The 72,089-nt window shown below is 37.9% G+C and overlaps 1 protein-coding gene and 1 long non-coding RNA gene across 2 annotated transcripts; both read right to left on the bottom strand.

The window, feature by feature from the left end:
- Positions 1-39,779: 39,779 nt before the first annotated feature.
- On the bottom strand, positions 39,780-43,240 carry LOC139148401 (uncharacterized). The gene is made up of 4 exons (XR_011555921.1): positions 43,175-43,240; positions 41,964-42,759; positions 40,992-41,325; positions 39,780-40,072 (listed from the first exon to the last, which is right to left on the bottom strand). It is a non-coding gene; the product is annotated as an uncharacterized lncRNA (long non-coding RNA).
- Positions 43,241-43,569: 329 nt separating this feature from the next.
- Positions 43,570-60,828, bottom strand: LOC139150139 (uncharacterized). The gene is made up of 5 exons (XM_070722325.1): positions 60,632-60,828; positions 58,229-58,292; positions 55,340-55,469; positions 49,100-49,292; positions 43,570-43,684 (listed from the first exon to the last, which is right to left on the bottom strand). Exons 1-5 carry the CDS (start codon positions 60,769-60,771, stop codon positions 43,570-43,572), a joined length of 642 nt encoding a protein of 213 aa, XP_070578426.1. The 5' UTR covers positions 60,772-60,828.
- Positions 60,829-72,089: the final 11,261 nt, after the last annotated feature.

The raw sequence follows: 72,089 nt of genomic DNA, 5'->3' as shown, positions 1-72,089 counted from the left end.
AGCAACCGACCAATTCACATATTTCCGCTCCGTCGAATGAACCCATGGTCACGTCGAATTGGTCAGATGACGATTTCTTCTCCCATGGTATGTTGGTTTCGAATAACAATGAGCGCCTGGCCTGCATGATGATGTCACGTTCGTCACTACTTATTTGGCGGTATTTGCTGGCAAAATTTAGGGCTTTGGTCAGTAACTCTTCATTGATCGATGGGTAAAATTCGCATATATCAAAGCTTATCAAGGAAAGCCTCTCTTTATGCTCTAGATTGTTGAACCATTTAAGGACGTCTGATGTGTTCTTCCACTGGTTGATGTTCGTGGCATTGATGATTGGCTTATTAATTTATCGAGGATTTGCTTGCTTACCATGCCAATTTCTGATTTGGTTGGGTTGATTAGGCGACACGTCGGATGATCATTGAATGTGGGTTTATGGTCTTTAAGGGTGATATATGCCTCCTTCTGTGCTATTTTTTCTATGCGATCGTCTAATTCAAGTTTATAGGCTATTTTGGCTGCTTCTGCGTCGATTGCGGTAACTACTTCTGAATTGGACTTCTTGTATGTTTTTGTGATATTTTCTTTCAGTAACTTGTCATAAGATTCAGTGTCCATTTTGTAGTAATTTGTGGTTTTATCCGCTGGTATGAGAAGTTTACCTGGTTTTATGATGGTCTTGATGTCGTTGGATAGTTTTTTCTGGAAACAGCATTTAACATCTTTGAACTTGACATTTTGGATGAGTTTTAACATGTCGTTTTCGAAAGGTTTCAGTTCTTCAACTTGTGGCGGCGAATTTCGTGATTTAAAGCCGTAGGTTTCCTTTGTCTTTGGTTCTCTTGGGTTAAGGAAGAAGTGCGCTTTCCAACGCACACGGCGAAGAAAATGTTCAGTTTTCTCAATGAGTCTCTTCATATATTCGTTTCTTGATGGCAGTGGAATGTTCCTGGTCGAATATCCTAAGTTGGTTTTCTCCATGTTGACAGGCGATGAATCGCTCAGAGGATTTTGCTTGTATTTAGCTCTATATTTTTGTTGAGCACTCTGCTATCCCACATAAAGTAAACACGTCTGGATGCCCTTGGGCAAGCATGTTACTTTTCGACAATGGATTTAGCATTACTATATTGGTAAATTGAAGTTGCGCCGGAAGATAGAGAAAGACTGCCTTTGTTTCATACAACAGACTCTATGAATTTCATGTTATGCCCTTCCGTTTGTGTAACGCGCCAAGCACCTTTCAACTGTTAATGGAATTAGTACTCGGTGGACTTCAATAGGAGATATGCCTGATTTACCTTGATGATGTCAGTGTGTTTTTGAAGGCATTTGATGAACATCTCTTTCATTTGTGTGAGGTCTTCGATCGATTTCGAAAAGTCAGACTGAAATTGAAATGTATTAATCGACATCAAATCAGGTTCAATAATCGTTATCATTCAAGGTATCTAATAAATTTACCAGGTCCAAGGAACATATAGAAAATAACAAAGGCAAAGGGTTATCTTGAACCACAAAATAGTGGTGGTACCAGGTGTCCGGAATGGGTAGCGTACCCTGTCAGCTAGCCGCACCCGTCAAGATTGCCCAAAGCGACAAATCCATTGTTATTTGGTGAATTCAGCAAATTACTTTTGTGAGTAAAAATTTTGTATGTTGTCACTCATCATGTGAGTAACAGACAGGTCATATTTTGATACAACATCTCCGTATCTACCGTAGAACGTCTTAAATGACTTCACTAATCTACTTTCTGAGAATCCTTGCCTCACAAACTTTTTAGCTAATAGGCTGTGTCTAAGTCGAAAGTCTTCATATGACTTGCATGCTGTACTGTATCTAAGGAGTTGTGAAATATACACACCATAAGCTGGACATGATGGTATATTGCTCGGCAAAAAGGGAAGGTTTATGATTTCAAAATTGAAATCGTCTCTTTTGTTATACAGCTTAGTATATAGTGTATTTTGTCTAATTTCAAACAATACGCCTAGGTATGATGCCTAATCCACCCTTTCAGTTGTTTCTTTCATTTCTAAATTATCAGGGTAGATGTGGTGTAGATAATTGGATATACCAGGATTGTTTAAACTGATGAGATCATCAATATATCTGTGGGTGTTGTTAAATCGGTTGGCAATCCTTTTACACCCAGCCTTCTGAAGTGATTGTATGAACTCTGCTTCATACAAATACAAAAATAAGTCTGCAAGAAGTGGAGCGCAGTTTGTGCCCATGGGAATGGCTATGGTTTGCCTGAATGTCATGCCAGCAAACTTGATAAATATGCTGTCAATTAGGAAATATAGCATTTGAATCTTCTCAACATCACTGTATTTGAGTTTAGCATCGCTGTTGTTGGTGAAATAGCCCAAGTTGCGCTTGATGGCAATGTATTCATACCTACGACTACCATTCTTGTAAAAGAAGGCTTTCTTAACGAGAGATGATAGCCTGTCTTTAAGTTTGTTATGTGGGATGGTTGTGTACAACGTTGAAAAATCAAATGTGTGGATTGAATTGTACATGTTTTGTTATTTTGTAAAATATGTAACAATTCTTTGAAGTTCTTTAATATCCACATTTGATTGACCCCACTAGTTTTATAAACTTTGTCACAATACCATATCAAACCAGATTTAATGGTTGATAAAATGATGGTGACAAGCGTTTTGTTGTACACTTACTGTAACCAGCTATGAAACGTTGTTTATAAGGATTTTTATGGATATTAGGAATCCAATATAGATTAGGTGGTACCTTGTCATCTTGCGCTAACTTGATGCCAAATTCACTCAAAACTGTTGAATGGTTCTGCAATATTTCCTCTTCAGATAAGGTTGAAAGAGAGTATGTTGTGCTACTCTCATCATCTGAGTTTATCTGAAGTTCATTCTTTAAACATTGAATGTAATATTGCTTGCAGACAAAGATGATGTTGCTTGATGCTTTGTCTGCAGGCAAAGCATCTAGACATTCCCGTACAGAAGGGTCATCAAAGGCATATGTAGTGTTGATGACAGTGTGGGAAGAACGAAGACGTGAAATGCGAGATTTTACCTTATCACGGGCTGTGCAAAGCCAGTCCGAAAGACACACAACGTCGTCGTCTTCGAGGGCAGCCCACTTCTTAGCATAAGCCTCAGCAGCATCCATGATTAACTTAAAGTTAAAGTTCCAGTTTACTTTGGGTGGCTCGCGATATTTTGGGCCAAACTGGAACAGCTGCCGAAGCTTGATGTGTAACTATCTTCATGTCACCTGTTATTATATGACCGTGAGGTTTGTAACAAAAGGGAGATGACATACAATCATAAATACCATCATGAACATTGTTCTTTATATCAATTTCTTTCAAGACCCTATTGTAATTAAACAATTTCCTACCTATGGTCTTAGAATAGGTATAGGACACTATAGGAGGGTCTTGAAATGTAAAATAAGGTGGTACTTTGTCCATAACGTCCTTGTTGTGTAAGATATTGCTGATGTTAATCATGTCAATCCCTTTGTTAACAAACCTCAAGGGGAAAAACAATCTCTGCTGACTGTTGATGCTTTAGTCCGAACAGGTTTGAATAGGCGATATTTGCCTATATCCATAATAATGGCGATTAACCGGTATTCGGCAGCAGAGGGTCGTATACATTCATAACTTCAACAGTCAGGAGAAGTGATCTTAACTTCTGCAAGGAGCATGCAAACAATGCAGTTCTTACCTTGTGAACACCCAAAGGTTGATTTAACATGGGTAGTAGATCACTGAACTGGGGATTACTGGTATTATTGCAGTGTCGATGGCCATGACTTCGTCGTCTTCTCTGGTGAGAATTAAACAAACCCATGACATTGACAGTCTTTCCCCTGGGGCTAGATAGGTTACCCACACCTAGTATGTTATCATTACAGCCATAAGGCATAGCTGTGCCAAGTTCAGTGATCCAGTGGTGTTCACGTTGTTTGCGATAACTCCTACTCAGTATTGAACTATTAGAAGGATGGTAAATTTTTTCTAATATTCTTACTTTCATATTCAATACTGAGTGAAGAGGACCATTGAAGTGAGTGTAAAGGCAGGTTGGCAGATTGTTGTTAATTCCTGACCTATGCCCACACATCCTCTTAGAAAGTTTTCCCCGGTCTCTCCGACATATATAAGACCACACAAAGTGCACTCTATGCCATAAATGATGTTCTTAGATTGGCATGAAAGGGACTCAAATGCATTTGTGTCGTACGACTTTTTGGAAAGATTACTCCGTGTCACAGTGGCAGTGATCAGAATATCACATGTCTTGCAATTTCTAGTTAGACACTGTGAAACAGAACAATAACATTCCATATTTTCCGTAAGAATGTCATGTAGATTTAGCCTAGGGCTCAGTCCAACTGATGAATTGTCTGCCCTATACAATCCATCAGAGGTAGTTTTGTTTTTCCGGTCTCGACCCAAACCGGCCTTCCTTATAGTACTTAATTTCATGAATAGGTTATTGATAACCAGGCTACTGATATGTTCGGGGACTAAAACCCACCAGCAGACATATCCACCTGGGCGTGGCAATAGACATCAAATCAGGTCCAATAATCGTTATCATTCAAGGTAACTAAGAAAGTTACCAGGTCCAAGGAACATATTGAAAATGACAAGGGCAATGGGGTCATCTTGAACCACAAAATAGTGGTGGTACAAGGTGTCAAGAATGGGTAAGCGTACCCTGCCAGCTAGCCGCACCCGTCAAGATTGACCCAAAGCGACAAATCCATTGTTATTTGGTGAATTCACCAAATTACTTTTGTGAGTCAAAATTTGTTATGCTGTCACTCATCATTTGAGTAACAGACAGGTCATATTTTGATACAACATCTCCGTATCTACCGTAGAACTTCTTAAATGATTTCACTAATCTACTTTCTGAGAACCCTTGCCTCACTAACGTTTGAGCTAATATGTGGCAACTAACCACGAAATTTTGGTTATTCCATCGTCACAGAGAACGCTGCCGAACATTTATTCATGATGTCACAGCAAAATCTCAGACAAGTCAATGTATTTTCACCAAAACATGTCTCCAGCTACAAAAATTTTACTTGGGTCACATCAGACAGTTGACATTTTAGAAAGGTGGGGGCTTGCAAAGAGTCAAAAGAAAAAGGTTTATTTCATAACATCGACAACGAAAAGAAGGCATGTCATATGCGTAACTTGTAGATCCGAGTGCTTTCATTGACATGAGAGTTTTCCTATTGATAGTATTGGTTTTCTGTTCGTGTTCATTCTCACACCCGATGGCTTTCCTTAACGATAAATCTCTAAAAAGCAATTTACTTGTGGCCAACTTGAGCCCGCTGCTAAAAAATTCAACGCGATCCTTTCTGTTTTGCAGATCAAACACGAGTAGGCATCACTGTCACGCCTATGGCAGTGGAACTGGTCGTCAACTACGATGTCTTTGGTAAATCATAAACAGACAGACGAGTTCATTTCGATCCCAGAAAAATTCGAGATTTTTTACAAATGTTCTCTGGATTTAATTATGATTTAATCATTACGACTTTGCACAATCGGGACAAACACTGAAATTACTTCATACGGTAATTTTAGTGTTTGTGGCTTATTAGTTTTTTAGTTGTGTCTACCAAATGAATTTAACATCCCAACTTTGATGCTAGAGTATTTTAATGCACTAAACCACAGTGGGAGACTTAATTCGAGTAACTGATAGTATATCAATCGACCTTGACACTAAGAAGCTTTTGTGGAGGTATGCAAATTTTGTTTACAACTTGTCCATTTGCCTGCTCCCGTAAACAAGATATGAGCCAGCGTAGTGTCAAAGATCGCAACTTCCATCTTCCGGCGTTACTCCCATCCTCATGCCATCGACTGGTAAAACCAGTCATTTTACTCCGTTTTCAACCATTGGAATCCTGAAAATAACAAGTCAGTGATCTTGCTTGCTTGGGTACAAAGCTGATGAAATCAAACCCTCAGAGTTTCAGCCCTTTTCCGTCTAATACCTTATGAGCTGCTAACGAGGTATTCGGTCAGAGCGATAATCCCCCGTGTCAGTGATCAGCAGAACAAATTAATGAAGGTGATTAGGGAGGGCAATTAACAGATATAGACTGTTTTCTGTTAAATACTATACAGAAATAGGTAGCGTAAAGTAAAATGCATATACTAGACACAGGTAAGGCGTGTATAATGAAAAAAAAGTTTAATACAAGACATTTATGATCATATTCATAACTTCTACACTAATAATTCTTGCCACGCCCTGTGGTTAGCCTATGACGTCGGACTATCAAGTACGGTTTCCCTCAGTTGCCGAGAGGAGCTAACTGGTCCTCGTTAATTTAGATTGGCTGGTAAAAAAAGGCTCGTTCCAGATCGATTACTCTCTTTTATTCACTTGCAAGTTCCTTTCCATGACGGGTAGACTGGGAAACTACCCTGAGATTCGCAAAAGTAGCGATTTTGTCTGGTGGTAATATGTGTTTTAACAAACGAACCGGTACTTCTTTACGGTGTAAATATTTGGCTGTTTTAGATTAGCCAAGATACGAAGCCTTCCTACTGATTCCGGCAGTACGTATGTAGTATTCACTCAAAGGGGTTTGTTAGCGTATCGAGCCCGATACCGTTTTCATTTGCCAATATCTGATCAATCAACTCGACAACATATCTGACAGCCAAAAAAATCTCCAGTTACTCAAGTTTTCACGTCCGTCGTTGTTTCTTTATTCGCACGTCACTGTCTTTTGTACTGAACAATGTTACATCGTATCGCGCAGTTACCGCCATCATAGTCCCTGTTGTAGGACCATGCCTCCATGATCATATTTTAATAGTTCGCAATGGCAACATTTTCAAAGCTTGCTCTACTTGAGCGATTATATTTACACAGTGACAATGCCATTTCCAAAATTCGAATGACAGATCGACCGATGCAAAATAGATGACTCTGAGCAAACCCAGCGCGAAAAGAACTGACAATGTACGGCGCAGCAGGCTTATGATTAGCTGACCACAATGACCACATTATTAATTTGACCGCAGTTTGGGCTGTTTCACCTTTGTGTGAATTGAAATATGTTCCGATGTAACAATGCTGCCGTCATTGACAAGCGACGATGACGATGTCACGATCCCATCCGATATCCCCCGATCGCTGAATCGTGTCTATCAGAGTATGAAAAATACCCTGTAGCTATGGGTAACCGACCATTGCCGAACAATGCCGAATATCAACCGAGTAACGTTCCTGGAATGGCAAGGGGTGGGCATAGACCCTCGACGTTTTTCTCGAGGGTATATGGGCTGGGTGATCACGGGTAAAAAAGCTTCCGTGTAGCTTTGTCGGACTAGGTCCGGTTCGTAGGCGAGCCATAGGGTTTGAGCAAAGGCATTTTGCGGTTTTTATCATCATTTGAGTCATGACGTCGCCATTGTTGCAAATTTTCAACACGATCTTGTAGTCGCTCATCCCACAATCACGTTTTCACACCTGCCCTTGAAGAAGCAGGAATCAGTAAATCGAAAAAAAAAAAACAATTGCAAGTTCTGCAGTTGAAGACTATATCTCAGGCGACTGAATGCTATGTCGCTTTCGGATATAGTTGTCTTAATGGCACCGACCTTGGGATTATGCAACTACTTTCTATAGGACTACCAAACACAGGAAAGAAAGAATCGGCAGTTCCGATTGCGAATATGTCTGCATGGTCCTTTTCCTCTGTTTTCTCTGAAACCGAGTAAATGGCCATTACAAGGCAATCACCTCCTCCAAAAGCAGAACTACCGTAAACGCATGTCTTCGTGCTTATCCGATTGATTTCCCAATCATAACGTCAACCCAAACTTTGATGAATAGTCGCAAATCTGAAACAGGGATTTGTAAAAAAACTCCATTTTACAAAAGACTGAACACAAAAGCGTTGTGAATTACGGAATAAAGTTGAAAATTTACATTTAGAGAATTAAATGGGTTGCTTCGGTCAGGTGTGTCGCTTTTATATTGTTTGCTGTGCAATCAATGTGTCTTGATATAGACAGCACAAGAAAGGAGAAAAATTTGGCGTCAGTTTTTCGAAAATTTTACATGCGAGCGAAAAATACCTTTGATACGAAACAACTGGATTGCTTCGGTTTAGAGGTGTGTTGCGCTCATCCTTGTTTGTTGTGTAATCAATGTTTTTTTGTTGACAGAATTAGTAAAGAGATAAATTTTGCGTTAGTCCCTGCAGTTTGGTTCATGAGATTGATGCGGACCAGTCAATATACCTAACTCATGCACATTTTTTTCGTAGCTGGCATTTTCCCAGCATTTAAAATTGGATCTGTAATGTGATCACCAGAAAGTTTTGTGTTTTGTGCGTGCCACCACTTGTTAGCTAAGGCAAATCAGACCATTGATCCTCGAGTTTTCTCGAGGGTCTATGATCAGACACACATTGAATCACCTTTCACCGATCAAGCTGATGAGGCTGCACATGTATACAACGAACCATGTTGCCATACTGTATATTACGCTTGTCACTAATACTTGTCTTCTTTTGTCATCAAAGTAAATAATCACTCACATGAGTAACAACTTTTTATTCGAACCTTTGCATCTAAGCTGAAGCGCGTCTCGGCATTCCTTGCATAAATGCATATGAAATAAGCTGGTTACCGGTTGAAATTGTCTTTAGTTAGACACTTCCTGGTACCGTTACTAGCTTTTTTAGCTTTTCCACATTGTTCCTGTCGCCGCTGGATCATTATTGATATCGTACTTTAAATGTTACATTTAGATGATACAGACTGTCAGTCTGAAGTAATAAACCGACTGCAATTGCGGTCATAAAGCTTTCTCCAGATTGAGCGCTCTATACAGGACTGGGCTCGATTCCCGATAGTTTCGAAACCGACGTTTGGTATGCAATGTAAGATTTCTTTTACAGACTGCCTGGCTGACAAAAATTAAATGTTGTCATTAGGGGAAGGCTCCATTAACTTTGATGGTACCTGAAACCCGAGTTGCTGCCTGCCAACTCGGGTGACAAACAGAAGACTTTTAATCCCCAAGGTGTTAATTTTCCATTGTTGCGATTATCTTATCGAGCTGGTGCTATAATAGGAACGTCAGGGCTGTAACGACTCACTCAGTACCACGGGCACACACATATGCTTGCACATGAAACTATGTTGACAGGAAAAAGTGAACTGTCCTTTTTCATTGCAAGTAATCTAGTTTATTCTTTAATTTAGGCTCTAAACTAAGTTTTAGAAATATGGTGAAACAAAATATCGTTCTTCGTTCACTTTCATTCAAGTTTCCTATTTTCGGACGCTTCACTTCAGTAACGCGCATTGATCATATATGCAAATGTGATCAGAACAGCATGGAACGTTCTTTCCACGAGATTTTTCTTGCACTTGTAAACAACATAGCGAGTGAGTAAAGACTCCAAGAGCTTCGCGTATCATGTGACGTTACATCTCCTATAGAGCGAATTTAAGTCAATGAATTGCTAGCCGGATCCGTCTGTAAACAGTATGGCCACTCGTGCATATTATAAGAAAGGAGATATAATAGAGGTAGTTAACGAGGCGGTCGGCGGACGGCACAATTTTCAGTGATTTAATTCACGGTATTAATTTCACAATAAAACGAATTCGCGAGCTTACCATTGATTTTGGTGATGTTGAATATAATTGAAAAAGAGAGCTGAATTCCAGTTTTCATGTTTGATAAAATTCAAATTGACGACACCCAACATCAACCTGTACGACACCGTATGTGTACAACACAACCTGCAGTCGACTAGTCGATTGTGACACAGTAAGCTTACACATAATGCAATATCGGTCGACCCCCAGTCCCTCTATCCATGCATTTCTGCAGTTGTCTTTCCTATTCTGCTCAGTTAACAGACATGATTTCACAGAATATTACACAGAAAACATAATTAGATCATATTTGGAGGCACTGAATATTAGCATTGCAAGAGAAAGCGACGACAAATTTTCCGGTGTGATTCCAGCCGTTGCTTGTGCTACGTCAACCATGGATGTAAAAAAATAGACATCCATGTGTCAACACACTCGCAGCGATCAACCCCAGAAATTATCGCACACTATCATCATTTACGATGGGAGAAGGCATGAAAAACCAACACCGGTTTCAGGATATGATAATTTCTGTCTTCGTGTCGTAGATAGACGCAGAGAACACTTAATAGAGCCAAAAACAGCAAAAATTCGAGAAAAGCGTACACACAATCGGGGACTGTGGCATGCAGGACAAACCCAAGCTACGCATTATCACGTGACTGCCCCTCGTATCGCGGTTTGCCTGTGCGATCCAGATGATTGACACCTTTTACAATAGGCGTTTCCAGACGGTGGATAGAGGGACTGTGGTCGACCTGAAATTTGACACTGTGATCAACGTAGCGTTTCAAAAGTACGAAAAATGAGACCAAGTAATTGTTTGTTTATTTAGATTTGATCTAAAACCTCCGGCAACCAACAGACAAAGTCCTACTCTTACGCAGAAAATCAAAGTTTTCAAGCGTAGACTCCCGCGTAGACTTTCCCTTCCGCTTAACCACGGCCCCATCACAAAACGCGACGTAGATCTATGATCGACTATGGATGGATTGACGTGGCGTTTCAAAAATATGACAAATGAGACTCAGTAACTTTTGGTCGCTTTACATTTGATCAAAACCTACCCATCAAACAAGGCCCTACTCTTACGCAGAAAACAAAAGCTCTGAAGCGTCGACTTTCTCTTCCGCATTTGAGACTTTCTTCTCTTTTGCGTTTGAGAGAAACAAACGTCGGCTATATTCGGAAAGGCCGGCTATTGGTGGGCGTAACGTCAGTCCAATGGTAAGCTGCACCCGATGTGAGTTCACGTCGGAATAATTCGGGCTGTAGTCGGGAAAGCAAGGATGACCTCGAGAGCGATTCCCAGTACAGTACACGTTCGCAGATCGCGGTACTACAGGCTGGTACTTGATAGCAACAAGTCCACCGCGTAAATTGCTAGATTTCATATAGCCACATAGGCACTTCTGAAATGTTATCTCCGGCTTGCAAGACAACAAATATCAAAATATTATTATCAAAACCAGAATTTCGGGGCTAGAGAGCGAAACATTGCTGAAAAGTAGCCGGCCAAAATACGGAAGTAGCCGGTCAATTTGGCCGGCATCCGGCTAAAAATGAACACGCGGATTCAAACAGAGAGGCTTGTTGCGATGGACAAGTAGCCGTAGGCTTTTGACCAGAAAATAAGTGAGTGTTCATTGATAATTCAAAGACTGGATCCGTTGACACCGAAGTTTGCTCGTGACTTTCATTACATTGCATGCACCTTTCCGCAATGTGAGTATGAACTGAAATTGAAAGAGTATGTTTTAGTAAAAGTTCTGTTTTGTTGTGCTGAAGTCCTGTTTTGTTGTGCTGATTTTCGCTACCGTACTTTCTCATACAATAAAAGCTTTTCGTATGCAAAATCAGTGTACGTTAATTAACTGCTAGCATTTTATTTGAAAGGGATTCTATAGTACCATCGTTTTTGAAAACTCTTATTTTATGAACTAAATGATGACGTCAAAGTAACAGCAAGTGCTGGACGGCACTTTTAACGCTGGTCGGAAATCATGAGTGCCGGACAAGAGCCGTCACGGCGTGGGCAATGCTAAAAGTAGTTCCGGCAGTGCTAATGTTTTGTTTACACTAAAAGATAATCTGTTCGCATATGTTGACATAGAGATTAATCCTCTGATAACCAACTCGGGTTACTCGGGTACGTCCAAGTTAATGGAGCGTTCCCCTCATGTAATTTATGAAACGTGAGTGTTTCACTGCATATAGCCGTTCCGTTGGCTGAAGGATACTCGAAACGTAGGCCCACACACTGTCCCTCCAAAAAGTGGCCTACATAAGCTCAATGCATTAGCGAATATTGGATACAGTAGAAGTCAGGTCTTGCTGTCACTCTCTACGATAATGCAATCATGAACTATGTCCTGTACATCGCAGAAAAATCACTATAGAATAGTCAGTATTATTGCTGATTTTGCACTATACAGACTATACAAGCCTGTTCGTGCTGAAGCTATAACTGATGATCATCGTCATTTCATACATCTTTCATTTACTAACATAGGAATTGATGCCATTATTATCAGCAATATACTTCACAACAAAAAGGTTACATCAAATATACCTGTTTACTTTAAGAACCAGTCTGTACCTATTCTGTCATATCGGTACACCGATGTTGTGTTTTAGTGCACTTTTGATTAGAGCAAAAGACACACGACTCACACAGTGTAGCCATTAACTAGAATTCTACTTTATTAACATAATCTCATAAGTAAACTACACGTCATTGGTTACTATTGGATACTAGAGATAGTGTCTCATCCTGGTGGCTTCCATCACTTAACACTTGTTAATGTATATAGGGTGAATATACTACATTCCTCCCCGCTAAGTTTATATGTCCGGTCAGAGTTCAGAGTTCATGACGTAGAGTTCATATGAGTTCAGTTAATTCCTAACTAAAATAAAATGCACTACTATGCCGAAATATGAGGCTTTGAGGTAGACTACTCGCTGCCTCTGTGATTGTTAGGGATTATTCTGCCCTTGTCACAGTACAATCACTTTTGTTTTGGAAACTACAAATCTAATCTATCTGGTGCTTTTCTATTCCGTACGGGATATCTTCTTTCCATTGGTTTAGGTGGTGGTGACACAATGGTTGCTGGATCCTTATTAACAGTAGCATTTCCTGATGTTATGTTGGCTGGTGCTGTATTCAATACTGGCGCCGAAGTTGTAGGTGTTTCAGATGCATCTGTCATTTCCCCGATGTTACTGGGTTGGCGGCTGCAGCAGAGGTCATAACCTCATTCTGGACATCCTTGTCCTGGTATGTTGCCATGGGAACTTGTGATCGATGGAGTTGATCGATGTGGCAACGTCTGACGTCATCTGGAGATGTTTGAACTTTGTAGGATACTGGTCCAGTTTTCTCAGTGACTATTCCAGGTATCCATTTCTCATTTCCGCGATAATTTCTGACGGAAACTCTTTCTCCAATGTCAAGTTGACGATCATGTGCAGTCTGTCTGGTGGCTGCTTGATCTAGTTGTTTTTCTTGCACATCGCGGCGTAGATCTGGTTTCAGGAGATCTAGTCGTGTGCGCATTCTTCTACCAAAGAATAACATCGCTGGTGTTTCTCCAGTGGTAGAATGTGGTGTGTTTCTGTACGACATCAGGTATTTTGATAATTTCTTCTGCACTGTTCCTTTCTCTCCCTTCATGGCGCGTAATGCTTTCTTGAAGGATTGTACAGATCGTTCTGCAAATCCATTTGTGGAAGGGTGGTATGGCGCAGAGGTGATGTGTTTGATGCCGTTATTTTTCATGAATGTTTCAAACTCATCTGAAACAAATTGTGGGCCGTTGTCGCTTACCAATACTTCTGGGATACCATATCTTGCAAAAATGGTGCGCAGTATTTCTATCGTCTTTTCAGCAGTAGTGGACGATGTAGGAATTACTTCTGGCCATTTTGAGTGTGCATCGGTGATCACTAGGTACGACTGTCCTTGGAATGGACCCGCGTAGTCTATGTGGATGCGTTGCCATGGCAATGTTGGCCATTCCCATGGGTGAAGTGGTGCGACCTTTGGCATGCTCTGGTTTTGTTGACATCCAGAACATTGTTTGGTTACTTGCTCGATAGCTTTATCGATGCCTGGCCACCATACATAGCTTCTTGCCAAGGCTTTCATTTTCACTACGCCTTGATGACCGCTGTGTAGTTCATCTAGAACTTCTTTCTGCAGTTTGCTTGGTATGATGACTCTCATTCCCCACATTAGACATCCATTGAATACAGTTAACTCACTTCTACGGTTATAGAACGGAGTTAGATTCTGATCCTTATGAGACCATCCATTCATAGTAGCTTCGTATACGCTGGCTAGAACAGGATCTCGGCGCGTCTCTTTTCGAACACGAGCGCTTGTAACAGGGAGACTGTCGAATTGCGAGATGTGTAGCACTTCGATCGCGTCTTCCTTCTCTTCAAAATTGGTGTCTAAGGGTAATCTCGATAAACCGTCTGCGTTGCAGTGTTTCTTGGTATTCTTGTATTGAATATCATAATCAAAACCGGCAAGATATATTGCGTATCGTTGTAATCTTGCTGCAGTTGTTGCTGGAATTCCTTTTTCTGGGTGGAATATCGATACCAGCGGTTGATGGTCTGTCAGTAGTGTGAATTTTCGACCATACAGGTAGGTGTGAAATTTCTTCACTCCCCATACTATTGCGAGCGCTTCTTTCTCTATCTGTGAATAATTCTTCTCTGCCTTTGTTAGCGATCTTGATGCGTAGGATATTGGTCTTTCTTGCCCATCTTCCATTGTGTGGGAGACCACTGCTCCTAATCCATATGGTGAAGCATCGCACGCAATTTTGATCGGCAGGTTAGGATCATAATGCGCTAGCACTTTCTCTGATGTGATGAGTTTCTTGCTTTCTTGAAAGCTTTATCGCAGTCATCAGTCCACTTGAACTTTCGATTTTTCTCCAACAGTCGGTTCAGTGGATGCAATACCGTTGCTAGGTTTGTAGAAATCGATGATAATAATTTATCAATCCAAGGAAGGAGCGAACTTGACTGACGTCCTTCGGTTCGGGTGCATCGGTCACGGCTTGGACTTTTTCTTTCGTCATGTGGAGCCCATGTTTGTCAATGACATGTGAGCAGAACGTGGTTCATCTTTGAAGAATTCACATTCTCCAAATTGACTTGTAGGTTATGCTCTTGAAGACGTTTCAATACTTCTTCAATATTGGCTAAATGTTCGTCGTCATTTTCGCCTGTTATGATCATGTCATCAATGATGCACTTAGTGCGAGTAGCTCCTTGCAGTACTGATCCATGGATCGTTGCCATATTGCAGGTGCTGAGGCAATACCAAACACTAATCTGTTGTATCGGTATAGCCCTTTGTGTGTATTGATGGTGAGATACTTCTTTGAGTCTTCATCCATCTCCATCTGATGATAGGCTTGACGCAAATCGATGCGTGTGAATTTCTTTCCACCTGCTAAGTCTGCAAAGATATCTTCAATACGTGGTAGTGGGTACTGATCTACCTTCAATACTGGGTTGACTGTCGTCTTAAAATCTCCACATATACGTACTGCACCTGATTTCTTGGGAACTGGTACAATCGGCGTTGCCCAATCACTGTGTCTTACTTTTGACAAAATACCTTCACTTTCAAGTCGGTCCAACTCTTTTTCCACTTTCGGACGTAGAGAGTATGGCACTTGGCGGGCTTTCTGGAATTTTGGCACTGCATTTTTCTCTATCAGTAGCTTTGCCTTGATTCCTTTCATAGCTCCGATGCCGTCTTTGAAAACTTGTGGGTATTTGTCTAGTATTGCTTTCAGCTTTTCATCAGTTGTTGTCTTTGTTGTCTTCTTTTCAACTTTAACTGCTTTCACTGCTTGGCGGTTGATTTCTTTAATTTTCTTCCAATTTATCTGTATTTTGCATAACCAGCTTCTTCCCATCAGTGGCTTGCTTTTTGTTTTGCAGATATACAGCTCTAATTTAGACTTCTGGTCTTCATATTCAACCGTGACATCCAAGATACCCATAATGCCTAGCTTGTGCCCTGTAATGGCTCTCATGTTTACCTCAGCATCTTTCAGTTTTGCTCCCTTGAAATACTTGCCATAGTCATCTTTTGACAAGAGAGACATTGGGGATCTGGTGTCTATTTCCATGTTAATGAGTTTTCCGTTTACTCTTGCAGGTTGACTGCCTTGTTTGTTTAAAATCTTATCACTTGTGAGGCTTGAAACAAAGTCGCTGTCACTACTGTCTTCTTCTAAAGCATGCACCTTCTTGCTTTTGCTTTTCTGGAATTTCATTCTGCTTTCTCCCTTCCCTTGTTTAGAACGGCAAGCACTTTGAATGTGTCCAGTTTTCTTACAGTTGTGACACTCAGCATCTTTGAATCTGCAGTCAGATGGCTTATGGCCTTTCTTACCGCACCGATAGCAAGGCTTTGTCTTCCCTTGGGGATTACTGACCTTATTGACTTTGAGGTCTTGCATGCGGCTTTTCAAGTCGGGCTGCTTCTTATCAGCTGACTCCATGGAGATGGCAATTTGCATAGCCTTCTCGAAAGATATGTCATCTTCCTGAAGTAATCTCTTCTGAATAGAGAATGTACGTAGACCGCAAACCAACTTATCACGGAGGGCTTGGTCCAAGAATGTACCAAACTTGCAGGTTTTTGATAGTCTCCGCAGTTCACATGCGTATGCCTTAATGGATTCGCTTTCTTTTTGATTTCTATACCAAAATGTGAATCTTTCATGCACCAACAATGGCTTCTGTTCGTAGTGATTTTCAAGAATCTCAACAATTTCCTCGAATTGCTTGGATGTTGGCAATTCTGGATATATCAAATTTTCTAACGTACCATACACTGTTGGTCCCAATAACGATAATAGACATGAAACTTTCCTGTCTTGTGGTACTTGATTGGCATTGAAATAGTGGGTGAGCCTCCTTGCATAAGCTGACCATGTTTCTAAACTGTCATCAAATGCATCTATGCGTCCCCAGCGTTCTGAAGATGGACTTGCCATTTGGGCTGGTGGGGGAGCAGGAGAACTTCGACCCGGTGTTGATGGCTGATTGGTGACTACAGAGTTTTGTTCTGTATCACCCATGTAGACTACCAAGTAACTTTACTGACCTTCGTTCAACAGGGTGTGGCTCAAGTTCGACTCAAGGCAACTTTTCACCGTCTTCCAGTTGAAACTTTGCAGGACTTGGTTACTCAGAGGTCAACTTCACTCAGGCTGTGCAGGGTGTCTTCTTTCACACACTTGTGGATCAAAAGAGCATCCTCGTCGCCAATTATGTTGTGTTTTAGTGCACTTTTGATTAGAGCAAAAGACACACGACTCACACAGTGTAGCCATTAACTAGAATTCTACTTTTAACATAATCTCATAAGTAAACTACACGTCATTGGTTACTATTGGATACTAGAGATAGTGTCTCATCCTGGTGGCTTCCATCACTTAACACTTGTTAATGTATATAGGGTGAATATACTACAACCGAGACAATCTCCAATAAAATATTGATGACAATAAGTTATTGTGGCACTTAAAAACAGAGTTATTGAAGATACTGAGTTAAGTTCTTTGTACTGTTAAACGGGGACTTCAAGCATACTGTGATGTTATATTATCTCGTACTGGTATAAATCAAATGTGGATATTAAAAAATTCGAAGGAACTCTTAGAAAATTTGAAATCAAGATCTGTTTCAAAAATAACATCTATTAAAACTTTTTATTTTTCCACATTGTATACCACAATACCACATGATAAATTGAAAGAACGCTTGAAAAATATCATCAACGAAGCATTTTTCTACAAAAACGGTTCAAAAACGCCGTATCAAATATGTAGCATTAGGGTATAATTCTACATATTTTAGTACTAACGATAAAGTGTTTTATACCGAGAAAGACATTATCAGTATGCTTGATTTCCTGATTGACAACATATTTGTTGAATTTGGAGGACATATTTTCCAACATGGTATAGAAATTCCGATGGGCTCTAACTGTGCTCCCTTGCTTGCCGACTTATTTCTGTTCTCATACGAGGCAGAATTTATCCAGAACCTAATCAAACAGAAAAAGGTCTCTGTAGCTAGAAATTTCAACCTAACATTAAGATACATAGACGATGTTATTTCAATGAATAACTCTGAATTCAGTGACTATCTCGCTATGATTTATCCTCCAGAATTGGAGATTAAAGAAACTACAGAAACGGCCTCTTCTGCTTCATATCTGGACATCTTACTTGAATTTGACTCTAATGGTCACCTTTCTACTAGGCTATATGACAAGAGAGATGATTTCAACTTTAGTATAATCAATTTTCCACACCTCATTAGTAATATTCCACTCTCACCAGCTTATGGGGTATACATATCCCAGCTTATTCGATATGCAAGAGCATGCAGTTTATATGGTGATTTTGTAGAGAGACATGGCCATCTCTCTTACAAACTGTTAAATCAAGGTTACACCAGAGCAAGACTTGTCTCTACATTCAAACGCTTGTTTGGCAGGTATCGCAAGCTGGTAGATAAATACAATATCTCTCTTCGACAAATGTTCGCTGATGGCATCGGTGACATGGGGCCTTAGTTAGTGACCACTACCTTTCTGACTTATAGATTGATATATGGCGGGTGCCACGTGTGGGGCAGGATGCGCTTACTACTTTCGAAATACCTGACATCACTTCTTGGTCTTTTGGTCAGAGGTCCATATATCTTTCTTTCATGAATTTGACTTGTTTGTTTATTGTCTAATTACAGTCTGTTCTGTGCTGTTTTGTGTCTATGTTTCCAACTATGTCTTACGAATTCCAACCTAGTGTTATTGGGCTCTGGATTGGTATGATTGCAGTTATTTTAATTCAAAAAAGAGTATATGTAGAAAAAAAACGGCTATGTTATTTTGGTCATCTGTCCTCGTTCAAAAATGGCAAGGGTTGAAAAACTGACATTTAAAAAAGAGATTAAAATTATGATTACTAAAATTCAAATCTTTCGTATTTGAAATGTAAGAACTGTATTGCCAAACAAAATAATCGTTTGTAAACAGCATTTAAAGAACATAATGTGAAAATTTCAGAAAATTTGACCCAGCCAGAGTGGAGTTAAATTCTTTGGAAATTTTGAAATTGGGAGGAAAAGGAAGCCAGGAATTCGGGTGATTTGCATTCATTTGCATAAATTAACACTTCTTTATCACGAAACTTACAACTGCTTGACAAGCTAAAAGGTGAACCCCACCAACATTTTAATCTGGGTTAACATATTAATTAAAAATTGAATGAATATTTGCAAAAACGGGATTTGTGAGCAAAATATGCTACGTTGGGTGCATTGCACTTTAGTGTTTAAAAATCTCCTTCTCTAGAACCAACACACCGATTAAACTGAAATTTACATGTCTCATCTATTGTATGATTCTTCAAGTTTGCGAATTGCATTTGGATCGGTCACGTGGTTTGGCCGCTATATGTATTTGTTTTGTTTTTTCCGAAAATCGTAATTTAATCTTTACAAATCTTCCTCAGAACCAACACACCGATTTAATTGAAATTTTACATATATCATCTATTATGTGATCTCTTTCAAGTTTGCGAAAGGCATTTCAAACAGTCGCGTGGTTTGGCCGCCGTATTGGATTTTGCGAAAATCGCAATTCAATTTTTAAAAATCTTCTATTCAGAACTAAAACACAGATTGAACTGAAATTTTTAGATTTATTGTCCTTAGTGTGAGCACTTTTAGGTTTGCAAGAGGCATTTGATCGGTCACGTGGTTTGGCCACCATATTCAATTTTGTGTAAAACATATGATTACAAGCAAAACCTACAGTAACTATAAGATTATGTTAAATAATCCTTCTTGACAAGAACTAAACACTTTTCCAAGCTCAAATTTTGCATATAATATCATCACTGCAACAACTTGAAACAAGCTGCTTGCAGCTTTAATTAGGGGTCTAAGTCGGTCGGCTTGGCCCCTATTGTTATTGCTCGAGTAATACTATTCCCTCTTCTTCCTCTTCTTCTGCCTTTTCTTTGTCAACCTAGATCCCTTAAACGGCTGAATGAAAACTTCTCAAACTTGCATAGATGTTAATTAGTACTCGTGCGCCTGACCCTTTGAAGTTTCATTGTTAGCGTGCCCTGGTGCCATATTGGATTTCGGAAAAACCTCAATTAACCTTCTTGTAAGTCATCTTCAGAGCTAATCTTTTAATTAAAATATACCTGAGTTTTTTGGTGTGATTAGAAAAGCAATTGATCAGTCTACAAAATGACATACATATTTTGACATGCAATATCGTCTTTACTTTTTCTGCAATAGGACAAACTTTTAACCTATACCTAAAAGGCTGTATTTGAAGTTACTGTCACAGAAATATCAAATTATACAGAAGTTTTACCTGGACATATTGCAAAAAGCAATAATTTGTATGAGTCTGTTTCATTTGCTGCGGGAACATGTCATTAATATATATATAGACTTTTAATAGAAAACAATTGCTATGCCATGCGGGTTGGGGTCACATTTTAAAAGACATTGCAAACTCAACGTATTGCCGACTGGCATGTGTTTTTGTTCAACCTGTTGTCTTCTTTTAGGTCATCAACTGTGGTTTATTTTAATATGCAATATATTCCATACCTCTCATGGAATCAGGCAAAGACTTACACTATACCCTAAAGTTTACATTGCAAATTACAAATAATCTCAAACGTCCCTTTTTTCGCCTAGACATTATACAAATTGCACTGCTTTGTATGAAATCTGTTATAATAATATGATATAGACTTTGAACACATTTGGGATGCAATAAGCATATTAGGATGCAATAGCTGTTACAGTCATGGTACTGTTAAGTCACGATTTTGCGACATACGAGCATTTTTGTTAAACCAGTCTTCTTGTCAGAAAAAAAACTAAACTTACACCTAACTTGGTCTGTCGAGTGTCATAAGTAGGGCAATTTATTCCTTTTTAAGGTGACATATTGTAATATGCATTGTCCTTGTAGTTTTCATGAAATAGGACTCCAAACGTTTAATTGCAAATAACAGCTTATCTTAAATTCTATCATTTTTTGCTATACATGATACAAAAGACAATGCTTGTATGAAATATGTTTTTTTTTGTTACAAAACACTGGGCAAAATGCCTGATATGCGCTTAGCATATTTACGTATATTGATCTATATGGAACACAATATTAATTGCATAACAGGAAGATAATATGATTTAGTAGCCATTGGGATCATTTCTAGAGGGGTAGCCAAATATGACAAATGTATGCCAATTTTTTTTCTGTTAAAAGTCGTTTTCATATTTTTGACATTTTTCTGTAGAAAATAAGACAGATTTCAAAGAAAACATAGCGCTTTTTATTATGGCTGCTAAAATGGTAGAATTGGACGTTTGCTGTGACCTTAATTGTTGATATAAACTTTGGGGTATAATATAAAGTATGGTCACATTTCATGAAAACTATTGGGGGTTATAACACGAAGTTTGGCGATACCGCGTCGTATTCAAGTGATGTGTCCGCATTTTGACGAGTTGCACAGCACGAGAATACGACGCAATATCACCCTAACTTCGTGTAATAACCCCTTTATCATACATGCATGCTTTTACAGTCGCTCCGAAATTAGCGACGAAAACATCTGAAAACCTTGCTTCCTCCCGGCTGTACTTTTAAAAAGTTGGTTGCTAAGGAGTGATGACAACCGTATCATTTCTTGATATTATTCCGCTATTATTTGGCAGTTTTAAAGCGAACAATTTAAATTTTACGATGTCGACACAGGTTTTCACAATTTGAAGAAGATTTAGTTTTAAATGACGGTGAATGTAAAACAAGGATGAGTGTGTGTAACATCATCCCTGCGTGAAAGTTATGATGACGCCGAAATCGCGTCAAAATACTCGCGCCACGCCGTGTTCGATTTGAAACTCGATCGAGTATTAACAGCTGAGAGCATGGATCAAGCAGCTTTGCGACATATATGAATATACAGTAGACATAATACCCGTACCCGCCAGTTTATCTCGAAGAATTGTACATGTCCTCAGACGTCAACTATGTCGAATTTATCATCCTAGTAAGCGGAATAGGGAAAATATTAAGTGAGAACACTATAAGCTGTAGTGTCGTAACTCGTTCGTGATTTTGTTTCTGTACGGATAAAACATTTCAAAGGTATTTCCGTCGTGTGCACATATATTTTGCTTTCTGACTTGCCTATAGAATTAAAATTCCTTTAACAACCTAAGCGAAAGTTTGACTTTCCTTAGATCTTACATTGTATCTGAAACCCGCACCGCACCGGTGCCACCAGACATGATCATGACCTGTGAATGTCACTTACGGGTACAAATCGGAATATTATGTGCACCTTCAACCTGTCTGCCGTGAGTATTTTCAGTGCAGTGGATTTTTGTGGTTCATTTACTGCTGTACGCGATGTAATTCAACGCCCAGATACTATAAGCTCATCATAAAGAAACTTGTCGTAAAGCGGTTCTATCACGGTATCTTACATGTAATCTTCAGCAGCGTAGACGACATGAAAACACTGCACCGCATGGGACCGGCAGTGAACGATAGAGCGATGATATGTGTCGGCAAATGATACAAATTTTCAATACGTTTGTTTGTGTGATTTTAGTACAACTGTACTCGTGCCTAAGTACAATGCCCATGAAACAAACAACAGAAACTTGACCTTAATCATAATGACGGTTCGGATTGTCATTTGTCTTATTCGCTCAGCTATTGTATATGTACATATACTTACGAAGGCCATGCATACCAGCGAAGGTCACGCGTACGCGTAACTTAGTTCGGTTATAGTGAAAATATAATTCGTATTTCCATTAGTTAAAATACGCTCTCATATCAGTAGCGTCTGAATAATAATATTAAATAATAATAATTAATATAAGTATTATATAGAAATAATAACGCGAATAATAATAGGTTCAATTTCCGTGAAATTTTCACCATAAGGGTATTTTGGGTCGAAAAGACCAAATATGAAATCGATTTCACTGCCCCATGTTTCATGGTAACCATTTTAGGGGTTGAAAATTTCAGTTTTTCTAATATCCCATGAAAAGTTACTTTGATTTTACATGAAAATTATCTAGTGGGGGAGTTCGAGTCAGAGAACACAAAAACCAGAATTATTTTAATGTTTCGAGTTGCCATGGTAACTATTTTGGGATTGAAAATGTTACTTTTTCCCTAATTCCTATTAAAGAACGATTGATTGATGTAAAAATTTGATCATAAGGTTTTTCTGGTTTGCACACCAAAAAATATCGCACTCATTTTAATGTGAGATGTTTCCATGGCAACCGTTCAGGAGTAAAATTTACCAGTTTTTTAAGATTTCACCTAAAATCCAGTAATCAACAGAATGTGTAATATCAAAGTGATATTTTGGGTTAGAAAGACCAAATATCCAGTGTAAAAATCCAGTAATCAACAGAAATATTATACCAAAGGGATATTTTGGGGTAAACAGACAAAATATGATATCAATTTTTACTGCCCTGTGTTTCCATAGTAACCTATTTGCATTTTAAAATTTCAAATTTTTTTCCAAATTCCATTAAAAGTAATCCCAGTTACTATGCAAATGCTCTCCTTAGTGTATTTATCACAGCATGAACTCCATGTTCATTTTTGTTTTATGTTGCCTTGGTAACCATTTTGGAACCACAGTTTTTTTTAAAACCATAGACCCTCGAGAGGATCTATGCTAAAACACAATTCACTGTTTTTTTATTTATTTAATGGATTTCTAAGTAACAACTAAGAAATTTGTTCTATAATAATAATAATTGTAATTTCTTTGCCTTCATTCTAGGATGAATAGTAAACATAATGTATATTGGGGCCATTCTGGTCAAAATTATATTTTCCGTTAATTTTAGTGTGTTAGAATTAATTTTATATAGACCAGAAATAATTTTTTATTTTGTTTAATGCAGTCATCCCAAATAGGCTAAGTGTTACATAGTACAGTACTAACTCATTATGCATCGAATTATGTTTATGCCTTCAAATTAATTTTATGTGCTTAAAATTAATTCTACTAGTATCTCAATTAATTTTATGAACCCAATTCCCCTTATCACCCAGTGTACCATTATTTATCACAGGCAGTTACAGTAGCGCACAGTTTTTTTATTTAAACATAATTCACTGGTGCTTATTTATTTAATATATTATAATGAACAACGTATTAATATTCATGTTATAATAATTATTTTGATTTCTTTGCCTCATTCCAGGAAGAATAATGAAGACAAATTATTTCTGATTGTTTAACTAAAGTAAAATTATGACCATGTAGTGGTGCATTATTTTTTGTGTGACCTGGCCTGGCCATAAACTTTATGATTAGGTAGATCTCCCCTTTCCATGGTAGCAACGGCTAAATTTGAACATGGTGCCTCTATACCTTTAAACATTTTTTTAAACCAGCAGGCCAAGACAAGGGGGAAATATTACAAGTTAATGTTTCATATTTAATACTGCCCAGGGCTCGAAATTAACTAATTCCCTGGTAGTCCACTTGGCTACCATTTTCTGAAGTTGGTAGCCCAGTGACAGTGGATTGTAGCCCATGCATATTTTAGATCAGGGGTATTTTTTTCGTTAACCAGACAAAAAAAGGCTATTTTTCAAGATTCTGCCTATGAAGTGAATTTTCTAGTCTTTTGATGTGTATACTTGCACACCTTTGATACCCAAGGAAACAGGTATAATGGACGACAGTGGGACTCCAAAGTTTTGTGACCATTAACAACCCGTTCAACCCTCAGAGTTGTATGCGAATTTTAAAAGTCGCCATGACAACCTGACAACAACATGGCCTTTTCAGCACTAAGACATAGTGTAGCAGGGCTACAAATAGGCCATGGCCCTTCTGTCAGGAGGAGGCATAATTTCTGTGTCATTGTGATTGATACATTATTATCAAAATGCTACGAGAATGCGTTTTTATTGGCCATCGTTACCTGTATCTGTCATTCAAGTATGCCAGTTCAGATATTGAAACTTTGTTGCAAAGTTCCACCGCACGGCCGGTTGTCTTCGTAATTTCCAGAACAAAGTCATATTATGGCAAATTTTTGTGCCCAGCCTGGTTTGACTGCATTTATCTAGCTCGTCCCAAAGTGACGGACGCATCTTTCAACCTTTCAGCTTGGTGAAAAACGCATTTATTGATTCGCCAAAGGCCTGTGGATTCGCATATTTTTGCACAAGTGCTACATGGACATAGGAAAAAGTTCGACTCACCCTAGCCCTCTCGATGTTGAATAAAACCACGGTCCATGAGTTCTCGAAAACTGTAGTGTAGCATTCCAAAGTCTTTCACCCTGTTTTTTTCAAAGTTTGGAGAAGGGCGGTATTTCCATCTGAATGATTGAATGACGTTGAAACGCCAAAATTCTATCGCATATCTTCCGGCAATATGTACAGTACTGTCAGTAGAAATACTGTATACGCTGCAGTGCTGAGTTACGTAAGCTTATAAGCTTATACTCCACAAAATGGCTACAGGCGGCGTGAACTTTCTGAAAGGATTTCCTAAACGTCCTTCTTGGTACCTTAGACACTCACATGTGATATCCTGAAAAGTATTCTCTGCAGTAATTCCAGTTTCTGTCAACATTCCAACGACACGATAGCGCGAGATCGGAGACGTTCTAATGTCACGCCACGCACTCCCAATAGCGCATGCTCTGGGATTCGCGTCGCGTCTCTGAAGGGCGCGCGCGTGTTCGGACAGAGAAGAACGCGAATCGCAGGGTCCTCTGCCAGATTACACTGCCAGGGCAAAACATGCGAAATGCAGAAAAATGTTTATTCTGCAATGCCAATATGACGCTTACGAAGTAAGTCTGAATAAGTTTTAAATTATACAACAGAATGAATCCATTGTACATTGGTACATTGATACGTTTATGAAAGAATTAGTACAGGATACGTTATGTTAGAGTTGGGGTGGGGGTGGGGAATATTCGTTCGGTGGTCACAGCATAGCACTGCAGAGAGAGAGAGAGAGAGAGAGAGAGGGAGAGAGAGAGAGAGAGAGAGAGAGAGAGAGAGAGAGAGAGAGAGATTGTTAATTTATATCGGAAATCTTTTTCATAGTCGTGACTTTTGATGGAAGAAAACTAAAAACAAATTAAATTGAACCGATTGAACGTGTATCCGTAAAGTTCGCACAAAAGTTAAAAGTCTAGGCCTGCTGGTATCGCGTAAACTGCTTAGTGTCACTTTTCCGACAAGCATTTAATTACCCCTTGGCTTAATGATATCCCCCTCTCTCCGCACAGTATAATGCATAATTCTGCGCTGAACGGGCCCTATTGACAAAATTAAAATATACAACACTTCTTTTTCAGAATTCCTACACAGCTTCAATGAACTGTTATTAGATTTCTATATAATACTTATAGCCCCTAAACTTGTAATAATAATAATAATAACAAGGCAGTATTGCTGAAGGCAATGAGTACTTGGGCCGTGATAGAGTAATTTTGAGGACAATATATACTACTATTCAAATATGGTCTTGAATTTCCTCCTGTCAATTAGGCATTTGATTAACTGGTTATTAAACGAAGCAATGGCATGACAACGGCAAAATATGTCTAGCAACTTTTGTGGAGTTTGAGGCAGGGGTTCTTTATTTATAGTGAAAATTGCTTAAACTCCTTAAATATTCAAATTACAGCAAATTTCTTTTGTTCTCGATGGTAGATGTCTAATATTTAGATGGGCATATTTAGATTTCTACCCTATAGTTATCCCTATATACCAAAAATCGGACATCCAGCTCTATTGGCTTGCTCAGAATTAGATATGCGCATAATTAATGAGGTACAATATGTGGTGTCATAAGGTGTCCCATCATACCAAATATGAAGGGTGTAGCACTTGTGGTTACTGAGTTGTGGACAAATATATCTATTTGAGGTCAAAGGTCATTGAGGTCACGTGACATTTTTGTCAAAATAATTGTATTGCTAAGTTATTCCTATATACCAAAATCAGACCTCTAGCTCTATTGGCTCGCTCGCTTGAAAACAATCTCATAAACCTGGCCATATGGGCAACTGTGTATGGGCAGCTGGATGCTTGACTTCCCGGAGAAGGCGAGCTGTCACGTTCAAGCTCAGGATTATTTGTCGATCAAATTTCAGTAAATTTACCTTACCTAGATGAAATTTTGTCTATAGGCTGAAATTTCGCCGAATTTTGACGAAATTGCATCGATTTTTCAGGTTCATATCCGACATTTTTGAGTTTTGAGTGAAGACAGAAATAAGTTTTGAGGCAACATGGCTGCGACCCCATGTTGACCCCGGTATCTGCTAAAGTGCGGGTTGCGGGCTACGGGCTGCGGGTTTTTAGATTTATGGCTAGATTTCTAATATATGTAATATGGCATTTAGTATATAAGAAATAAAACCTTTAGAATGTGTCTATTATCAATAATGATGATCAGGTCTATCGTACAGTATCCCTTTTCCTGCGAAGTCCATATTTCACCATCAGGTCAAGATGGTTAAAATTAATGAAACACTACTATATGGTGTATTTTAACGTAATACTGTATATTTGAAGGCTGTTGAAAACATCAATGCTGTAAACTTGATTTTTTGGACTAAAGATGCTATAACAGACCAAACCAAATGGGTGAAAATACGTCATGTTTCTGAAAAAAATCAAAATCTGCTAAACTAAAAGCGGCGATTCCGAGGACCAATTTATTTATTCCGAGCTGCCTGGCCATTACAAATAATTAGGGATCTGAATCACTTTTCTTTCTTGCCATGGATGTGAGTGAGAAATATAACGTAATACCAGACTGACAAAAAATCGCGCCTCGGAAATGTCGCCACTTATCGCGGAATGAAAATTGTTACATTTCTAGTATTAGGCCATAGGAAGTAAATTCTTTGTAATGCATCCATTCACAATTCGGTTCCAGGGCAACTCATACAGGAAATTAAACAATGCCTAGTTAAATGCAATGCATAAGGAAAGATTTGACTTAAAAAGCGTAGTAGTGATGATTTGTATTGTAAATGCCGTGTATTTTTCATGAAATCTTTAAAAAGAAAAAGACGTACAACAAAGGACTTAGTTTACTTTGCCGTTTCGGTTCAAGCAAGGTCGCGACCTCAGAGAACGACATTCTGCTAACATTTTACGCGAGAATTTCAGTGAGAAAAACACGCCAGTGCGTTGCCTTATTTTCAGGAATCGATCTAATAGGAATATTTTTGGATGAGTTTGTGTTCTGCAGCTCTCAATAATTTATCTCCTAATATCATGAACGGATGACTTGCACCTGCAGTATGATAGTCGCTCCATGCCGGTATGCCCCCTTCAAGCATTTGATCCAGCGTGACTTTGAAAAGTTTCCTAGGACTATAATCATGTTCACCACAATAAATTATTTGAAACGGCGTTGAAAACGATTTCGAAAATTGTGCTTTTATCGGCGGTTGAACTAATCTGAAGTGTGAGAAGGGCGAAAATGATATCAAAAAACACACATTTTTTCATGCCCGCAACCCGCAACCCGCAAAATAGCGCATCCGGTTGACCCCTAGCCCTGCGTACGATGCTATGTGCTACAGCTAACACACAGCATCGTACGCAGGGCTAGCGAGAGAGTTGCCGACATCGACAGTTATTTACGAGAAGTGAATAAAAGACTGTTATTTTTGGAAGCAATCGAGTAGCTGAGGTAGGATACGACTTGGGCCCAAGAACGCTGAATTTTGGCAGTAATTTGGCTTTTTACGTGAAGTCCCAAAATGGATTTGAAGTCACCGACCCTACGTACGGGTCTTTGCAGGGCTGTGGTGAGCGGGGCGATTAGCTGTAGCGGAACACACAGCATCGTACGCAGGGCTAGTTGACCCCAAGTGAAAATGTGTTCGCGATCAAATCTTCCTATATTTTTTTCAGAATTTTCGACAAAATCATTGCTTCTTAAATCTTTTGTAAAATATAAAATACTAAAATAAAAATGCGATGTGCCATGTCTCCAGATTTCTTGTACATCGTTCGTTGACCGTTCGACGGAATACTCATTTCGCAAACTTGTGACGCAGTTGAAATTCAATACTGACCGCCAAATAATCTTAATGAGACGAGATCATTCTAGACCCGGTTCTAGACATCCTCCAAATTATCCAACCATTCGCGTTAGAGTTCAGCTCGCTTAGAGTATCATAACATTCTTCGGCCTTCGTTTAGATCGACCCTAATCTCTCCCATTTAGGAAACAAATACACAAGCTACCTCGACAAAACTTCGTGCACCATCCAGGACCAAACGCACTACAAATCTGTCTTGACGTCATCATCTCCTTACATGGTAATCGGCATACCGTATTTTTTAGCAAAGGAGACACAGAATACGTCGGAGTATTCAGTTTCAAAACGTATTACATTGTGTGATGTTGTCAAAAAAAGGTAATGTTACTGCAGTGGTATAAATTACAAAACACAAAAGTTCAAATCAGTTTATTTTGGACTGGCTTTACCCAACATTTCATATTGTTTCTTATGCCAGATTTGACAACGTTCTTACTGGCGACCCCTTTACATGCAAATTTTGTGTCAAATGGTGTGTTCTCCTGGAAAAAAAACAAACGTACGATTTCTATATGAAGGAGGCGAAATTTGCCCTCAAACTCGAAACCACCCCTATTTTGAACGAGCTTCTCGAATCTGCAGCTCTATTTCGAAATGATGGTCTGGTTTTCTCAGCTCAAGGATAAGTGTTCTCCATCGCTGTGGGCATTACTATTCTCAACTGGGGGTACAGTTTTCAGTCGTAATGTTTTTCATTGTGTCCGGGATATAAAACCTTTCCTTTCCAAAATTTTACTTTGATTAACACTAGTCCACATCAGCGATTAACATGTTTCAAGTTTAAATGTTAAATTCTGGTCTCGAGCCCTCTTGTTCGACCAAACTGAAATTACCCCTCCCACTTTGGCTCGTCCAGTGGGTGTAGCAAGGGTCGTGCCATCGCCTAGGAAACGAGGGTGCATTAATTGTTGCATTTCGATGCACATTTTGATTATATTCAGAAGATTTTGTGGCAAAAACTCAGATAGAGAAGCATTAATATTCACATCTCACATATTCAAGTCTGGCTGAGAGCAGCACTTCCATTCAGTTAACATCATTACGCCATTTATTATGCCAAGAAAGATGAAGCCAAGACATTTTGCCCTCCCTGGTCTCAGCCAGAAATGGTTATACCTTACAGAGTTTTTTCCCACGGAATGAAAACAAATGTACTTGGGCTGAGGCCCAAGTACAATAACAATAATAATAATAATAATAATAGTAATATATTGTTGCTTAAAAGCGCACTACACTACGTCTCAGTGCTCTGTACATTACAATAAAATTACATATAGACATGACATGAAATCAATTTTAGCATAAAAAAAATACAGATAAGTACTATAACACTGCTTAATAAGATGAGTTTTAAGACAACGTTAAAAGACTCACAAGACCAACCAAAACAGTGAGCATCAAAAGAAAGGTCATTCCACAACAATGTGGCAGCAATTGATACCCATAATTAACTGTAGTGCCCCTAGCATCACGCCTGCTAAGAAGTATTTTGTTAGATGAACGGAGAACACGCTCAGGGATATTTATAACAACCAATGATTGCAAATACTGTAGATTGGCTACGGAGAATTTGGAAAACAAAAAGCAAAATTTGAACTTGATTCTCTCTTTCACTGGCAACCAATGAAGTTGGAATACAACATGTGAGATGTGTTCACATTTCTTAGTGCGTGTTACGAGACGTTTGGCCGCATTCTGAACTGACTGAAGTTTTCTAAGCCGATAGTCAGGAATCCCATGCATCAGCCTATTGCAATAGTCTAGTCGTGAGGTGACAAAAGTGTACTAATTTCTCTGTGGTCGGCGTGTCTATCAAAGAACGAATTTTACCAATTTTGTACAGTGCAAATAAGGCAGATTTACACGTGTTATTTATTGATATGACATAGAACCATTCGAATCGAACAGAACACCAAGACCTTTAACTGTAGTGGACGGGTAACATCGAAAGTACCGATCTTGAGACTGTCAAGTTTAGTCACATCTCTCCTAAAACGCGATTAAAAGTGAATATCCTCAGTTTTTTCATCGTTTAGGATCAGCATGTTTGACCTCATCCATTCACGCACATTATCAGTGCCAACTTCACATCGTCTGGACTATTACAAACAACATAAATCTGAGAATCGTCAGCGTAAAGCATATAATCAAGGCCTTGGGAAGAAATAATATCATCAACAGGAGTTGTGTAAACGGTGAAAAGTAAAGGTCCTAGGACAGAACCTTGTCGGACACCAAAACGTAGAACAGAATCTTTTGATGTTGGTGAATTAATACAAACACGTTGAACACGGCCCGTTAAGTAGGAACGAAACCACTGTAAGGCTGAACCTGTTATTCCAAAACGACACTGCAATTTATTGAGAAGAAGTTCATGGTCCAGAGTATCAAAAGCAGCTAATAAATTCAGCATAACCAAAATGACATCCTTTCGTGAATCTAAAGCTGTCATGATATCATTATGAACCCGAATGGCAATACAGGCATAGCATGTATTATATAATAAAAGATATCGCATGTTACAATATGTAATTTGAAAAACGATAGGAAAATACCTTTGTATTGATACACAAGAAGCCGGTTTATGTAATAAAACAAGCTCAGTAGATAACCTACAATGAGAGATTTAATTCATAACACACGCTAGCACGAGCAAGATCACGATTTGTTGCCCGCCCAAGGGGAGGTGCTGATGACGGTTACAATGATGCCCGAGCCGAAGGCGAGGATATCATCAATATTACCGTTTATGAGCACCAGCCCGAGGGCAGTCAAAAAATCGTGATCTTGCCCATGCTAGCGTGTGTTATTAATTTTATTACACCGAACAAACACTTTTGTTTTCAAAACTTTGCTTAGAATGCAGTCAAGTGTCGATCGAGACTTGCCACAGTGAAATATTCTATTTGTCTGTCGATCGCAATGCTATGTAAAGTTGAAGGTCAACTTAAATTAACGTCTAAAATCGAAGACAGTGTTGTTAAAGCTTTCTTCGTTTAATGTACTAAATATCGTCTACTTCAGGTCGAGCTAATTCGTGTATCCATTCAAAAGCTATTGCTTTACAGAAAATACCGAGCAAATTTACGCGATGATGTTTGTACGTGTAGAAAGGATAAAATCTCTCTCTCTCTCTCTCTCTCTCTCTCTCTCTCTCTCCTCTCTCTCTCTCTCTTTATATATATGTATATATATATCTATATCTTATATATATAATATATACATATATATATATATATATAATATAGAGAGAGAGAGAGGAGAGAGAGAGACAGAGAGACAGAGAGAGAGAGAGAGACAGAGAGAGAGAGAGGAGAGAGAGAGAGAGAGAGAGAGAGAGAGAGATACATTGTTCACGCATATGTCATCATACATATAGGTGTATGCATGCATATACATACGCATATAAGGTATTCATTTATACGTGTAGAATACATACATACATACATACATACATACATACATACATACATACATACATACATACATACATACATACATACATACATACATACAGACAGACAGACAGACAGACAGACAGACAGACAGACAGACAGACAGACATACAGACAGACATACATACATACATACATACATACATACATACATACATACATACATACATACATACATACATACATACATACATACATACATACATACATACATACATACATACACGCACACACACACACACACACACACACATACATACATACATACATACATACATACATACATACATACATACATACATACATACATACATACATACATACATACATACATACATACATACATACATACATGCATACATGCATGCATGCATGCATACATACATACATGCATGCATACATACATACATACATACATACATACATACGTACACACGTACGTACGTACGTACAATCACAGTACCTTGATAATACGTGAGGTGTATAATTAACAGAAACGCATATGAGTCTGCATTACTGTGATTTTCGGTACCCTCAGAATATGACTGTTACAGCAATAGAATTCCAATATTCCTTCTGTTAAAAGTCTATTTTTATATTTCTGACATGTTGCTGTACCAAAAGAAGCAAATTTCATACAAAGCATTCATTTTTTATTGTGTCTAGCTTAAAAAATGGTAGAATTCAAGATTAACCGTGATTTGCGATGTTAAACATTGGAGTATGGGCAAGTTTTTGTCATATTCATGAACATTTCAGAGGATATTGCACATTACAATATGTCATCTTAAAGACGAATTTATTGCATTTATAATAATACCAAACAAGCGACGTTATATTTTTAAAAAGCTTATCAAATGACTTACAAGAAGACAGGTTTGACGAAAATGCTGTTGGGTTGCAAAAATCGTGATTTCGCGGTATCCTTCAAAACATGACCGTAACAGCTATTGCATCCCGTGAACATTCCTGTTGTTATTCTGTTTTTCTGAAAAAAAAACAGGTTTGTTATCCAATGGGGGGAAGTCCACGTAAACCAGCTCTAGCCCACAGTTTACTCATTATCTTCGGCGGAAGGAGATATAAGGCAAACTTTGCTCTTAGAAAGTGTCTTAATAAAACTAGCTTAAGTAACACGATTGGAACTATTTTTGGATAATTTGATGGTGAAATAATGTAGATTTAATCTACAAATTGATCTCATCTGCTTTTCATTTTACATTACACACTTGTTTCTAAAAGTAATTTGTATTATTGCAAAAATAATTATCTGGCACCTAAGGGACTGGACATAAATTACAGGGGGGTGGGCCGGTGTTTTTCGAAAAACTGTTGCGTAAAAAATAGTGACCCTTCAAAAGGTCATGCACAAAAATTAGTGACCCTCCCCCTTATCCGTGCATAAAAAAAGTGACCCTCCCCTGTTACTCAATACCCCCCCCCAAAAAAAAACCCGCAATGTGTTAAAGACCCCTTCTGACTTGCTATACTTTTTAAGTCGCCCTCCCGAAAGGAAGGCAAAATGTGGCCGATATAACGTGTTGTCCAAAAAATATCAAATCATATGTGTGCGATAATTCATGTAAATGTACTTTGCTTGAAGTGGCAAGTAAAAAGTGCATGCCTGTACAAAAATGTAATTTTAGATTTTATCGATAATGTTGATTCACTATACACGTACTCGACTATAAGAAAACTACGAACGTGTATTTTCCAGTATAAAACTAGCTATGGCCGTTCATATACAGATGTTTAATAACTGATATAGATATACTTGATTAGCATGGGTTGTTTACAAGCGCACATGTGAACAAGATATTTGATTTTGGAATATTCTCAAAACGTTGATCCCACTATACATGGGAGTCTATGACAAAACTATACATGGGAGTCTATGACAAAACTGTCAAAACATTTTCAGAATTAAAAATTTGCACTATTTGTGCATATATGGACCCTGAATAATTAGAAGAGGGTGGTAAAATGTGCATCTGTGTACAATAACTTTGTTTTTGGAATTTCGCATAAAATGTTGATCCACTATGCATGTGAGTCTATGACAAAACTGTAAAAAAATTTCAGAATTAAAAAATATGCACTATTTGTGTATATATGACCCTGAATAATTGACATAATTGTGCTTGATTAGAAGAGGGTTGTTACACGTGCATCTGTGTACAATAACTTTGTTTTGGAATTTCGGATGAAATGTGGATCCATTATACATTGTAGTCTATGACGAAACTATGAATAATTTTTTTTAAATACAAAACTTGGCAAATCTGTGTATTTATGTATGCTTGATTATTGATATTTATGTTCTTGATTAGACTAGAGTGGTTACAAGTCCATGTGTGTGCAAGAAATTTGATTTTGGAATTTCACCGAAATGTTGATTCATTATACATGGCAGTCTATGATGAAACCCTATGAATAATTTTTTTCCAATACAAAAATAGGAAAATCTGTGCATTTATGTACACTCAATTATTGGTACTAATGTTCAAGATTAGACTAGAGAAGTTTCAAGTCAATGGTTGTGCAAGAAATTTGATTTTGGCATATCACTTAAATGTCGATTCACTATACATGGCAGTCTATGATGAAACTATGAATATTTTTTTTCCAATACAAAACTAGGAAAATCTGTGCATTTATGTACACTTGATTATTGGTATTAATGTTCATGATTAGACTAGAGTAGTTTCAAGTCAATGGTTGTGCAAGAAATTTGATTTTGGAATTTCACTGAAATGTCGATTCACTATGCATGGCAGTCTATGATGAAACTATGAATATTTTTTTCCAATACAAAACTTGGTAAACCTGTGCATTTATGTACACCTAATTATTAGTATTAATATTCATGATATTAATATTCATGATTGAAACCCCTAGAGTGGTTTCAAGTCAATGGTTGTGTAAGAAATTTGATTTTGGAATTTCACCAAAATGTTGATTCACTATACATTGCAGGCTCTGAGGAAACTACAAATAACTCATAGGTTATCTGATCCTAAATTGTTATTCAAAAGTTGTTCGACCTGAAGCTTCCAGTTGTTATTGATGACACTATGCACTATTCTGAACAGTTGTGTGCACTATTCTGAACAGTTTGTATTTTGTCCTCAAAAAATAAAAAAACGTACATACAGCGACATGAACGTTTGACACCGACCTATACCCAATGTATTGTCAATGGGAGAATGATGTCAAATAAGTAATCTCCCAAAGTGTTATTGAAAGAGTCATTATAGGGGACAGTTATGCACAATAGTGTTGAATAAGTAGAAATCATGACAACTTAAATCAATGTGGCTGCTTGGATCATCAATACATCGTTTATTACATGTGAAATTTGTGCCCGAAGGGCGCGCCGAAAATGGTAATGGCAGAAAATAAAAGTGCCAGGAGGTATTTTTTCTTTTTTCAGTATTCCATAACGTGCACATGCAATTTCAGCTTTGATGCATGAAAAAAGGTGACCCTCCCCCATAGGCTTGCACAAAATTTTATGACCCTTCAAAAATGCTTGCGTGAAAAATGGCGACCCACCCCCAAAAAACACCGGCCCACCCCCCTGTAATTTGTGTCTAGTCCCTAAAACATTTGAAAAAATTAAAGATTTTTTGAAAACCCAATTAGCCCAAATTAGTTCCAATCGTTTTCAGTATATCCATATCGCTTAAAAACATTGTTGATTACAAGATATTACTGTATGTACGGCTATGAAGTGTGTCGGTATCACAAGGCTTGAGAATTGAAAGAGTTCACACCTTCTTCTGTAAATATGTACTCAAGTAAGCAATGCAGCATGTAATTCTGCTGTCCTCGGCGAACTCCGTGGCATGTTTTACTTATATCGGATTATCAAATATTCGTCTATCTTACTGCCATGAATTCCCTCCTCAATTATAAAGTTTTATCGCTTTTGATGTTTCAAAACTCATGTACTTTATTTAATCTATCAAAATTTAGCTATAATGGTTTCAAACTAAGAAGGTCAGACGAGCGCTAAATAAGCTGACAATTGCTATACCGGATAGCAGGCGAGAAGACAGTTCTCCAGAGAGCCTGTCAAGGGACATTGGTACTTCAACAAGCGAACAACCCGGTAGGTGGTGTATACGTCTTTTTTTTGGTTTATTCATTTGAGCAGAAACACCGTTGTACATGAAACAACACAGGCTTCAAGCTTTTATCTCATTAATGTGCGCTACAGAGTAAGGTGCAATGCAACTTGAAGCTAAACTGATAAAGTGATGATGTGCTTTTTGTTTGTCGGTTTCCTGTAATTGCTGATATCGTCACTTAACATATATTCCGACGTTTAGACACCCGTTTTAATCACAGGGTACACGGGAAAGTTCCCTGGGGTGGGGAGGAAGGTGTTTTTTGTGCAACGGTTTACCTTATTTGATTTTATTAATTTTGACTGTGATATTTCAAATAAAGAGTTCAACTCCACACCGTCTGACTGCTTTATTATTACCGACAAGTCCTTATCTCCTCTCCAACTTGTGTATACACCACTGTAATTGCTCCGAAAACATTGCAAACTAGCTAATCCGCTGTCCGTATCAGCGGATTAAGTGATTGAGTCAACACCACAGCCGTCCCACACGCATTAAAATAAGGAAAGGGTTGAAGATCACAGACACAGTGTCACGATGTCGTCCGTAAAACTAGTGGACGCTTAAAATATTCATGAATTCGTGAATAAACAGGAAGGTAAACAACTTATTATTCATAAATAAACGGTAAAGGAACTCCTAGTGACCGGCCAATGAAAGAAATTACTGAAAAAAGTCGAAAACCTGAAAGCCACAACCTCGCGACCGGTCGTGTAGACAAATGTTGGCAAAAATTCAACACTTTACACTTACAGCCACGACCTCACGATCGGTCGTTGAGAAAAATTACCAGGAAAAAGTCAAAGCCTGAAAGCCATAACCTCTTGACCTCATGACTGATCATTGAGAAAATGTCGGGCTAAATTCAACACTTTACAGCCACGACCTCACGACCGATCGTTGAGAAAAATTACCGGGAAAAAGTCAGACTCAAAGCTTGAAATGTCGGGAAACATTTAACACTTTACGGCCACGACCTCAACCGGCCGTGGACAGAAAATGAAGTCAGACTCAAAGCTTGAAATGTCGGGAAACATTTAACACTTGAAATCCTGAAATCCACGGTCGTTGAGAAACATGTTGTGAAAATTCAACACTTTACACTGGCAGCAACGACCTGCACTGTAAAAATAGCGGACGCTAGACGCGTCTTTACGCGTTCAAAATGTACGTGTCGGTGTTCAAATTTGAACGGCTAGTGTTCATATTGTTAACACTAGTGTTCATATTATTAACAATGGTGTCTTACCTGAACACGTAGTGTTAACAACCATCTCCTTCAAGTGTTCAAAAACTCAGCATCACAGAAATTTTACAATACTGTGAAACAATTAACAATCTTTAGTTGTTTTTACTTTAGAATGGTTCTATTAAATTTACTACTGCCTCGCTGTCCGGCAAAAGTACACAGATTTTGGTGTAACGAATTTTCCACTAAATGAAAAATATTTCCGGTCTACAATTGCTGAAAGCATGATTTTTCTAAAAAAGAAAGTATACAAAATAATTTTATACATTGATTACGTGTTGAAATTTTGAAATTTGAAAAGAAAATCAGAAAACCATCATGAACGTTTTAATTTTAACATCGGCGTGCAAGAGGCGTTCTATTTCTAAACACTTGGTTTTCAAGTTTGGTGCTTTTTCCTATCCCATGATGCATCAAAACGGAAGTTGCGACATTTTTCGTGTAAGCGCACCCTGAAGTCGTGATCTTGCGGAAGCAAGACCAGAAAGGGTAAGTTTTCTCTCCAAAATAGTAAAAGGTATTAGATTTGAAGCATCTGTATTAATATCCTTCGAAATTAATCGTATTGTACTTTGAAATAGCTTAAGGAGGTACGCTACCATTCAAAAAAATTTTCGGATATTCATAAAAGTGGCATTTTTCATTTTGCTTAAGTACCCCATTGGAAAAATGTGAAAAAAAAATTGGGTCCCCATGCAAACTTTTTCACAAAATTGTGCTAAAAACAGCAAAAATTCATAAAAATTACCATTTTAAGAATTCCACATTTTCCAACTAAAATCGAATTAATTTTGCAAATTCAGAAAAACTTGTTATAGAAGTTTACTTATAACATTAACATGATACCAGGTCACGTATGTTAGCAGAAATCTTTTGTGAATAGCTCCATCAAATGAAAATTTTTAACTAAAAACACATTTTTATCACCATAACTATTTTCAAAAAAGACACATATTGCAATTTAAAAATATCACTCAAGATCGAAATTATCAATAAAACTTGTGATAAATAACAAGAAAGGGACACTCTTTCATATGCATCAATAAAAAATGGGGGTGCCCTTACTCGTTTTCCTGTAAAATCACAAAATATAGTGAAAAAACAGTAATTTCAGCAGCCACTTTAGGTGAAGCAATTCTGACCCCCTAGGTTGCTCATTATAGGTGTGATTCAGATGACAGGTAATTGCTGTCAGTTTTTCTACTTCCCTAGCCCTGTACTCTGTGTTTCAATGGTCCAGTATAACTACATGACTTTGCACATACATGAACGTATACTTTTTTTGCAATGCCAAAATTTTGTGAAAAATTGGTCATACTTTTCATTTTTCTGTGGACAAATAAACATACCAGTCACTGTGGATAATAAGCACATTTTTTCAACCCCTCCGGGCCTGTGAAAAGTATCATACAAGAACAACATTTCTCTGTATTGATAGTGTACTTTATTTGAATATATTATTTGATATGATTTTTTATATAAAAATATTAATTATTGTCAATATACATATACATTTCAATAAATAGAAACATCTATAAATGTAAGGAGATGTGAATATTATGTGTTTGAATTAAAATAAGCAGTAACATTTGCAATTATCCGGCTATTAGATGTGATTCTTGGTTTGTTCCAGAATTTCTCAGAAAATAAATTATAAATACCATTTTGACTATCTCGGAGGTATGCAAGTTTCAAATGATCTACACACAGACCTGATGCTGATATTTTTTCAGCCATGCCTTTACTTAAAACATTGCCTTGAACAAGTGGGTCAAAAGAGGATACATTTTTCTTTTTCAGCAGAGTGATCTCAATTGATTTAACAATATATGAAACTGTAAAGCTATGCTGTAACAATTGTTCAGCATGAATAGCACACTGTGTATGTAGAGTTTGCAATGCTTTCACATCATCAATTGCATTGTGAGCATTGTATGATTTTCCAACAAAGTCTGCCACTAAACTTTCTTGTGCATATGAATGCCTACCTGGATGTAAATTTCTGAAAAGAGTCAAACTATCTGTAAACCCATCTACAACATGTTGCATGCTGCTAAAGTATGCACAAGCAGACGACTATCAAACGCTCTACAGTTATGTGCAAGAAGTAAAACATGTTTAGATACATGACTCAACCACTGAATAAAATTAATTAAACAAACACGAATTGGCACTGTGTCCAATGGCTGTCCTCTATAAAACAACTGGTGACCAATAAATGAAAATCCTGTAATTGCTGCTGCTTGGGGTGATATCGGCTTCTTTGTATGTACATACTGATTGAACTCTTCATTACCACAGACGGCTGACAGCTGAACAATATGAGCCTCCAAACCTGTGAAATAAAGGGGGGAAAATTACCATCAGTGCTTATTTTCTGATTCTACTATGACAATAAATAAAGTCTTTGCTCAGATACCCAGTGTATATAAGCATGGTTGATGATTTGACATTAACAAGTCATCAGTCGATGACACAGTCCCTGTCCGTTCAATATGTTTTAATCTTTGGGAGTTTGATATAAACATTTTTGACATACCGGTAAATATTGTGGGTTTTCATCCTGGCGGTCATTTTCTACTGTATCACAACAAAAATTCATGAGAATATGTATGTCATGATCATTAGCTCTGTGACAAGTTTGAAGCAAATTGGCAGGGCATATCTGAATTAGGGCTTAAAATATGAAAATTACAGGTAACAATACAAACATGTATTATGTTGCAAAAGCAACTTAATGGCCATCTGGATATTGGATCACATCACATCGGCCATATTGGATCACATTACGCATAAACTGTCACTTCACTTGGTTTGATTGAAATCTATCCAGGGACGGTTGAATTATGGTTAAAAACTTAAAATTGCAACAAAATGGCTGGTCCGATGGCCGTATTTAATTGTATCGTGAAAAAAAAATTGACATGCATTTATATACCGTAAATTAATAATATTATTTATCCATGTACCAACACTGAATAAATCTGTTCAGGGATAGTAGGATTAAGCCCAAAACATGAAAAATCTGCAACAAAATGGCTGTATGGCTCTGGATCTTATCGTGAAACTTATCAATGTGCATCTGTATGGTGCAGGACTCTATCCTTGTGCCAGGTTCGAACAAAATCAGTTCTGGGGTATATGAGAAATGACCGATGATGGATGAATGCATGGGCGGAACCCAATCTATTAGTCCCCGCCGGACTGCATCCGCGGGGACAAATGAAAACATGACAAGGCATTCCTATACATACCAGTAGATGTGGTCTCTAAATCAAAATATACCACTGTGTAGTTATTGTCTGGTAGTCTCTCTGCAATGGGGGGCTTCGGTGGGTCAGGAATGCTACTGATATTGGGAGGTACTGTAGAACTACATGTAGTAAAGTCTATACCACTCTCATATGTCTCTCCTTCTCTCGTTTCCTGAGCATGCTGTTTACCAGACCTAGCTTCTTTGAGTTCTTGTCGCCTGTGTTTTGCTTCTTTTGTCTGATTTTTAGATTTTTTATTTGCCGCAGCTTTTTCAAATTTTTCTGCCAAGGATGTTGTCACATCACCAGGAGACAGTCCATTTTCTTTGTTTGCCTGAAAGTAAAGCACAACTGAATATTTAAATTATGGTAAATGAAAGTTATAAATTACATACCACTACAAGCAATAACTGATGACACACAGTGAAATGTATGCCTTTTCAATAAAATACACCTAATAGGTTGCAGCATTCATGCAAGAACCTTGTGAGTCTGCTTGTTCACATTCATAGTTTGTGGGTATCATAGCATCATACAGTATGCAGCTGGCATTCAACACAATGCAAATACATATGACAGTATTTGCACTTTGATAACTGCATTTGTTGCATTTTCTGTCAACTGTGAAATATGAAAGGCACACTACAGAATCTACTGTAACACACCTCATCCATAATTTTAGTCGTGTGGGGTGCTTCATTATTGCACTGATACAGGCTTGTGTTGTTTGTAACCAAGCCTACCAACAGCAGCGGAATATTGAACACATTCTGCCTGACCATGAGGTCTCTAGCACCTGTTTATTACATCTGAGGGACTGTGAGTTACCAGGTAATAGTTGATGTGGACTATTTCTCTAGGGTAATAGTCATTCTATTTTCCTGTCACGTGACTGATTTTAGCGCACCAGGACACAGCATGAGCATGAGGTACCGGTATTTTATCAATATGTGTACTCTACCGATGACTTACCTCTACAACATACTTGTACCCAATGTTTTTTGAGCTACAGCAGCGCTAACACGATGCACAAGGCTTTCAGAACCTCCGTAGAATTTGGACTTTGGTGCTTTGCTTGCTATACCATTGTTGATACTTTCATTGGCCTGGGAGCTGCCAAGGTTTGCCAACTTAACTGACTGATCGACCAGGGAGTTGAACAGTGAATCTAAAGCTGTACGCAAGTCATTACCAGTCAAGTTCTTGCCATGGGGTAAGCTTTTGTGAGTGTAGTTAACAGGATCCTTAGCAAAGCTGCACCACTCACCACAGTTGTCATGTTCACCAAAGGCATGTGGTATGATACTTCTCAGTGCTTTAGCAAGACCATCACTGCTGCCCTCATTCTGTGATACTGCATAGTTAAAACATTTCTGCAGATACCTGATGACTTTGTTGGTCAGCAGTTTGTGAGATTTTTGAAGTTCAAACAAGTTGTTACCTAGAACTTTCCGCACATGATTTCTGTCACTTTGTTTTTTTATTTTGCTATCTATTTTGTCTCTCAGATGATGGATAGTTGTTGTGTCATCATCCATGATGATTGTTCCAATGTAATTCTTTTCATCATTTGAGTTGACATTGTTCACCAGTTCTACAGCCATATCAGGCTCCATTGCTTTGGCACTGCCTTGCCAATTTCTGCAACATTTGTGCACTTTCACTTCACATTTTGAAGATTCTGCATGCTCACAAATCCTACACTTTTTTGAACGTGTTGTGTAGTCAATAACTTTACCAGATTCCTTCCCTATCAAGGTGGCATGCCCTTTGGAAAAAAAAAACATAAGATGTAGACCATATAAATAAGGGTGTCTAATATACTGGACGAAACATTATAAAATCTAGAAAATGAATGGTATTGTATTTAAAGTTCAATGCAAACTTATGTACCAAATGTCCTGATGTGTCAGGAACTCAATGCCCAGGAATATTACACTGCATTCATAACAACTAAAATGTAGATTGACATGGACCATAATTTGTGATATATTACTTTCTTTACACATGAAAAGTGAGTATTCCATTCATTTCAATGCATGGTGAAATTTGTAAAATGAGCCAAAAGTGTTTATTGATCAAGTCAATGTGCTGGACAGTTTAGTCAATGTATATTATACAAATTACCCCACTTTAATTGTCGCAAAAAAACTTGTCTGCACGTCATAAACACATGAGATTACCTGTTAAACTATTATACGCTCTTCCACTACCTCTTTTCTGCCAACCAGCATCTTATGATGCACAAAATAGCACCTCTGAAGAATCACATTTCCTTTGGAGAAAAAATATAGTGTGATTTAGGTACATATATGTCAGTTACATTGAAAAGAAAAACAGGGAAACTTAAAAATTTTCTTAATAAAATAAAGGATGACCTTTAACTTAACCCACAAGTATATCTGTTTGTACAATTACATTTACCTGTTATTAAGCTTTTCATAGCAATTCTGTCAGATTGGCTCCAGTAAGTTCATAATTTTCAAGGTACCAACATTATTATATCATGAAATATGTTAATAGGATAGTGTTACCAAAATAATATTTACAGTTATATTTGAAAATTACTTTTCTTGATTTACCTTTTCTTACGCACAGTAGCTTCAACCTCTTCATGCAAAGCCCTCTTGCAAGACTTCCTTGCAACTCTGGAAACAGCAGACCCTGCTTCACGCTCCCTCTCCTTCAAACTCCTGTGGGTTATGCCAGGAATATTTAAGATACCTAACAAGGAATTCAGCTGAGTCTCCCCAATTCCAACGTGTAGCATGGCTTTAAAATAAAAAAAATACATTTTTTCAATATATGAAAAAATTCCTTCATATCACACAGTTACTCATACTGTTCCATGGAATAACATTCGCTTTTTTAATAATGATATATAATTTTGGCTTCTATATCATTAATGTAAAAAATCATGGTTGACAATCTTGACACGGCCTACTCAGTGACACGAATACTAGCTGCAGTACAGTAGCTCGAGGTTTTGCCCGGGTATTTGGGTCGGACGGTTTTGCCGTCCAACCCAAATATCCAGGCAAAACCTCGAGCTACTGTACTGCAGCTACACGAATACATGAATGTACACCAAAGTGACGAAATGGAAACAATGTATACTGCCGATATAATTAACCCCCCCCCCCCAACAAAAACAACAAAAACATACGGTACCGTATGTAAGTCAACTGAGAAAAGGTTGTCCAAAAAATAATAACATCTACCTACCTGTTCCAGCTTTTGTATTAACATCCCAAATTTGACTGCCAGACACACATTTTAACGGCGACCGATGCCATTCCCTGTTCTCACACAGTTGTAGCTGCAAAATTGTAGCTCTACGGTGAGGCGGTCGGTGATTTTTGGTTTTTGCGACCTCGCTCACCAGTAGAGCTACAATGCCGAAGGCCCTGTAGCATACAAAATAAGCACGTGGCACATGGCACGGCATTTTGATGTAAAATCCACATATTTACTGAATTTGGTCATACTGATTTATCACTACTGAAGATTAAACACTATACTACACTAACCTTGTCGTGTATTGGGTTTGGTATTTGTTCAAATACGTCGATCGCGTTCCAAAAACATTTCTTGGAGACGCCATTACCACTTCCGGTAATGGCGGCTCCCAGAAATACGCTCAATGTTTATGGAATGCAATCAACATGTCTGTGCTAATACCAAACCCCATAAACGACAAGGTTAGTGTAGTATAGTGTTTAGTCTTCAGTAGTGATAAATCGGTACGACCAAATGCAGTAAATATGTGGGATTTTACATGAAAATGCCGCGCCATGTGTGACGCGCTTATTTTGTATGCTACAGGGCCTTCAGCATGTAGCTCTACTGGTGAGCGAGGTCGCAAAAACCAAAACTCACCGACCGCCTCACCGTAGAGCTACAATTTTGCAGCTACACACTGTTAGTACTATCACAGTATCTACACTTCAAGTACAATAAACTTCCAAGGCCGTACTTCGTTTCTTTGAAACACGACTGTAGAGAGAGGGGGCCGCATGCACAATGCTTACAACATTTCAGCCCTTTAGCAAGAATATCAAGTTCGACAATACGGCGACCCTCCTCCAACTTTGGAGACTCTGACGATGTTGTTTGACGTCTTCTGTCAAACAACTGACTTTTGAGGACGTAGCGGTGGATGATTTTCTATCAGTACTATTCACCGCATTTTCACTGCTGGATTCGCTACTTCTGTCTTCACTAGAAAATGGAATGCCAGTACATGCTCTACAGTTAGACTGTCGACGACGACTTGTTTTGTACTATACAAACTTTCCTTTGCGATCTCGACGTGGACTTTCCTCACGAGCCGCAATGATGTAACTGTTGACGCTCGCGAGCTTGGGTGGTCTGATTTGAACATCTACATGTCCAAACGAAAGAGGGCGCTGTTTCAAACTTGAATGGTAGCGTACTACCTTAACTACGTGAAGAAACCTTTTTTCATTTAGTGGCTGGTATACCAACAACAAGCTGTGAATACGCAGTGGTACTTTGGCCATGGCCTATCGATCGATCTTACTCGAGTCAAGGGTCATTGACCTGAGCGCGATCGATGCATAGTACCGCTGTGTAATCACAGCTGACACATGTCTTTTAGTAGAGACAATCGCATGTAAAAAATCAATTAAACATTGTAGAGTATACAATGTATGTTTCAGCATAAAAGAGTTTGGCTTTTTTATTTTAATCAGTTGATGACAAGAAGAAGCCAATATTTTGTAACAGTATGAAAAGAGGCATTGTATATGAAAGTCTCCTCTTTTCCTTAACCTAATCAGGTCCTTGTCTTTCATTTAAAGTCTCATCTCGCCATATTACCTAGTGTTGCATTATTTTCAGGATGTAAAAAGTTGGATATAACTGAAAATAGAAGAGTTGTTACTGAAGCTGGTGGTACAGATAATGAAGAAGATGAGTATACATGTAGCTGTCTGGAAACAAGTTTGAGAACCTCAGTTCATCTCTAGTGTAGATTTAAACTTCCGAGGGTCAGTAACTGAATTTAGATAAGTTACTGTATTTTTTCTGAATTAATCTAAGCTTTGGTAGCATGCTATGATCAACTAAATGTTGCTGGAGAATAAGCTTTCACAGACGTGTAGTCTCCTTTATCAGATGCAAGGGTGGAATGAAAAATAAGAGCTGAAAGCGACGGAAAATTCAGAGTAAAAATGTCCACTCTGAATTACTGAATTTTCTGAAATTTTCACTCTGAATTTTCTGTCCCTTTCTGCTTCAATTTTTCATTCCCCCTTGCATCTGATAACGGAGACTTCACGTCTTTGGAAGCTTATGCCCTTCTAACATTTAGTTGACCATAGCATGCTACCAAACCTAAGAGAATTTTTATGTAGCTCAACACGTCTCTTGTTCTTAGCAACTGGTTTTTAGCTTTGCCGTCAGCTAAATAGGTGGATGTGTAGCATTGCCCTCAAATTTGTACATTCCAAGGTTTTTCTTCAAAACAGCCTGTTCGAATCCTTTATATTTGGATTACAGGTCCACTGGGATTACCAGGATTACCCTAATTACATATGTTCCAATTATGATGAACTATGCAAATGTATATTTTGCTATTTTTGCTATCTTCTTCTCTTTTACTGACGTCTTCAATATTTGGTAAACATGTCCCTAAGAATGACCCTAGTCAAATTTGTGCTAGCTGTGATGAAATATTACAATTTTTATGTTTCATGGCAATTTTCGTCATTTTTGGGCAAAAAATATTTAAACATCTTCTTCAAAACTGCTAATTGAACAACTTTGATATTTGGAACATACATCTCTACTGACAGCCTTTATCAGATTGTTCAAATTATGCAGAAATTTGGAACTTTGTATTTTTAAGAAATTAAAGACATTTAAGACATTTTTAAGATATGAGGGATTACCAGAATGTGATATATATACGTTATGATGAAATCTACATTTTTTTATTTTAAGGGTGATTTTTACCATTTTTGGTAAAAACATTTGTATAAAAATTAATAGCAAGGTACACCAGAATTTGAAAGGTCTTTACGAATATGTTTTTAATTTCTGAGTAGATTTTTGAAATGTCACCGATTTATTTCATTGTTTATTTAAAGATATTACAAACAAACAAACCTCTTTGTTTATGAAGGACTTTGTTGGACAAGGAAATAGGTTTTACCCTGCCAAGGACCAATTTTCCCCACTTTCTGCATGTTGTGCCTTACTGTGACACTTTGACAACTTGACATGTTGTGTTTACTTTAATGTCGACAACTATATACCATGTGCACTTGAGAAGCCTTGACTAAATTTTTTCTTCAAAATTTACAATTGTCTATACAAGAGGAAATGTCTTTAAGAAACCATCTTACAACAATGAAGTATGCATTCCATACATATATGTATTTTCAACACAATAAGTAACCTAACTTTTGAGCTTTTTTGAGATGATTTTTTTGTACATTTTAAACAAGTATGGACCTTAAAACGTAATCCACAATATTTAAATAAAACCTGTTTTGTCATTACTTTGTTCATATTTTTTAAAACGACCTACAGTGTTCATGGGGTTTTTACTGCTTATGTTTTGATAGGAGGGTGTTAACACCGTTGGTATGTTCCTCTGACAAACTTTACATACAAATTGGCAATGTTTATTTACCCTTTTTACAGTAAATTATTGTATTTTACTGTAGAAATGCTTTGTGTATTTTTAGAATAAAATAATTTTACTGAATATCAGTGGTCTGTAATGTTATTTCAAGGCCTGAACACCCTCTAAACGCCCAAAATTAAAGGTGTTCAACAAGTGCATATCATGTGTTCTAGCCTTTAACACACTTATCGTTGAACGGCGTCCATGCGTTCAAAAAGTGTTACAGCCCTTTGAACGCGTAAATGCGTTCAATTTTTGGAACACATTTCATGTGCAACGTGTGTTCAGATATGGAACACCATGTGTTCAATATAATGTCTGATGAACACGTAGCGTTCAAAATCTGCACACGTGTTTAAAAAATTGAACCTTGGTTGGACATGTAGTGTTAAATTTCTGAACGTCTGGACGCGTTCAAAAAGTGTTACAAAAAGGCGTTTAATTGGTGTTTATCCTTGAACACTTAACTTTACAGTGTGGCGCGATCGGTTGTGGAGAGAAAACATGGGGGAAAAATCGGAAACCTGAAATCTTGTCTGTGACGAAATCAACTCGGCTACCGTCCGACCGATCAGGAGAGAAAATGTGGAAAAGTTAAAATAAAGTCAATATCAACAGTGATGTGGGGAGACAGGTCAGAAAAAATGAAAATAAATCTGAACGGCCTGAAGCAGAACAGCAACCGTTACGTTACAAAATTTTTGATGACATAGATTAAATTCCTGACTGCATTTTCCTACCCTAGGACTTTAAAAAGCTAAGTCCGTGCTTTTAGTTCATTCATATTATGTGCTGCCGTCGTTGAGTTGCGTATTTGAAGAATGATAATGGTGGAAAGTGCATAACAATAAAGCGAAAATACATAAAATTCAGCGTGGACCCTCTGTTGTGCCACGCAACAACTTAAACGCAGCCGCTGACGTTTTTACAGACAGAATTCATAGACGATGTACCAAATACCATGAACTTGTTTTTATTGAAAAAGACATGCTTGCAGTACCAGTACCTTAACAAACAAAAAACTGAATAAAAAGTTGATGATTTTATCAATCTTGTTCTCGGAAACTGAAGCGAGGGCTGTCCCTCTTTGAAGAAAATACTATAACTTACGCTTGACATGGGCGCGAAAGGGAAACACACACTAACATTTTAAAACGAGAACAGGCAGGAAAATGTAAGCAAATTCGCAAGCCTGGTAACACCGGGGTAATACTAAGTCTTAGTCGTGTTCCTTGCCATTCAAGATGTTTTGTTGATGTTTTGTTGATGTGCATATGATGGAGGTTCATTTGGAATACCGGTAGGTGAGAACTTCATTGGTATGGATAGTCGCTGATGTATTAGCGGGGAGGCCGGGCAAACGAGTCGGTCACAGTCGATGACGGTGTGCGCTAGATGTCCGGTGACGATGGTGGCATCGAATAATACGGATAGTGTATAAATACTGACATACATCAATCTATATCGAGCTGCCTGCAGCGGTGTTCGTTCGGTTGATGCTGTCCGAGCCTTGCTACAAGGAGAACATATTTCTCCTTTTCTGTGGCTGAAGAAGCTACCACCTCGATTCACCAAGGAGTTTGTGTAGATGCATGTGCCAGATGCAAGAGGCAAGAAACGTGATACCTCACCCTTCAGCTCTTTCTCTGCAGAATTTTCAGACGATTTGTTTATGTTCTCAAAATCATCGTTATCAACTTACTGTGACAACAAGGATACAAATTGAATCCTTGTTTTGATTGTGTAGGATTGATTAAAACCAGTCGTGTAGCGTGCTCATGTAAAACGTTTGCTCATTTTGAGCATGATATACGAACTTTTACATTTTACTTTTACATTTACTAATTTCGACCTAGAGTTATTGGACTATGGATTGTATGATTGCGATTATTATATACGATGAAACGCATCATGGGAAATATGTTTACTTCTGGACTTGAAATAAACAGGTTTGAGGTTAAAAGGTTCTACTTCCGACTTCCGCTCTTACTGACGACATAGGACCATGACTGACTCAAAAATGTAGGTTCGTTTTCTCGCTCAAGATGACTTTTTTAGACGGCTTACCTCGGCATGCCGAAGTTCATTGGTAAAGCGATGTTTTTGATAGTCGTTAAATTTCGATTGACTTCTACATCTGCTCAGATTTGCCTTTTTCTGTGACACTGTGTCTGTGATCTTCAACCCTTTCCTTATTTTACTGCGTGTGGGACCGATGTGGTGTTGACGAAATCACTTAATCCGCTGATACGGACAGCGGATTAGCTAGCTAGCAATGTTTTCGGAGCAATTACAGTGGCGTATACACAAGTTGGAGAGGAGATAAAGACTTGCCGGTAATAATAAAGCAGTCAGACGGTGTGGAGTTGAACTCTTTATTGAAATATCACAGTAATATTTAACCAGATATGAACTGAATATGCTCACGTGTTTCACAACAGGTTCATTAATAGTCAGTAAACAGACTAGAAAATTTTAGCATACTTACAGAACAACTTGACATACTAATGTGACCCTTGAATGGAAGGAATGACTTTGAGTTTGACAAAATTACAAACTTATTTATCAAGCATTGAAATTGACTGCTGGTGACTCGACATGTATTGACATTTATCAGACACCTTTGACCTGTCTCAACGAGCAAGGATATGTTATGCAACATTTGCAGACCTCAGGATAATCACTAACCAAAACACAAGAACAAAGACAGACATTGTATATTCTCAGAGCAGTTAAATTGAGCAAACGACCCGAAGACAGACTTCTGATAAGACTAGATGTGTATACGGTCTACTGCCAGAGTAGCTATCTCTGACGAGGATTTATTGTATTGTTTTTCGATATTCCTGTCAATAAACCCAATTCATACCAATATAATCGACACCCGTGTGAGGCGTGTAATAAGAACAATCAGTTATCTGTTATATCATTATATGGAGCAGGTTTCAGCAACTTTCGCACAGTACTCTCAGAGTTAAATCACTAATTACAAAACTTTATTAATATGAAAATAGCTAATTATTAACTTGACACCACCAAATGCTTCTCAGTACAATTAAATATTTATCAGAACAATATCTGTAGTAAGTTTCATCAAATATAATGCTGTAATTTTGGAGTAATATCACTAATTACAAAGTTCATTAAATATGCAAATGAACCCTTACTTAACTCCACACAACTAAATGCTTTACACCACAAATAGCTATCTGTCGGATCAGTATCTGCAGCAGATTTCATCACATTTGGTCCAGTTATTTCGGAGTTATATGACTAATTACAAAACTTCATAAAATATGCAAATGAGCTATTTGCTAACGTGACACGGCCAAATGCTTGTCAGTACAATTAGATATTTATCAGATCAATATCTGTACAAGATTTCACTGACTTGATTGCCGTAATTTGAGAGTTATATACCTAATTACGAAGTTCATTAAATATGCAAATGAACCCTTAATTATTTTCACACTACTAAATGCTTTACACTACACACTGCATGAAAACCCAATAATTCAGATAAATTCACAATAATGAGTTGCCTGTATTATCGTATAATACACGTGAATTCACACGAATCCACATGAATACAGGCTTGCTGAATACAAAAAATGGATTCTTGACTGTATTCATCTGTATATGCACTCTTCAGCTAAAATACAGGCAAAAATCCATGTTAATACAGCAAGTATTATAGGGTTTTATGCAGTGACAGTTAGATATCAATCGGATCAGTATCTGCAGCAGATTTCATCACATTTGGTGAAGTTATATCGGAGTTATATGACTAATTACAAACCTTCATAAAATATGCAAATGAGGTATTTATTAACTTGACTGCCTAATGCTTCTAAGTGTAATTAGATATATATCAGGTCAATATTTGTTGCAAGTATCATCAAGTTTGGTGCAGGAATTTCAGAGTTATCTCACTAATAACAAAAGTTCATTAAATATGCAAATAGGAAGATAATTGACATGACGCTCACAGTATCATCACCATGTTCTTAGATTGTCATCTGTGAAAAGTTTCATGAAATGTTGTGCAGTATTTCTTGATATATGTCTACTTTGTCATTACCGTCTCCATAGGGAAACCATTGTAAGGAAAAAAATGATATTGCATAACTTCATTAATATGCAAGCCACACTAACCAAAATCTAATCAGTTCTTGCAAGTAGCATATGGTACCTGTATACCAAATCTGACTTGAATCCGTTCAGGCGTTTTTGAGTTATCGTGTAAACAGACAGACAGACAGACAGACACACACACACACTAACACACACACACACACGGACAGACAGACAGACATCGCTATGACATTAGCCCACGTGTTTACACACGTGAGCTCATAAATAAAATAAGGTAAACCGTTGCACAAAAAACACCTTCCTCCCCATCCCAGGGGACTTTCCCAGTACCCAGTTGTTTTAATTAGGAAATGAAGCCAATATACATAATACATATATACATACATTTAGACATACATAAATACATAGGTACATAGATGCATACATATTACATACATACATATATACATTCATATATGTACATACATACCTGCCTATATGCATGCATTCATACATACATACATACATACATACATACATACATACATACATACATACATACATACATACATACATACATACATACATACATACATACATACATACATACATACATACATACATACATACATACATACATACATACATACATACATACATACAGACATACATACATACATACAGACATACATACATACAGACATACCGTACTCGTCCGAGTATAAGCCCCCTGTTTGGCAACGCTAAACAGCGGTAAATCTAGGGGAGGGGTTATACTCGAGCAACCCCATGTTATCTGCCATGGACGCTTAATTTATGCTAATTTTATGCACAATCTTTTTCAACACCACTCGATCTTTCTATCGCTTTCAAAATCGACTTACACATCCAAAGAAATTTATTGTACAATCTCTGAATACAGAAGTGACATTTTGGTGAAATTTCAGCGTCGAAAAAACCCCCAAACTTGAAACAAAGACGTCATGTACGCTGCTGATCAACAGTAATGTGAACAGGCATGTATCGCCTACACGGAAAGGCAACTCAATATTCCAGTATCAAATTGTCTACATCTTGTGAAAACAACAACATAGCAGTGAAAATTGTAATAGTCACTGGAAAAAGTCTTCACAAATGAAAGGATGATTGCTTCAAACAAGAGAAACTGCTTGTTTCAAGCATGAAAACATCATGGCCGTGAATGAAAATAAACAATGGCGGACATGAGTGAGACTATTCTATTTAGGCGACGGGGATGAGCAGGGTCAAAGAATCAAGATAGTACTGGGAAAACGTGTCATTTTCCTTACGATGCTGTCAAGGGAACTACAGTTTCCCATTGTTTTAACATCTTTTAATAGTTTCTTTATTATCTAAAAGTAATTTTACCAAGTTAAACGACCAAATATACTCTCCTAACTTTCTGTATTTGAGTTACACTAGGGTAGGGGCTTATACACGGATGTAAGGCATTTTCAAAAATCCTCTGAAATCAGTAGGGGGGCTTATACTCGAGCAGGGGCTTATACTCGGACGAGTACGGTACATACATACATACATACATACATACATACATACATACATACATACATACATACATACATACATACATGCATGCATGCATGCATGCATGCACGCACGCACGCACGCACGCACGCACGCACGCACGCACCACCCACCCACACACACACACACACACACACACACACACACACACACACATACACACATACATACATACATACATACATACATACATACATACATACATACATACATACATACATACATACATACAAAAGGATTGCAGCTTGCATAAACATGACGCTTATCTTACTTGAATAGAACAGGTTAAAAGCTAGACAGAAAGCTACCCACAAAATGCACTGACGAAGGAATATTTCTGATACATTTTCATGTTTCATGAACCATGCATATCTACTGAATTCTGTTTCAACAATTTAAGCAAATTTTGGTTGTAGTGTACACACAAAGTTGATTGAACCTTCGCCAATGGAGATTGGTAGACCATGCGACCCACTGCAGTCAATGAGATTCAAAATTATGGGTTTAACAAACCTTAGGAAACTGCATACTTAAAGGCCAGGGACTTGATCACTGGGATTAAGTTTGTTTTAGTCTATAAGAGGATTATGGAGTGTCAGAGCCTTTTGTTTTCCATTGAAATTGTAATCAAATAAGTAGATTCCCTGTGAGACAATCTGATGCCGGCACAGGCCTTTAATTTCAAAGATGTCTAACTAATCGATTCAAAAAAGGAGAAACTAATCACAAACAACTATGACTGGCAGTGAAAAACAATCCACATTCCTATCTGATGAAATAAACTTCCATGAGTTAGAACAATTAACAAAAAAAGAAATCTATACTTACACCATACATTTTCCTTTATCTTTAAAGAAATACATGTAAGATCTGGCCCTGTTTGATGATAAAGAGTTTCCCGTTCAGTTGCTTCTGTTTGAGATAGTCTTTCTCCGGAATACCACATAAGATAGTCCCCCTTTTAAACTTCTTTGCTGCAAATACACCTTTCCCTGAAGGATAATGTCATACAGTGCATGTACAGAGAATACTGGTAGTATAAATCTTGCAACAATAGGTAAAGTCACTCAGAAATTAGGAGACAAGTAATGCTTCATTATTGATCTATATAACACAATGCAAGTAAATGTATTGGTAAAGGCACAACATTTTGCATGACAAACACAGCACTATGATCAGAGTACCAACAAGATAACATTTGGACTTGACACTTGCTTGACAAGACACTCCCATTTAAATTACTTTGAGTATAACTTTATCCTTGATGGATTATTACCTTCAAGAATTGTCAAATTCCATTCAGCAATTTTGTGGGTACTAATTATGATAAAAAAATGTGTACAAAGAAACAGAGACAGAAAAGAAGTATAAAATCTGCAACTCCTTGCTTTCTAATGCACCAGATGCTAAAACGCCTCTACATGTCCTAGTATACATACCAAATATGATTTTATTTTTGAGAACTTTAAAATCAGGGATCATGCCACCTGATGATCTGTAAACAGTTATTGCACTGAGGACATCGGAGAAATTACCATTTCTGAGAATTTTTTTAAATTCTTTTTTTGTTTCTACACAATGAAGTGTGAAAATCAGAAGTATGGGTTTTTCATTACATTATCAACTTTTGATTAACTTATGGCAAGATATCTCTTGTTCTATCAAATTCACCAGCAATCTGAGAATGGTTTCAAAAAAATTCATAGTCTCCGTCATCTGGCAAAAGAATCACCACCACCTATTCATCCAATGCTGAGTTGTACTCTTTTGAAGTTGAATGCAAATTTGTCCATATGATACATACTTTTTGCTTTGCTTTGAATTGGATGCATCATTCTTGAGTTATTGTTGCAATGCAAAGATAGATATACACAGTGAGGCAGACATCAGTATGACACAAGCTCCCATTTGTGAACACTAACTTAAACCTGTCAAAATATGTCACTTTGTAAGGAAGGTAAACTTACAAAAATATTCTTTGGATATTTAAAAGGTCTTATATTATAATATCTTAGTGGGGAAAATTGCATGTAGACAATGATCTTTATCTCACCTTTCACGCTGTCAATAATTCTAATTTCAAAACGGTCATCCTGTGGGATGTCTTTGCCTTCTGTGACACATTTCCTAGCTTCAGTCTCAGGTGATACTGTATTGGATGGAGAGTTTCTCCTCTTCCTTGTCTGAAAAGAAAATTGGCATATGCTTGCAAGCTTGAATTCATATCTGTGAAACAATTACTGCTACTTATTTTTTTACCCACTTGAAAAACTTTGACAGCTCCAACTAAAGGTATTATAGTGGTAACTGGTGAGAATTTTGCATAATGTTTACAAATCAACATGCCTTGAAAGTAGGAAAAATCAAATTTACAAATCGAAAAGTTACAGCAACTAGATCATTATTTCCTGCACTTCCATTCGATAAACAATTCTTTCATGCAAAGTCAGGAAGGCATGGTTTTCATTTGTTAATCTTTAAACCCGTTAGCAAAATTTATTTCAAGCACTGAGTATTACTCAATCACTGCCATCATACACATCCAATATAGCTGCACAATTGTCAACAAATTGAAAGTACCTTTGCAAACTATGAAAACATGAGTTTGATGAGCTTCTTGAGAAGTTTTTTCAAGGTTTACACCCAATTTTAAAAAAACCTGATTCCAATAAGGTAGCAAGATTGATCACCATCAAATAGATATGCAAGTAACCAATACGCAAAATTTGAGTTGATTTACCATGTGGAAGAAATTAAGATTTCACTAAATTCAAAATGGCTACTTATTCTTGCAACTGATCGAACTACATTTGCGCTAGATTTTAGAAAAATTGGTTTGATGTGCATATACTGGTACACAATGTTACACATCAACTTATTTGTTTTTTAGACAATAAGTTTGAAAGGAGTTTAAGAAACACAATATAGTCACAAGGTCCCACGATTGAGCACAATTGTATTTCAACACAGTAAGGGGCTTGTGACCAGTTAGTCACATACGAATTGAGTTGATTTACCTCATAAAAAATTTAATTTTAAGATTTTTTACTAAATCTTATATGGTTACAATTGGTTATGGGACTAATTTGAATATCAAGGGTTAGGTTCACAAGGGGCCATGGATAATTAAAACACACACGCATGGTAAACGAAACTTCTCTGTTTAGGGGGAGGGGTTTTTCTGTATTTTGATTACAGCGTGCAAAAATCGCACCACAAGTTTTCGTATCGCAACATCTCTCTACACGTTTTTATGTATCGCAAAATATCGCTATATTGTTTGGCATGTACCATGCAGTACAGCACCGGCGCTACACCATATATCCTTTTGACATACATGTGAATCAGCTAGTGCATGAGTAAAATAATGTTACAATCACTTTGAATACACACTTTCACTTCATTCGATTGGTTTGTCATTGTTGAGCTGGCGCTAAACAGAGATTATGCTGGGGGGGTTGGTAGCGTATGCATGATATCGCAACGTAATTACAGACTGTGGTATGCAGATAGAGAATGAGGCTTGGTTGGATTTTCACACTTCCAAACTTTCATTTAGGGGAGATGGGGAGAAGGTTGAGGCTAAACGCAATTAGTTTCATTTACCATGCTCATGTTTTAATTATCCATGGCCCCTACATGTAACTATGATTCCCAATCACTGTGCATTGTTTCAGAAGAATTGGTGCAATGGCTACATAGTTCTAGAAAGGCTAAAAAATAGGTGAAGTGAGAATAAAAATCCAGTACAGTCATTGTTTACGCCAGGTCAAGTGACTACCTTCACTTAAAAATTCAAGGGTTGTCCCTTGCCCAAAACACTATGCTAAATTTTGAGAATTACAGTATGTCAAGTGATTTTGAGTTTTAAGTCCACAAAAAGAGGGATGGAAGGAACAACTTGAATATTCACATGTACAAGAGGAGCGAGCCTAAAACTGTTGGTTGGATGCCTAAATAAGCAATGACATCTCATGTGTACAGCATAATACTTGGCCATATACACATTTTGAACTGAAGAGGGTGCATCGAAAGACCCAAGAGCCGCCACTATGTAAACCATTGCTCTCCTTTTGTTGGCTATTCTTTGAATTCTACACTTACTAAATAGAGAATACACTTTGAAAGAGTGTAGTACATACTCATTACTGTCAGCATACAATTAACACTTTCTCCATAATGTTACAAATCCTGCCATGATCAACAACTGGCTTTATAACAGAGAAAATAAAGATTTAGACTACAAAATCATGAATATGGAGTGTCATTGTTTCTTGAAAGATTATGATGAGGAGGTGATCCACATCCATCAATTTTACACTTTTTCAGGTATGTGACCATTTTATGAGAAGAGCAGCTGTGTATCTTGTCAAAACTTTTTACCCAGTCCAAATCAGTGAGCAATAATGCTTCCAACCATGTCCTTCAGTAAGCACGTTTACATGAACTAATTTTTATTTGAGATAAAATTACCAAAATAATGCAAAAATTGCACTTCTTGAGGCTTTAAGCTGGCTTAAAAAAATACCCAACACGGACATACACGATTGGTGAATATGAATCTGACTAAAAATTGTCACTCTTTTTGTGAGGAAATACTTTGGATTAATCTTGATGGGTACATATTGCTAGCAGAGTGTGCTTACCCATTCCAGACATGTGGTATCACCACTAACTAGCGTCAGCAAATTTTTGTTCTTTGTTTGTTTTTGTATTGTTTCTTGAACCTTGTGATTTGCTTGCCATGTATGACGATGCTTGCTGGAATTGATTTGATGTAATATTAACCTGCCTGTGAGTTTTTGTACTAACAAAATAAAGGCCTTCCTCAAATACTGAATTACCCGTATGCAAGGAACCCATATGAGGAATCCAAAGATTCATGTGTGTATTACTTTTGCCTGTATATGTATAGACAAAACTGGACAGACCAGGTACTTACCTCTGTATACAACAACCCTTTCCCTACTGGATCTGTCTGCTTACGAGGCATTTTCCTCGTGTACCTGAAACATACGTGAATGGAAATTAACTAACACAAGATTGTCATGATTCAACAGGCCACAAAAAACAATCAATATCAAATGTGATCTGGAAATATCATTTCAAATAATACAGTTCCCCAAGTTTACTATAATTTCCGAAAGATTTAACTGTCTATAACACCAGCTGGCTGTATCTTTGCCCTGGTGTTTCCTGTTCAGTCTAGTAGATTTGGTTTTACTATTAGATTATCAGTCTGCAGCATAACTCTTTATTTCCATTACCATTGCATTATGGGTAATCTAGGCCAAAAAAATGGCATTCTCTAAGAGATTCATCAAACAGTTAAAAACCCCCATCTCAAACAACTTAGCATTTTAACACTACTTAGCAATGCTCTATGATCTTTCTAACAATGATGTTGTGGCCCTAACACGAAGAGTACTATCAAAGTCACACTGGACAAAATTGCAAATTTTTATTGCTATGACTCCTCTTTTGAACTCTAACCCTACATGTAAAACAGCGCTATTTTTGTAAATACAGAACTTCTAAACTGTGAACTTTTCTATCCAAACAATGAAATGTCAAAATATGTCTTCACTAACCATCACTAGCTTTAATTTTGATTTGATCAGCTACAGTGCAAAGGTAGTAGAATGGCCGGAGTCTTCAAGGATTTTAAGGATTTTGAGACAAAACACTGACCAGTGGATCAGTGTACCGGTAGCTTGAAACCAGGAAGTAGAATTCTTTTGAATAGCATTTTATGATTGAAACAAGGCCATCTGTTGCCACATTCACACGGATTTACTGGCGTGTCAAGAGCAGGATCTGTTAAACACTATTTCCAGGATGAGTAATAGTTTTGCAAGCTTGTACTTTTTGTCCAATACGAACTTAATTACGTGTATCGTCAACAGTGGTGTCACACGGTTACCATAATCATCATCTAACACAATTTGAATGAACTTTGTGAAGGTACATTAGTGGTTTATAGACAATGTAAATGCATGAGCCTTTTCTGTTCAGACTGTATACAATGAAATATCATCAGAACAAATCGGTGTCAAATCATTCCTGTCATCATGGCCACCACATGTGCACATCTAGACTTAATATTTTCGTCGACCTCATGAATCCCTTGGCTGCATGCGGTACAGAGCTGACAGGTCCGCAACTTGGTTTCATCATTCAAATTGACAGCAGCTTTATTTCAATGTAAAACAGTGGCAACTTTGAAAATGCAATAATCTAAAGCCAATGACTAATTCTTTCGTATGATTCCAGTAATTTTAAGAAAACAGCAATGACTGCTCGACAAGCTCGCATTTTGGACCGTCCCCAACTAACACATAGCAAACATAAATTTGAGAAACATGTGGAACAAAATCTGGCGATGTTCGTTAAATTCTTATATTAATTCTATCCACAACCACATAATACTACGCCATTTTCATAGACTTGCATCGTTAAAATTATTCTCAAATGGAGAGCTACCTTTCTCCCCCCCCCCAATTTCCTTTTCACATTAAAATCAAACAAAGACTCTGCTTGCCCAAAAGATCGGTTAACTGTTGGTTGTATACCAGATACTTTCTAGCAAATGATACTGTCATACACAGAAGACGTCGCTTTGAACACATGATAGAGAGACCGTGTTTTAAATAACCTATCAGATAAGTGTTTCAGTGTCATTGAGAATGGTTTGACCTTTGGCAGAGTTCATTTTACACACATAAAGTGTCATGCTTTGTGTTGAAGTGTCAATTTTGCATATTTCATTGATGCTCGCTCAAAATTTCGCTCAATTCGGATTCCACAGAGAGGTGAGACAAAGGGGCCGAGTGAAGCCGACGACGTGACTTTAGAGTTGGCCTATTGATATTCTTATTTAGGTAACGGGGACAGTTCAGAGGGACACAGAATCATAGTTGGGAAAACGTGCCATTTTTCTTACGATGCAATCACGGAAACTTCGATATCCCATTAATATCTTTGATCTGAAAAGTGATTTTACCAACTTGAACGACCCTGCATTATACACTCTGAAATCAGTGAAGGGGGTTATACTTGAAGAGTGTAGTACTGTCAGGCGAAAGACTCGCTGAGAGGTCACAGATTTACTGCAATGCCGTTATGTAACAGAACAATGAACATGGTAGAAAGAAGTGACCGGACGTGCATATTTCGTGTCGCCAGTCTGGCGATTGTTTTAACTGTTCAGCTGTCTGAGCCCCCAGTACATACATTGATTGAATCAATGGCAAGCTTTAGCAAGGACACTGGACTGGCTGTCCTCGAATTTCAAGTGGTCGCACATAAGGGACCGCGGTTTGACTAAATTTGGAATCGAACTTACAGCTTAGCGACCTCCATGTAAAACAACTTCCAGAAAATCATGGAAATATCCATTCCAAGCTGTCGTCGTGTGGGTGGTGTTGCCCAACTCATTTGCGAAACGCACAAAGGGGGCGAGGCATTGCCCCGGGCCCCGGGCATTGCCCAGGGCCCAAGACTCTCCAACTTCTACAAACCGAACGAGCTGATTTAGTGACTTTGGACTCAGCAATATCAATGCGCGCTACGGCCAGCGCCGCGGCAGGCGAGTGGGCTTGAGAAAGTCAAAAAGTAGTCCAAAGCTAACGCTGCTTTTGATTGGAAGGTGGTGATTTACTATTTTTAACGAAATTTTGTTTCATATAAATGGACACGAGGACTTAATAAAATGTTATTGCTCTTGGTTCGTCAATTGCTGAGCTGCTCAGGCGGCTCGACCGCGGACCATCCGAGAACTTGCGGTTTTTTACATCATTTTTGCACCACAAATGCTGTGAAAACTAGTAATAATTGAATTTCGGATTTCAACCACCAAACCAAAATTCAAAGTTTCAACATACATAAATGACAAAAGTTTTAGTTTTAGTTCCCCCACCCCCAACACACACAATTTTGTACTATTCTCTCTTCCTACCGACGTCACTCCACTGTCAAATGCGCAAGCATATGATTGTGGGCCGTATCACACTCCGACATCTTCGACAGTCGCTCGTGTAGCAATCGGATCGGTGGCATGTCGTGTTGGGCCATGGGGTATGGCGCGTCATGCGTGCAAAGGGCAAAACCATTCTAGATGAGGTATTGAGAATGGGCATTTACAACACTTTCCCGTAACTGCGACATAAAGTTTTCCCGCTAATTCCGGGGTATTTTTCTCTCAGTTACAAATTAGATGTGATAAGGTTTAAAGGTTTAAGAGAAACGGAACCGGTAGATATATATGGTTGAGGGCAAAAAATTCTGATTATTTTTCGGAAAATGAGAAAAAAAAACGAGATTTAAAAAAATTCTCCTGTGGAACTAGTTACCCTAATTCACGGATTTGTTTCGTGGCAATGAAAAATATGTCAAAGGGTGGATGAACTAGGACAGATAAGGTTACCAGAAATACATTATGTTTTATTCAAACTACACTCAGTGTGACAGTTTTGGGACGACCTCAGTTTTCGGACACTCAATGACATGCTGTTCGTTGTACTCACTTCGCTCCGTACTGATAGCGTTTTACAAGTCATGTGACAGCATATTAATTCAGGTGACGCTGCTGTCCCGTTTCTTATTAGGTAGAAGCTATTTAGGGCGCTACAAACTTGGCGAAGTTAGCCACACCGTACGATACAAGGTGTCGAACGCAACACAAATAGACAGCCAATGTCCGATATCTAAGCGCCTAACACGTCGAAATATAGTTAAAACTAGTTGCGTCGTCCATGGATTAACGTAACTAATTTATCACATATTTTTACAAACAGTTTTCTAAACACATTGAAATTGAAAATCGGGGTTTGAATGTCAAAATATCAATATTTAGCCCCAACAATCATATTTCAAATACGACGTCCGATTACTGTGATAGCAGTCCGATCACTACGCACTCAACATGGGGTCAAAACTTTGACAACTTTTGCCCTCTAAATACCATTTCCTTCGTGTTAACAGTTGGGAATAAACACATGATAATAAGATTTCGTGGTGCTCGTCATTTATGAAACGGCTTTGGACGACATTCACCACCCTATCCGAAAACTGTCACACCGGGTGTATTTCTACTTTATGAGTATAATTGTCAACAGTATTTTGAATTCAAATAACGTTCCCGTTATTGTATTTCAGTCAATATTTTAATGTGACCTCAGGCATATAGCAAGATAATATTACGGCATTTAAAAAAGCATAATTGGCACGTATGAGAGACGTTATACGCCCATCTGTGGACACTAATCGTTGCATGCTGAGCAGGAACTTTTGATTTGTGTGACGACAGGTAAAAATGTTCTTTGTGGTCCTTGTTCCGTTGCGGTGCACGGTGTGTGTTTCAATTTCTTGTCTGTCCTTTCAGTGTTCTATGTTCTCTGTCCTTTCAGTCTGAGTCGTCGCAATCTCACAAGTGATGATGTTGATGCTGTTGCTAGGATGATCGCCTCAGAGGCGGCGCAAATAAAAAAGGTTTTTTATTTTCATGTCGGAGCTGAAATTTACGGTCGGTCGGGAGATGAGAAACACAAAAATAAAAAATGTCGCCCTTATGGACCAGCCTGTACAGCAAAGCGTAAATATGAATTAATGGTGCACTTTCTTATAAAATATTGTAATTCTTCTATGCCAAGTCAGTAGAGATCTTGGGCATTTCTATATCCCCAACACGAACTCGCAAGATGGGAGATTGTCTGGCTTACCAACATCGCGGAAGTACAAATAAGTTGCGAACACAAGGAGAATTTTGCTGCTTTTAGCATGTATCATTCTGCGTGTTCTTGTGTTATTATTACGCTGTCAGAGTTAACGGAGTCATTTATCCATCCTGATCACTGCGGGACGGGACATTGTTTCTTATTCGGCAAAGTTTAACAGTTAAGCGCGGATCTTGGTTGAGTACAGGTCATGACGGCTCTCATCGAAACTACAGTACCGACTACCGTTATGAATATTCATGACCTATAAATCGCGTCCATATACTCGCGTGTATGATTCACGCATTATTCATTTAGTTCACAAATGAAATAAATAAAACGTTATTAAGTTGGATTCCTTCATTTCGTCATTTGTATTCGAAGACGATATTTGACATTGCCTTGTGCCTGTTTTGGCGCGATTACGGACGATGGTCGCAAGCGTATAAGCAACACTGAACAGCTAAAAATATATCAATTTCTATTCAACAGAATATCGATTGAATGACTTTGCGATACTGCACACACAGTGGGGACGGCTTTTTGATTTCCCTTCATTCCGTTTTTTTCTCTTTCAGTTCACGGTATATTTTATAAATCTCATTTGCCTAAATTGACATCAAATGCAATGCATGGTGAAATCCAATGTCATGTTGTTGGTTACAAAAATACGCCGATGTTTATGGTGCATGTACGCCTATTGTCATCATGATATATTGCTTTGAACAACAAGGCCTAAATGCCAGGACCACAGGACAAATTCACATACAACATCCCAGGGTATATGCTAATATAGTCTAATTTAAATATGTATTATACTATTAAAACGATGGGATTTTTGTATATCACTCATCAGAGCAATATACCATATTTGTTCGTCAGTGCTGCTGAATCATGGATTTTAACAGGCGAGAAATGTACAACCTGCCAAACGCATATTGAAATCCATTGTTTTCTGGTATATGAGCTGAGTCGGAGTCAACATCGTAAAATGAACAGTACATCTGAAAAACTAAGCTGGTTTCACTTTTTTATTTCTCGTCAATTCCTTTCAACATTTTAGTTTCTACGAATCATGAGAGCTAACAATGCATAAACTGTTCTCGTTTTTAATTGAAGACATTGCGACCTGGCAACTGTCGAAAGCAATGGCAGTTTTTAGTGCCACTTGCATACTGATAAAGACATCGAGATTTTTTCAATATTTTCCCATTAATCTTTGTCAAGATATAAATTACACATACCTTTATAGTCGGGTCGGAAGGTAGGGTTCCCATGCACCCCATGGATGTATTTTTTAACCTGCATTTTTTGTAATCCTTAGTGTCTATATTTAATGAATTTTGATGTTCCCAAAATCAAATAGTGTCCCATGGGGTTCATTTGGCGCCATCTTGGCCGCCATCTTGGCCGCCATCTTGGATTTCAACAATGGGATAGGGGTCACGTATTTACCGCTCGACGGAAACAGAAACAATGAAATACTATAAACGTTACATTTTTAGAAAGCCAAGATCATGGCCTTTTCATTGATATATAACTTAATAGGGATAAATTAATATTCGAACGTCGATTAGACTTTATATCGGCCATTGACCGTAAATCGTAAAATTTGCTAAATTTCACACCCAATAATTAAGTTCCCGTTCCTCCAAACAATTTTTCATAAGGTATTTATATATTTTTTGGAAGAACTCAGTGCAATAAACAAGGAAAAAGAACATTAAAAGTATGTGTCTTGAGATTTAGTGGGTGCATGAGCTTGTTTTCTTATTACGCTGTGTGCCATATATCCGTGTGTAACATAAGGGGTAGGGGTAATGTTTCCCTTTCTGTTTCGAATCATGAATGATGAAACCATAAAAATGTTACATTTTTAGAAAGTGCTGCATCAGACCTTTCTGAAAATATATAGATTTATGGGTAAAAATTGCATATTTAAAAGTTATAAAGCTTAAACCTTTCGGTTTGTGTCGATTTAAGGTGATTTTTTAAGAACGAAATTACAACATATGGGGTAGGGGTAATGTTTCCCGTTCTGCCTCGAACCATGAATTATGAAACCATATAAATGTTACACTGTTTGAAAGCTCTGAAATTCATGTATAGTTTTATAGGGAAAAGTCCATATTTGAAAGTTACAAAGCTTATGCCTTTCAGTTTGTGTCAATTTAAGTGATTTTTTAAGAACGAAATTACAACATATGGGGTAGGGGTAATGTTTCCCTTTCTGCCTCGAACCATGAATTATGAAACCATATAAATGTTATACTGTTTGAAAGCTCTGAAATAGGCCTTTCCAAACATGTATAGTTTCATTGGGAAAAGTCAATATTTGAAAGTTACAAAGCTTAAGCCTTTCAGTTTGTGTCAATTTTAAGTGATTTTTGAACGATATGCACAAAACAGTTAGTCCGTTGGCCAGGTATCGAAATCATCCCCTCTAAGGCATTTTACCCACTATGATTTTCTGTTAGCTAGTATTCTCAGCTGTCACAATCTTTTAATTTTCCATTTAACTGATGGTGTGTGAGAGTGTAACGACTTGTTTGTGAAGGGCTGTCACGCCCTCGGTAGTAAAATAGGAATGGGTTAGGGGTAACATATTTACCGCTAGTCGGAAACAAAAACAAAAAAGTACCATAAACAATACATTCTTAGAAAGCCCAGATATAAGCTTTTTACTTTTTTGATAATTATTCGACTTTAGACGGCGCCAATATTCCGTATGTACATGGCGGTCAGTAGCCGAATCATTCACATAATGAACGTTGATATGGCCTGAAACTTCGGTAAATTCATTCAAGCAAACTCTTGTTTGATTAAGTTGATAGTTTTCCTTTCTTTTTTATTTCGAATATTTGGCATAGCTTGACTGAAACGAACATGGAAACGATGCCATGCCCCAAAACGCCCAACCAAACTTGGCACTAATCATGATCCCAGTCCATTTCGAGCCGGGCTTTAAGGGAAGTGCGGTGGCCTTTGAAAGACCCTTTGGTTTGGTTTTGTACCGTAGTATAGGAAGAAAACCCGACCTATCGTCGTTGCTGTGAATGTTTGTGTTGTTTTTAGCCTCTTTTTTGCCTATTTGAAGAATCGTCTTTGCAGCCTTCCATCCTGCGTTCTGTGTAGCGAGTGTCTTCGATCGCTCTCTTAAGTTTGTGATGTACAACTCTCTTGAGTCCCGGTGCTTTATTGGGTGTAGAGGTAAATAGTTAGAGATCAGGGTGATAAATTGGTTGCCGCAGTGTCTTTCCAGGTGTTGCCACTTTTGAAGGAATTCAAACACTCGTTATTTTGGCCTGGTAAGTATTCTTTAAGGTGTACCTGTAAACTACGTGGTACTGAATAGGGGCCACTTAGGTTTCAACACATTCGATACTCTTGGCTTTCGCTTATACCCCGTTGTATGAGTAACTGGGATCGGAAATGGGAAAGGCTTAATTAATATCCATCTTTGCTAATATTAATTCTCGTTTGGCTTACAGATGGCCACCCCTACTTGTTTCGGTGAAAATTTGACTTTCAATTGGACAAAACATTGAGTATGACTTTCTTCTATGTGTTATTTAGGCCTATAAAAATATGAAAATTGCATGCATGTTGTTGTCAAATATCTCAAATCTTAGATTGTAAGAGATAGGCTTAGGCTTCCCTGTAATCATACAAATGAGGTAAATGGGAATTTATTGGAGTAGATTACAGTAATCGAAGAGAATTGTTGACACTATAGAACGACTTATCTCGGACTGCGGGGACCTAACTATAAAAGAACAGCACAGAATACTTGCCGGATGTATTGACTGTTTATGTATAGTACAGGCAGTACTGTACAACATGGAATGTAAAACATACAAATCAAAGAAGTGGCAAATTTTCTCAACTTTTCACAAAGTTTATATTCCATCATTACTATCAGGATTAGGATTTTCCCAATCTATAAATAAGCTATTACTTGATTAAACCTTGATTCAGCATGACTAATATTTTGCATTTGCCACGCAACCAGCCATGCCCGTCCCTGGGATCGCGAACAATGCCTTTAACGAAGCTTTTGAACGCTTTTTGTAAATTGTGTAAGAATGTCCTCTCTGTGGAGTATAATGTGTGAAGCCGTTGTCAAGCTCGCTTGACTTTGATGATTATGTTGACTTATTTTTCTCAGCTGCTTGTGGCTGATCTAGATCGAAAGTTAGGTCAATCTAGTCTCTCTGATTCGATCATGCTGGTTGGAATGGTATCTTCAAGCATTGACCCTAAAACGTCCGTTTGTAGGGTCTTTGCTTCAAAGACGTCAGGGTCTAACATTGGTTAAATGTCATCCATGATAAGAAACTAATGATATATTCACTCACAAGGCATTTTAAACATTGAGGTGTCAATGGGAATATAAGCCTTTTTAGTCATTTTCTGAGGTTTGTCTCGCCTTCTTATTGCTGGATGTAGAGGGTGTTTGTTCGCCTTCTGTTTACTATTTAGTTGCGTAATTTGAATGCAAAGTTTGTCGCAAAACATTCGACTGCACTGTCGCCTTTTAATTTACATAACAAAGTCATGGTCTGGCCTTTCTGTGTCCATCTGGGTGACTGTATGAGCGTCGGTCATCTCAAAGCGATCAATATTATGTCGCCCACTAAGTAATTCATGTCCCTGGCTTTGGTAGTCTGTGAGGGCTACCATTTCATGGGCTTTGGTAGAACCAGGGAAAGTTGGTAGTCTGTGGACGCGGGACTACGCTAATTTCGAGCCCTAATATGAACCAGGGCCAGGGTTTAGTTTGCTGGCAAATTTAAAGACAGTCGAACTACCCGGGTTACATTTATGTCTTTTATTTTCGAGAGACATAATATTCTTATGATTTTGTTAATCTTATTTAGAATATGTATCAGAATTTATTACAGAAACACAAATTCATTCCATCAGCACAGTCAGTCAGTTAAAGTTTTTATTAAAATACCAACTCAACTGAAGACAATCGAATTCAAAGCTCATAAAAAACCTGTTGGCGCCAAAATCTGTACTATTTGAAGCTCTAAAACAGTTTAAATCGTCAGAGACAACTGATGCTCCTTGTTAATGAAGCTGGTTGCTACAGGAAATTTCGACCAAACTTTGACACACTTTCACACAATTGAAACCCAGTAAAATTTATTTTGTCAGTACACAGTTTGGTGGAGGGACTGTGGTCAGAACAATGCCCTTCAGGCATTGGATATAAACTTAAAGCCATACTTCAAAGTGCATGTCTGTCTGCACCAGATTTCAATGTGCCATTCAAACTGTAGATGCTTGTGATGCGGTTGCTGGTGCTGTTCTATTGCAAGAGGGTAGCCATGGAATAGATCATCCAGTATGCTACTTCGTAAGCAAATTAAAGAAATCCCAGAAAAAATACTCCACAATTGGAAAACATGTCTTAAGGTAAAACGCACCTCGGGGACAGACTTTCGGTCTCTCAAACTTTTACAATTCTCTTCTTATATACCACTAGTCTGGCAGAGACCCTGCGATTCGCGTTCTTCCCTGTTGGAACACGCGTGCGCCCTTCAGAGACGCGTCGCGAATCCCAGGGTCTGGACGTTCTTGCAAGCGACCGGTCGGATTTCTGCTAGTCTGGTTCCCTGCCCCCTTTTCGTGAGTGTAGCGCAGCCAACGGTAGAAAGGGGGCAGGGAACCAGACTAGATTTCTGCCTGATCCGGGTACTTTATAGAACTCCACACATCCGTTATTCAAAACAAAAATGACAAGTACCATAGCCAAATAAAATGAAAAATGAAAATAAAAACATACCGCGTATACAGATCTACCGGCTACAAGTATATATTCTGTCGACCCAGTTAGATAGGTGTTTCTTTTGACGTCACTACCCTTATGAATATTCATATACTTGCAAGAGCCAACAGTCGCTGTTTCTGGCAGCGCGTGCTCACAGCTGCACAGCGTAGCCTTCGAATGCATCGTGGGCGCGCGCAAAACAAGGCGCAGCGACTGTTGAGAGTCTAATATACCACATGTGGAGTTCATTTTAAAGCTCTTGGTCAAAGAAAACTTTTCAACGGCTAATTTTTTTGAAATTCGAAAATTTTTATTTTTCTCTATAGAGTTAACACAGGGATGGTGGCCATTTTGAATTTCTTATATCGGTATATCTTGGGTAATTTGTTTCTGTAGTACAAAAATTTGCGCTGTGACCCCCTGTTTTTATTCTTGATTTTCAAAGAGAATGATTGAAGGATTCCTTGAGGAAAGTTAGAGCAAAAGTTTTTCTTTCACTTTCGAGACGCATAGTACCTTAATCTGTAAAAATAGCGTAAATGACATTGTGGTACTCCCATATGGATGGTAACACAAGTAAAAGAGTGAGAAATTTGTGAGCAATGCCTGGTTTGTGTGTGTTTATTGTATGAGGGTGCCTCATGAGTTCTATACCATGCAGCGGATCTGAGTCAGAAAATCTGTAACAACTACACTATACTATACTATAGGACGCTTGGTGAACTACTACTTAAAAGTGAGCTTCAGCAGAGTGGTTTGACTTGGATGTCTGTGTTAGGTGAAAGGGTAATGTATATTGAGAGTCTGAGTTCCACCCTGAATTTATGTAGCTTGTAGTTCATTGATTGACAAAAAATTATGTCTAAAAGAAGAAATGATTATTATTTGACTTTATGGTAATGATGATGATGGGAAAATCTGGTCCAAAACCAGCAGACAGACTATGCACATATCCTCATCTAGGTCCACCGTTAGGGATTGTGGTCTTGTGTATGATAGGTGGTGTGTTGTACGGGTTAGGTTGGGACTAATATTTTTGCAAAAATAAACGGATGACCCAGCAATTAGTCAGTAGCTGGATGGTTGGTGAGGTGAAGTGTGTGGAAGTTGGTCAAGTTTTTGACATGGACAGACATATATACATGCATTGTACACACATGAAGAAATAGAGAAAATTTGAGAATATAGTATTTAATAACAAATAGTTGACAATGACAAACTGTTCACCAAACGGTGATCAGTACGGTGATCAGTAAGTTGCCAATCACTTAAAAAGAAAACAAAATGAAAAGTTTCAAATCAAGTAGGGTGTAAATAAATAGTTTAAAAGGCAGAAAAAAATAATTTTCAAACTTAACACTATATTCTGCACTAAGTGGTATGACCTAGCTGTAACTGTGACTTTTATATGTAACTTTAACACTACTGCTTGGTGACGGAAACAAGACTAGATCCTCATAAAACACACAGATTTTCTTGCCAAATTTTGTGATGTCAGTGGTTGTATTACCAGTATTTATTTTGAAGACAATATGTCTGCCATCGACGGTTAATAGTTGCTCTATATCGTACATGATGTTGTTTTGAGATGGCATAGGAGAAATTTTGTACCTAATTGAGTGAATGGAATATTTTGGGAACAAAGTTTTAAGTGTTACAAAATTCATTTTCAATCGTAATGGTAGTTTCTTCACCAAATGGTGTGACTAAATTTTAAGCTTTTGTAACCTTCACTCTAACTTCTTGGTGAAATTTGCCATTACAGACATTAGACAGTTCTTTTTGCAATTGCTGGTCTGTGTTGCTCATGTTGCCTAGTTGAGATGGTGACAGAGAAGAATCTTTGCTTGCTTGTGGAAAACTGTGCATGTCTTTGACTGAATAGCATCATTGAGGTGCAATGTAAAAACTACACCAGATTGTGATTGTGGGGACCAACTCTTCTTGCAGAAAGTAAATCTGAAATGGTAATAATATCCCAGTATCAAAGATTAGAATGGTGAAACATGATTTGTTGTAGATGAAATATAGATGGGAATTCAGGTGTCATCTCTTGCAGGTTTATTCAAGGGAAAATTTACATTTCATTAACTTCAAATCTAAGGCAACACTGTGAGAGGTGACACATGCACATTGTCAGGGCTTCAAACTAAATAAATTGTCTGGTGTTACTGATATGTATCGAGATGATTATTTTTGCATGGGACCTTGATAGAAGTTCCAAAATGCAAATGAGTCAGTATAATGCAAGGCATATCATTTTGAGGTCCTGAACTTGTTACAGTAAAGATTTCTTCTGTTTGCGAGAAATATGCCTTATGGTCAAATTCCTACCCTACACACAAAATAGCGACACATTCTGGCCAGGTAGTTCCCGAGTTACAGCATCTTCACAAATTTTCACTTTTTTGTATCTCATTTGCATATTTTTGACACAGACATCTTCATTTGAACAAATTCACATCTCCAACCTAGGATGCCTCTAAGTACCAAATATGAAGACATATCGTCTTGTAGTTTTTGTGTTTTTGATCTAGACGGACTAACAGACATTCATACATACTTACATACATACACACAGACGCCATTTAGCCACCTTATACGAATACCTCCCATTTGCATATATTCATACGCATATATGGGAGCGTAAAAATCAGCTTATATGATTTTTAAGTTTATGCCATTTCTTCCATTCTGCTAATAGTGGTTTATATTGATAACAACTCCCATGTTTTCCTGAAGAGGTCCACAGGAGTTTAACCTCGAAATATCCATAACAAGGGTTGAGACAATTTGATTGCAGACTGTGTCTCTCATATTTGCAGTTACTGTTGCTCACAATTAAGGTAGCTAAATACCTTTTAGACACTTTCAGATTTTTATTTTTTTCTCAATTGAACACGTCCCCCAAACCCAAATAAAGTATACATTTTCTGAAAGCCCTGATATAGAGCTATCCGACCAAGCACAGTACACGGTCATTATTTGCATAAGAGTCACGTGACAAGCGTTTTGCTGAACCTTCCGAAAACCGGTTTTTCCCGCCTTATGCGAACACGCTGCAAGATTTCCGTTGGAATTTCTTCATTGACAAGCCTCGACAATATCCTTCAAAACGGTGTCTGCGATTTTTCCTGGAAGTCTCCATTCAAATTATATGGCGTGATAATTAAAATTCCTTGAAAAGCACCTTCATCTAACACCTTTAAGAGCGCATTAAAAAAAAACAAAGGCATATAAAGAAAATCCCAGACACGGATTTTGAGTTCATTATGTTTCCAATGGACAGTGTGAATTTCAAGCAGCTAGTA

This window comes from Ptychodera flava, chromosome 2, assembly GCF_041260155.1.
Source record: "Ptychodera flava strain L36383 chromosome 2, AS_Pfla_20210202, whole genome shotgun sequence".
Lineage (NCBI taxonomy): Eukaryota > Metazoa > Hemichordata > Enteropneusta > Ptychoderidae > Ptychodera > Ptychodera flava.
This window is presented reverse-complemented; position numbering and strand designations above follow the sequence as displayed.

Excerpts from the sequence above, each read along its gene's own strand:
- LOC139150139 (XM_070722325.1), bottom strand. The coding sequence starts at position 60,771 with ATGCCCGGGGCCCGGGGCAATGCCTCGCCCCCTTTGTGCGTTTCGCAA. Across the intron at positions 49,293-55,339 it reads AATTATTGACAGCGTGAAAG|AGAAAGAGCTGAAGGGTGAG; the intron begins GTGAGATAAAGA and ends AAAATTCTGCAG. Across the intron at positions 43,685-49,099 it reads GCAGCTCGATATAGATTGAT|GAGTTTGAAGGAGAGGGAGC; the intron begins GTATGTCAGTAT and ends CATAACCCACAG.